Below are 72,089 nucleotides of genomic sequence, written 5' to 3' on the forward strand. Positions count from 1 at the left end.
GGAGTTAGAATTATCACTCAAGGAGTACTTAATTTCTTATGAATAAAGTTTTAAAAGAAAAATGTATATATATTGCTATTTAAGGCAATGACTATATACTTTTATGACATCTGTAAATTTGCACTGAGCTCTGCAGCTGACTACCTTCTTTCACACACATTAGCTATCTGGGAGGCTCTTAGAGTGACCCAATGGGTTTAAATTAGCACTTCCTCTTTATAGATGATTTAGCTGAAGGTCCCACGTGAAAATGAACTGGCTGAAGATGACACAGTTAAACAGTCGATCCAGAATCATAACCCAAGACTTCCAATTCAAAATCGTATGCATTTTGAAATTTGCTTAGCAAGAAATTCTCTTGTGGAAAATACGAGAGACCAAATTAACTTCATCACTGTACATACTGTTCTATCATTTTAAAATTCATAAAATGTTTATTGGCATTAAGTATAAAAATGATGGCTAATTCACTTTCTTTTTTTTTTTTTTTTTTTTTTTTTTGAGACAGAGTCTCACTTTGTTGCCCAGGCTAGAGTGAGTGCCGTGGCGTCAGCTTAGCTCACAGCAACCTCAGACTCCTCGGCTTAAGCGATCCTACTGCCTCAGCCTCCCGAGTGGCTGGGACTACAGGCATGCGCCACCATGCCCGGCTAATTTTTTCTATATAGATTTTTAGTTGTCCATATAATGTCTTTCTATTTTTAGTAGAGACGGGGTCTCGCTCAGGCTGGTCTCGAACTCCTGACCTTGAGCGATCCACCCGCCTCGGCCTCCCAGAGTGCTAGGATTACAGGCGTGAGCCACCGCGCCCGGCCTTAATTCACTTTCATTTTAATGGCAAAAGTACAATAATTTGATGTAATGGTTTTGTACTTAATTATATTTGCAATCTACTTGATAACCAGTTACCAATTTTTCCATCCATAGAAATTTAGACTATACCATTTTGCCTAACTAAAAAATACAGATAGTGCAAGAGACAGAAGGTTGAGGCAAATAGGTTGTCAGGGTACTATTTTGTGTAATCTGAGCATAAAACATTCATTGGATAGAGCACTGCTAGTTCAGGATCTACCACTTTTCCACATTGCCCCAGAGGGACTGGTGGATGGATTGCTTTCTCAATGTGCCTTGGATAACAGAGCAGGTTGGATTAGCAGGTTCCTTTGAAATCCTGTCTCAAAGGTATGGACAGAGTCTACAGGCAGAAGACTAAAATGGAGGACCTTCTTTTAAATTCCATTCTAGCATCATGCTTCATGTTAGAGATTATGATCTGTCATAATGTAATAGAACTTACAATCAGTGACTCAAAAATCCCTGCACACCAATGTCCAAAATGACTTAAGTACTTCTCTTGTATTGTTCCCCTACGGAAGCCATCTGTTACTTCTGAGTGCTGCTTCTGAAACATCGTTCAGAATGTATCTGAATGTTGTACTTAAGCACACTGATCTGTTCCTCTTGACATTTTCTGGCTCTCTCTCATAATAGCTTTCAACTAGCACATCTTTCTCACACGGGAGTGTGGCTGTAATGCCAGCTTTCATTGGTGCACTGGAATACCCGCCTGACACCTTTGGACCTGCTCTAAGAATCTTGAAGCCAGGAAAGATGGCAAAGAAATTTGTGAAAAGCTGCCACAGATTAAAGATTAAAGATTTCATTAATCAGGTCATTATTTTGACATTGTGCTGTGATTTTTATCATAACGAGTACGTAGAAATGAAGCGACAGTACCTGTGTGAATAGGAATTTAGGTTAGGGGCCACCCTCCTCAAGGCCATTTCCAAAATGAAGTTAGTTCCTTATGTCTGGCCCAGGTCATTCCCATTTCTTCTCCTTTCCCCTGAATGCCAGACACAGAGGCCGGTGACTGCCTCACGGCCAAATCCACGTGAGTACTGGCTGTGGTCGCTGGGACACAGAACTTCGCTTCTCTTAATAGCCATCCTTCTTCACCCAGCAGCTCTCATCAGATGCCACGTTACGTCCATTCTACCTCCTGAGAGCTCTCAAGTCTTCCTTTCCCCTTCAGTTCTACCTCCATCATCCTAGCTCGGGTGCTCGTAACTCTCCCCGGCCCAAACTATCTGCAAACTCATCAGCTACCTGTCCTTTTGTTTCTATCTTCACAGAATCCTTGACACCCGAACAACATGGACATTTTTAACCTTCAGCTCTCCTAGTCCCCACCTTCCTTGTCTATGTCACGCCTGCCCGTTGCCCACAAGCCCAGTCCAAACACTTCAGCCCCATGGGTCTCAGTCTGCCCACACTCTGTAGACCAGTGAGCTCTCCCTCAAGGCACACAACCCTGACTTTCCAATATAGCACGTCTATAATCACCACAGAGAGAAACTGCCAACTCGTCTCTAATTAATAAAAAATAAAACTTAAATGTAAAGCTTGCTAATTACTTGGTTGTTATTTATTTTCCATTTTGTTATCTGTATATCTGTGTTTCTCAGTGACTATGCATTGCCTTGATAACAAGAAAAGTTACAAATTGCTGACCTATGGGCCCACTTACAGTTGGGCCTTCCTGTTGAGTTCTGCCTTAATTTCTGCTTTCCAACTCCGTTCCTTACTGGAAGTAGGACATAAACCCAAATTCCAGGCTGAGTGGCTTGGGCAATGACTAATGGGGACTCTTCCTGCTAGGATTTTTCCAAATCTCCCAGAGAGACTCAATTTCCACTTTCTCCTATCTAAACCTTGATAGATGTCTCTAATCGTCAATGGCAACTTCTATCCCCCAAAGCTACCAAAAAGTCCTTATTACATACGACCCCATACCCTAGGCTTATGCTGTGTTCTATCCTTGAGTTAGCTAAAAACCTGAATGCGATGCTAGAGGTGTCTCCAGCCTTTTGCCTTTGTTTCTCTTCACCTCTGCACAGACCCTACCGTCAACTAAATTAGTTAAGTTGCAGCCTAACCATACCTTACTATCCTACACATATGCATGCATATACATAGACACACTCGAGCGTGGATATATGCATATTTGTGTATATGTGCATGGGTATGTATGTGTGTTCGTATGTGCACATGTTATGTATTTCCCATCTCCTAGTTGGGAAACAGACAAGTTTTTGATACTTTATTGACTGCCCTTAGAGAAGGATGAAGTCTGAAGTCAGAGAAAAATATGTTATTCATCAATGCATTGGTAAAATTTAGAACCTCTGCACTTTGCAGCCAAATATCTGTAATAGCAATATTTAACATGCTCTTATTTTCACTATATCGCTGCTAAATAAAGGGCTCTATTCCCCAACTAAACATCTTCAAAAGTTTGTAGATTTTGTTTTCAAAACAAATGTTGTAAAAGACCAAAACATAGGAAACTGACTCATATGGAAGCATGTCATATCCAATAGACCAGAAAATCTTTTTGGAGAAAAGTAAAAATAGATATGCTACACAGGATTGTTTCTTTATGAGTTTTTGGAAACATTTAAGAAAAAAAAAAATGGAAAGCAATATTGTTGAAGTGTCAACCAACCTTATCAGTATGAGACACTCCACACAGTGCCCCTGTGCATGGACACATCTGTGACGCAAGAAACAGATTTAGAAAACTCATGTAATGATGCTACTCAGGATGACATGAGTCACAGTTTATGAAGTATCATCAAAAGACAATGAGGTGCCCATGAAAAGGCATAGGACACGCTTGTCTCAGAGAAATTAAACAAAAGGGAGAAATATCCATCTGTAGGAAAAACAAAGTTAGAAACATATGGCAAAGCAGTGCTCTCAAACAAAGAACAGAACTGTAAATAAATTACAAAGCAGCAGCAAGGTAAAATAATGGAAATATAGCCCCAAAGAAAACAGCATTTTCTTGTAAAGAATTCATTATTTTGAAGAAAATTAAATAGAGGTACTTTACTTTAGATAGAAGAGTATTTCATATGAAAGCATCAGTACCAAAACAAAACAAAGAAAGATACTAGAAAGGAAAGCCCATGAATTAGTAGGCCCACTGTCAGCAATACTTTCCTTTATGAGGATTTTTTTTTTTTTTTTTTACTAAGTACTAAGCTTCCAGAGGGTGACAAGATGGGGAGCTAGAACAAAAGACTGGGACTAAACAGTCCAGAGCAGAGCCTGGGGAGCAGCTAGGCCACATACTGGTACAATCTCACGCATAGATTTTAGAAGAGATGTCCACCCATGGAGACTGAGTTCTGTTCGTTTTCTTTAACTAGGACCAGCCCCCTCAACCCCTTGAACTACTCTCTGAGTCCCTCTCCATGGTTAAGCGTATCAAAGGCATGCAACGAAGTCTTCTGCACAGGCTTTGGGTCTTTAGGCACAGGTGGAGACCCTGTCCTGTGGCTGCCTATATACATAACTCCCTGTGAAAGGAAGTTGGTTGTGTCTAGCTTAAGGGCTGCTGGCAAAATCGAATGACTCACTCTGTGGAAAGCAACAGGAACAGCTAGGATGTGCAGTTGCCCCATCAATGTGCTATGCCTTTCATTTTATCTTTCATTTCCCCTTTCTAGGAAAAAAATGTATTGAAACAAAAATTCCTAAAGTTCTTTATTGTGGGGAGTGTCTTAATGAGCGGTGGAATAAAAACTTCATACCCAGGTGCGCACAGGTCACTAGAAGGCATCACCTACTAAACACAAGGAAGAGACGAAGAACAGGCAGAAGGAAAAGGAGGAGGAAGAGAAGGAGGAGGAAGTGGAGGGAGAAGGAGGAAAAAGAAGAGAGAAAGAAGAGGGAGAAGGAGAAGAAGAGAAAGAGGAGCAGGAGGAAAGAGAGAAAAAAATAGGAAGAAGAAACAAAAATAAGGTGACAGTAGTAATAAGCAGCACAGGTATACATACATATTGGAAAATGCAGTGAAGTAAATTTAAGTAACTCAATATTATTATGCCCTTAGGTTTCTATACCATATGTTTACAAAAGCAACCTTCAAATTACCTCTTGTAGAATTCTGCCATGAGAAACTCTATTTTACGAACAAGGGAACTGTCCATTCAAGGGGCATGACCAAGTCATATCTCTCACTAAAGACAAAATTGAGACACCAACTTCAGCCGCTCAAAAACTAGCCTGGTGTCTCTCTACTCAGTAATATCCCTGCAGAACTGCTCGGTCAGGCCCCTCCACTCCTCCACATCTGCAATACTTGCTTTTCTAAAGAACAGTACAATTCCACCCTAATGAGATTCTACCACAGACACCTAAACAAAATCCCCAGCTCTCCCTTGATAGTTTGGGCGAAAGCCACTAGCTCGTTTACAAGATATTGAGTGCTCATAAAAATAGGAAGTGCTTAAAAAATAAGTCATTCAATTCTTGAAATAAAAATTATTGATGCTAATGTCTCTGCTTGTTGTTCATGGAGGAAAACCACTTGCTTACAATCAAAAGGTAGCCCAGGGCTGAATAAGTAGTCAAGTCTTAAGGTCTGTCTGCAGTGCAAGTGCTTTCAGTAATTACTTGGTGGCTGAGATGTGCCAGGGACATTGCATACAACTGGGATACAAGGAGGAACAAGACAAAATCTGAAATCTTGGCAAGGTTCATGTACATAAAGAAGCAGTGATTTATGTATAAATCACCAGGAATGAACCAATCGATAAGTGTACAACAGAGGCTCAAGAAGACAGAAAGAAGGGGGCATCTATTTCTGCCTCACCTAGGAAGGGCATTTGAGATGCCAACCCAAACAAAGGAGAGCTTAGCTGGTCTGAAGGACCAGTAGGGAGACACCAGGCAAACAAACAAGACAGGGGAGGGAGGAGGGCATGCTCCGTGAAGCGGACAGCTTGTATAATGGCAGACAGGCCCCCAAAACCTCATGATCCTTGTGAATTGAGTATAGAGGTTGATTCGGCACCTGGCACATGGGACAGTGGCAGTGAAGAGGAATAGTGATGGGGAGTCAGAGACGGTCACAAAAAGGAGCTTCTCTTACAAATGCTCCCCAACAGCTGCCTTCCTCCTCCTTCTCCTCCTCCTCCTCCTCCTTCTCCTCCTCCTCCTCCTCCTCCTCCTCCTTATTCTTGTTATTTCTCTTGTAATTGGAAGATCTAAGATAAACATTTAAAAAGAGAGAGAATGAAGATGGAGGGAGGAAGGAGGGGGTAGGGAGAGAGACAGAGAGTGACAGAGAGAGAGAGAGAGAATGACAGAGCCCTGTCAGTATCTCTCTGGGTGCTGAATACATGGTTACCGGAGCTTATTGATGGAGTGACACAGGGAACACCAGCATCCCTCACAAAGCTATTCCAAGACGTGAAAGACACACAGGTGATTCTGTTCTCAAAGCTACTTTGTCACTCTGGAAAAACAGGAGGTCACGCATTATAAGGCCTCACAGCCATGCAAGTAAAATAACTGCACAGGGTCATAGCATCACCGAGAACCACCCCTAGGGAAGCACAAGGCAAAGACGGGTGTGGAGATCGACATGGATGAAAAGTAGGACACGTGTGATTGGATGGAGCGCAAGGCGGGAGAGCAAGAGTGTCCAGACAAGGAAAATGAGATGAGCAAGAGTCTGAGGATGGATTGCTCATAAAATGCCCACGACCTGCCCCAGAAGTGATGACATGGTGGTGGATCCAGAGGGGAGAAGATGTAGTGAAAGGATGCTCTTAGGTACTATGACCTTGCACTAAAAATGAGAGGCAAAACAGGGCTGTGGGAGCAGAGTGGCAGGAAATGTTAATTCCAATGATTTGAACAAATATTTATGACTTTATCATCATGATCTTACCAGTACATGGAAACTTGCAGACACAAAGAAGATTGCAGCTGGATCCTGTCTTTAGGGAGCTCATGGTAGAACAGAGAGATTCACACCAAAAAGCAATGGCAGTGCAAGGTGCGGAGCATCACCATAGAGCTTAGAATGAGGAAGCCAGCAGGGGAAATCAGGAAAGTGATCACAGCAGGTACAGTTTAAGTGGGTGATGCAGGAAAGAGAAGTTAGCCAGATGGAAACCAGCAGTACAACAGAGGGGGCCACGTGTGCAAATAGGGAACACAGGAAAAAGCACAGGCTGTGGGAGAAGAACGAACGACTCTGACTGAAACCTATGGCACAGAGAGAGAACCCCTGGATGCTGCTGCGGAAAATGGGAGTAATCGGACCTTATCAGACCTGGGAGAGAGTAAAGGACAAGAGCAAAGTTCTCGACCAGGAGGCATCGTGGCAATGAAGGGTACGGACTTTCGGATCACCCAGCTCTTTGATTCTGGTTTGTCCAATCACTAGCTGTGTCACCTTGAGAAGGTCTTTTAACATCAGTAAATTTCAGGTGTCTCATCTTGAGATGGGGATCAAATGGCTGCCCAGCTCTTATTCAGTCTGTTGGATGGAATAAGTGACAAAATGATGTCTAGTGTTTAGTGGAATACCTGCTACCTAATAGGCACTAAGCAAATTATTCCTAGAATTATTAAAACTACACATTAGGACAAAAAAGAGGGAAATATGGGTTCCAGTGGATTCTGGAGCATCAGTTCACATGAGAGGCACCTGGCAAGGTGTGGCATCTTGCAGGGAAGTGACCCATGTCAGCATACAGAAAGGAGCCTGGATTTCGAATACATAAATGGATTCATAAAATAACCCATCAAATCAGGGCTTTGAGCCAGAATTTCTGGAAAGAAACTCAGCAATAAACCAAGATAGAGAACACAGGACATTTAAACAACCAGAGGATGAAACTGCATTTAGATGCAATCAATTAAGGCCCCAATCTCTCAAAATCAACAGTCATGTTACATCAGAATGTCATTACTAGTTTTAATTGATGGAGATTCCGTGCAGCTTAACATAAATATCTGAGTATGTCTGGGAGATAAGGAGCTGTGTTTACAGTTACACAATTTTGCTCCCCTTAGAACTGTGGGCTTAATGAGACGTGAGAGCAGGTGGACCTCTTGCCCAGTCAAGGGCAGCAATAAGGTCAGACTCCAGGAGCTGCTGCCACCTGCATGGAGTGTGGGCAGAAAACACTTTGATGTGAAGAGGCTGTGATGGCTTCCTGACAGTTTGGACAAGGACAAATCAATAGCCCTAGTGAGCCACCAAATACTGCAACAAGTTCTATTAAGCTCTGCCTGAAATCTTGAACTAAACAGAGCAAGGAGGTCTATGAAATACAAAAGAATATTCACGATTATTGTGAGAAAGAGCTCAAAGCAGACACAAGTCTTCTAGGAATAGGAGGCTGCATCATCCCGTCCCTACTATAATCATATAAAAAAGCTAAAAATATAAATGGATTCCTAGGTCTTGCATTCACCCTGGATTCCACATCAAGCCATTTTAAAAATTAATCCTAACCTCCAGGGCAGAAAGGATATCCACTATTAGCATCAACCCAGCACAGGCAGTTCCAACAAATAACTCTTTTAGAATTAATTAAAAATGCTGATTTCCTCACCATTTGGAAACCTGGAACTGATGCTATCATGACTATATAGTGTAGATCTTGTTGAAAAAAATTTATACGTGGGAAGTGTAATTCAATTGCTTACGCACAAGTCAAAATGTATGGATTTTAAATTTTTGTCATTTCAGAAATGTCTGTCCTAAAAATCATAACTGGACAACAGCAGAACCACCTATCTCTAAAGCACATCAATATTTTATATTAAAAAGTATGAAAAAGAACAGAAGCACAGAAATAATGAGACAAACAATATTCTGATGAATTAGATAATTATTCTTTCACTGTAACTTATGCATAATAGAATTCCTGTTAAAAATAATATGGCTGTCCCAGGTTATTACAATTTAATGTCTCTCCTGTTTTTTAGAAAAACAGAAACATAATCGCTTTTATCCAAGTCGTATGAAATAGTTTCTGTTATTAGTCAATTGTGAAGTGGATTATTGGCAAGATTTTCTTTAAGGGGGAAGGTGGACAGCAGTAAACATCGATGACCCTTCCTCAAGCAGAAAGGCAAAGAAAGGGTATTTGAGGAATGGGGAGGAACATTAGTCAACTCTGCCATCTCTCCCAGGAATAATTTCTGGGAAATTTTTTCTCTAAATCTGGTGGGTTTTTTTGTTTTGTTTTTTTGTTTTTGTTTTTTTTTTTTTTTTTCTTTTTTCTTTTGGACAGTAACATAGTCCCAAATCCCTGTTAGTTAAAACAAAAAAGTTGGTGTGCTGGGGGTTAGAGAGCTCTGTGGGTGATGGGCTCCCAGGCACCTGAGGCTGCCCGCTAGTTCTCTGCAACGTGTGCTGGTTTGGCATCCAAAAGGAAGAGATCCAGTCACCTTGTGAACCCGCAGAAGCACAGAGCAAAATACCGCAGTGATGTATAGATGGTAACAAGATTAAAGGGATTGATTTATCCTTGGAGAAAAATCCCCAAAGCAGTCTGTAAACATTACAAATTGTGAAGGCGTAGAAGCTGTTGCAGTTATAAAACTCCTCTACTCCCACGGTAATTGCATAACTTTATCAGTCTGCACATTATGCCGGCATATACATGACATTGCTTTTGATTAGTAAGCAAAGCTGGTGTCTCGGGGCCATCTGGCATTTTATGGATAGGTACAACTGCACGCAACCAGGTGGTTTATACTCTTTTGAACACACACTTGGAAATCAGTAACTGCTTGACATTACAAAAAGCACCTTTGCGTTCAGGAGTCCAACTCTATATACTATTTTTATTCTTTACCATGTAGGTTATGCAGTCACTCAGAAATGGTGCCCTTATATAAGAAAAACATGTAGAAAGTCTAACAGACTCAGGAAGACTCAGTCTGTACATTTTGGAGTTGACAACTGAACAGCCTCTCTGGAAAGGATCCTCATTGATGAGGCTGGTGATAGTAGCATTAGCAACTCATTTTTTTATGTATGCTGTGATTTTCACTCACATTCTGAGCTAGAATTTTCTAGGTCTTCTTAAAATCTTCCCATTAGGTCATCCTTGGTGATTGATCTCATTGTTCTATAAAGTGTATCCAATAAGCTTTGGCCATTTCCTTGTTGGAAGACATTCCGCAATTGGATTGGACTAACTCAAAATGAACTTTAATGGGTATGACTGTTTCAGCATCCTCGGTAGAATTATTAAAATAAATTGATCCATTTGAGCAAAAACAGATTTTGATAAGCCTTCCTTACTTTCCTCACTTTTCCAAGCAGGTATAATAAAGAGTGGATTCTCTCCAGATATTAAATGAGTTGAAATGTCTTATTCACAGGAAATTTCATTTTACTATTTTGGTTTCAGCCTAAATATTACAGCTCCCTGAGTGTGTAAGGACTCCAAGCTCACACTGCTTTACTGGATACTTACGCTGTTCTTCATTTTGTGGTCAGTTATTATTATAGTTTACTCAAGGTTTTTGTATATCCATTGTATTCTAATTTCTTTGCTAAGTGTGGAGGATACAAATACATCTTACCCGGTTTCTGCTCTCCAATCTAGTAACAGAGAAAGACTTGCAAACAAATAATTACAGTATCATGTGCTACCAATCATGACACAGGAATGTGCATGGTGCACTAAGAAAACCCCATGAGAAAGTCAGGCTGTTTATCAACTTTTTATAGGTGAGGATATTGTTACTTAGAAAGTTTAAATACATAGTTTCAAATTATACAAAAAGCAAATGGAATAATCAAGCCCATGTCTTGATTCTACATGGTAGTATTTAAGAGAAGATATGTGGCCCTCTGACCATGTGAGTTTGAATTCTACCTCTATCACTTATTAGCTCAATAAATTGGGACAAATTATTTAACCTCTCCAAACATTATCTCTAAAATTAGACTAATATCAATACTTGCTTCATAGTATTGCTAGGTCTTAGTATCATGCCCAATAAATATTAACAATTACTACTAATGTTCTTAGTGCTACTATATCACTCCTCCTCCACCTTTTCTCCCCCCCTTTTACTACTAAAATTACTACTACTGCTACCAGAGCTAGTAAAATAATCCCTGCTTGCTACAGTCTGAATGTTTGCACCCCCCACTTCCAAATTCCTATGTTGAAGCCCTAACCCTCGAGGTGATTAGGTCATGGGGGTGCTTGGGGTTGGAGCCTCATAGATGGGATTAGTGACTTATAAAAGGGAACCCAGAGAGCTCCCTGGCCCTTCCACCATGGAAGGACACAGTGAGAAGGTGCCACCTATGAAACAGGAAACAGGGCCTCACATAGACACCAAATCTGCCATGCCTTGATCTTGGGCTTCGAGCCTCCAGAGCTGTGAGAAATACATTTCTGTAGTTTATAAGCCACCTGGTTTATGGTATTTTGTTACAGTAGCCTGAATGGACTAAGATACTGTTATGGGCAGAAAAAGCGTAACCACCTGCAACTAGACAAGCTCAGTTACAATGAAGCCCTGTGAGGTAATCTTTCCCCTCCTCCTCCACACCCCCAAATAAAACAGGTCTGCGTGAACAGTCTTCAGGTAAGACACTATAGGAAAGCAGACCCCCCAGAAACGTGGCAGTGTCTAACTCAGGCAATCCTTGGCATGTGCAGCATAGGCTCAGACTCTGGGTAGATACTAAAATGGACTTAGAAACCAGCCTTGGTGACGTGCTGCTCAAAGCTCTCTTGGGTAAAGAAGCTGTGGATCGGCTGTAAGGACTGCGGTTGGCTGGTGGCCTCCCGCTGCAGCACCTCAGATGAGCCGCTGCTCTAAAGGGCCACCTTTGCCCTGAGCCCCCATGGCCAGCTGAGCCATCCCCCGAGGTGCCACGTCATCTGAGCCTCTCCCCCCCCAATCTCCCTCCGTTCCTCCACCCTTTCCCAGGCTTCAGACTGCATAGAGGTGAAAGGCCCCAGGTCCAAAATAACAGCCCCCAAACTCCCCCCCACATTAGCAACCCTGTCCAGGGTTAGCCTCTACTTATCTGAGAAATAATGAAAAAATAAACTCTGAGGAAATATTTTATTCCAGAATTCTGTTATTTTCATAATTTTATAATGGTTTATGTATTTGTCCACCTTTTTAACAGAGTACCTACCACATAAGGCTTATGAAAATAAAGTGATTGTGAATCATGCTTGATTCATGTTATCTTTGTTTTGCAAATTAAATGTTATGCCATGTTAACTCAAAGATATATTTTAATAATGCCAGATCTATGAATTGCAAGAAAAATAAATTAGAATTTCAAAATGTATTCCGTTCCAAGGAAGTGGATTCCTTGAGGATATAGGTTTCATCTGGAGAGAGAAAAGGTGTTCTGAATTACTGCCTTTCCATCTCAACCATTTACTTTCATTCTCGTTTTAGTAATTCTTACCTCTCAGCATATTTAAAACATTAAAAATAATCAAAAACTTTCATACTAAATAGTACACATTTTAAAATATTAATTTAATCTAGTAATCTAAATGTTTTTAATATAAACATTACTCATGTTAAGAATAATAAAATATTTAATAGTTGTGTTACAAACAGTATTCTACACTCTTTGCATGTATTACTCATTCAGTCTTAGAAATATTTTAAAGTTAAGTATAATCATTATCCTCTTCACATGCATTTTAGTAATTACCTTGATCTAGTAAGTTAAATGTTTTTAATGTTAACCTTGTTATGGTTTAGGATAACAACAATACAATAAACTGTTCTTACTACATGACAAATAGTTTCCCATGCTCCTTACATACATTAACTCATTTAGCCTCATAAACACTATATAATTTATGTGTAATCATTATCCACAATGTATAGATTATGAAACTAAGGCACAGAGAGGTTAAGTACCCTTCTCAAGGTCACACAGCCATAGGTGATACAGCCTGGTTTTGAACCAGGCAGTCTGTATGAACTAAGAAAAACAAATGCTGACTTATTTTAAGTCATGTCAATTAAACTTGTAGTCTGAGTGTGTGTGTACATATGTAAATGTATCAAAGCAAATTCAAATGGAGTAATTTTAAAGTGAACTAAAAATAAATATAAAGTGAACTGTTTGATTTAAACAAATGTATCTGAACTTTAAAATCCAAATGTGTATAACCCTTGTCAAAGTAATCCCCTTGAGCACTCAAGGCATATTCAAGCTGCCAATAATGGGATTGGCAGCCTGCCCTCTCTTGTTCAAATGGGTCTCTTATTGCCACAGAGTTCCTGGAAGCAATATAATCAATTAGCAAGCCACACAAGGAAATTCGTCTCACCACTCAGACCTATCTAGTTTTGGAGCAGGACTAGAATTTTCCAGCTGTGCATCAGCCATGTTGTCAGACTTCTTGCTGTTATTAAACAGTTATCCACAAGCATTCATGAAGCATCTATTGCCTGCCTGTCTTGCTGCTGAACCCTGGGGCTAGTACAAGGTCAGTGTGACTAAAGCTACCCTGACCTAGTAGGTATTCACATTCTTGACACTAGCCTAGAGAAAAAGAATCCAAATTACATTAAATGTTGATCACTTGCCTCTCTGTAGGCTATTCAACAAAATACCCTAAAGGTTGAGCTTTCTCCTTCTTTTTCTGGGACTATGATACAGGCCTGATTAATGTACCCTGTCCACTCTTCAGCCATGCTCTGGGATTCCACTGGCCAGTACTGAACATAGGAATCACGCTGTTTTCACATGTGACCTGACCCCTCAGGGGCTGGGCTGGGTAGAATATCACATTATCCTGTACTGCTTCCATTTCAGGCTTAAACTCCCATAGTGCAACGGCCGGCTATAAACTCCCATAGTGCAACGACCGGCTGTCACCTTTCCCCCTCATTAGACTGCAGCCTCCCTGGGTCATTCACTACTACGTTCACAGTGCCTATGCAAAAGCCAATACACAGGGCACTCTCAGCTGATATTGCTGAATAAATACATTCACAGAAACACATTCACAGATTATGGAGACAGTTCATCAACCCTTAAGCTGACTATGTTGAAGAAAACACATGCTTGAAAGTATGAGTTCTGATAGGTGCGTTAAAAAATACATCATATTATCTCATAGACATCCTTGCCATTCACACATTTTATATTTCTAGTATTGAGGCACCTGGCATGTCATAATTTATAAATTTATTAGGACACAAATTCCCATAGCATGGTGGCTAAAAATCGTAGATGAGAAGTCATTTAGGAGGTGAAAAGGCGTAGTAAATAATCAAACACCAATATCTAATATTATCTTTGGTTTCTTATCATTCACAACTATGACGTGCAAAAATGGCACTCATGAGTCTGGGTTATTGATAAGATATCTGGAAGAAAAATATGCAAATAGAGTATCATGTATATTTAATAATATTAGGTAACTGACCATATAATAACTTAAATTATTGGTAGTTTTTTCATTATGTTGCATCTTACATGAGTAGCTTTTCATATAATGTTTTGTATTAAAATTTGATATAGAAATTTCTACAAAGTAAATTACAAAATATACTTCCCTATGTATGTGTGAATAGCACATATGCGGGTACTCAATTTTTTATTTGTTTGCATTCTTTAAATTTTCTATGGTGAACACGTGTTTCTTTGGACATGAGAAGAATATTTTATTTCTTAAAAAAAAACTCAATTCCAACAAGAATAGAAAGAACTTACACTTCTGTGAAATAAATAATCCTCCTTGAATGAGTGTGTATCCACACACAAATACCATTTTAAAGCCTATTTTCATGTCCCAGAAGTTACGCTAGCATTAGTTTTAACTTTGAAAGCTAATGAACAGATCATTATGGTAGTTAATGTAGAAATTGTCTTATGCTCATTTTTAATCTTTAGTTGGCTTCACTAACAAAAAAAAAAAAAGATGAGTCCATAAAGTAGACTTAATAAAGTAATGACTATTTGGTATATAAGCCAGTGAACATTTTAAGTTAAAATTAAAATTAGAGACAGTTTAAACAAATAGCTATACTCTATGACCATTTGACTTTTTATTTGGGACAAAATCAAATTCATTTATGTTTGAAATCAATAAGGACTCCACAGGGTCAAGGTAAAGGATGCAGGAGACAAAAGTGACAAAAACGACCAACATTAGTAGTCTAAGTTGTTCTTCCTTGGATGTTTATAATGCAATTTTGTACTGAGATTTCAATCATGACTCCAGTGAGTAACACAAAGCAGCCCTCTCCATGCAGCATGGGGAGCTTCAAGCAGATGATAAAAAATTGATCTGAAAACCTTCTGGCCTCTCCCTGGAGTGGATGTGGGAAATAGTGAAATGCAGGTAGTGGGAGAGTCAGCTGGTTTCTAGCTGGACTAAGGCCACATTAAATTGAGACCTCCTTGGCTCTTCAGTCCCCAGGAATTGTAGCTTTTATTTATTTCCTGGGGCCTGTGATTTGCGACATCCAATTCTCATCAGCCAGCAGGGGGCAGACTGGAAACAGTTATAGAAAATAAACATCTCAAAGACATGAGAAATCTATTTTTGCGGCAGGTCAGACCCACCTGGCATCAATTTTTGTGGGATTATGCATGTAATCTTGGAGGACACACTACCGCTATTCTGAAAATCACTCATTAACTAAGGGCAAACATTTCTGAGATCTGCTGTGCTTAATTGCTACTATCTTTTTAATTGAGTTCCTTGAAAAAACATCAAGGATCAGAAGTTTTCACCACTCTGACAGCAGTCAGTGAATAACCAGGGTCAAAGTGGGGGCGATAATGAGAATGATGATAGTTTCTCGCTCAACACAGAATATAATGAAACCTGCTTGAGGTTACTATTTTCTAGTAAAGTGGGTAAAAGGTGCAAGCTCTAAGCCCTGATCTGAGCCCAGCTTTCTTTCCTGGCTCTGCTCCCTCATTGCTCAGGCCATCCAGGGAAGGTCCCTTAGTGTTCTGAGGCCAGTGTCCCTACCATTCTCCAGAGCACTCACTGTGGACATCGGGATGATGAACAGAACATGACTAGCAAAGATATTGACACAGTGTGCACTCAGTAACTGCAACCTGATCATTATTAGTATTACCTTTTATTTATAAAATATTGTGCCCATCTTCTGTGTTGATCCAGTTGCAAAACAAACAAAAAAAGTACAGCATAGCCAGAGAAAAACCACATATCTAGATCCAGAGCTATGATTGATCTATTAGAAAGTCTACTTATGCCTAGGACACTTAATCAAGGACAAGGCTAGAGTGGAAAGCTTCAGGAATTCTGCCCAGCCATGAGGTCCCACGCCCCTGCCTCCAGCCCTCACCCTGCAGCACTCTTGGACCAGGGACATCTGGCCAGTCGTACCCTCTACACAGAAATATGGATGAGGAAAAATGAGATGCTGTAAACTCCAGGGCACAGGCTACCACGTGTGGTCATGACGTGCACACTGAGAAGCAGAGGAAGTGACTCTCCTGAGAATAAGGGAAGTAAGAGAGGCTAAGGGCCAAGCACCTGGAAGTGTTCCACAAGACCCTGAAAGTCCAAAGAGGAAGTGTGGTTCCTGACGGTTCTCCACTTCCTAGTGCCAATCCCCTGGGCTTCCTTCCTTCCCTGGGTTCTATATTCTTTCTTAAAATTGACAAATAAAAATTGCACGTATTTATCACGTGCAATATAATGTTGTAAAATATGTCCACATCGTGGAATGGCTATATCGAGCTAATTAACGATGCATTACTTCACATACTTATTTTTTTTTCTACTGTACCCTCTCTACTTCATTAAATGTTCTGGGCCACAAAATATGGGTTGTGTGATTCTGGTGATTTTACATCCTACTTAAATGCTCTGATATTTGTCTTTGAATCCTGGCATCATGCAATATAAACATGAATGATGAAATATGCTAATCATATACGATTTTAATTTTTGTCTGTTTAGACAGACATTAAATAGTACACAAAAAAAACTCTATGACAAATTGAGGGAGACAGGCCACGTTAGTAAGGAAAAAGCTGTTAATGGCACTTTTTAACCCTGCTTTTTGAGCAGGAGTCATTGCATTTCTCTTTTGCATTGGGCCCTGCAAACTACGTATCTAGCTCTATTTCTGGGACTTTGTGGCCCTGGGTGGGTGGGGTTTCTGACCAAGTAGCAGAAGGCTCTGTGCTGGGCTCTGCTGGTCTGGTTTGGGTCCTGGACTGTGTCCACTGAGGTGGCATCTGGCATTCTGGGGTGCTAGCTAGGGTCCTCATGCTGGACTCTATGGTCTGAGACTTTGCCTCTGCTCTCTGTTCCACCAGGATTCTCTAAGCCCTCCAGTGATGCCTCATCAGAATCTTCTAGATCCCCTGATCACCAGGCTGATGAGACTAATGTTAGCTCAGGTTCTCTATCTCGGCATATCCCTCCTGCAAACCAGCATTATGGCCCTGGAGCCATGTTGGCCAACTGGAGAACTTCTCTAAGAACAGTGGTTGTCAACCAGGACTATCCATTAGCTTCACTGGAGAGGTCCCCCTAATGCCCAACAATAATATTGGTGCCTGGGCTCCACCCTAGCAGCAGCATTGAGAACCACTGTACTAGACTGCCACAGCATATCTAGGCTGCATCTGTCAAAATGGGCATTCCCTTTACCTTTCTGTGTGTGTCTGCAAGACTTCCTCCCAACACACCATGAGACGTGGTGAAGCAGCACACTGATTTCCCACCTCAGTGTTTCTCTTTCCTTCTCCCACTCTTCAACTGTGCCAGTGGACAGGAGGGGCTTTCCCTTCATGTACGCAGGCACTTGCCCTACGTCATATCTTTAGTTCCCTCAACCATAGGTAGGCAAGCCAAATTAGTGTTCCTCCGTCACATCACCTGCTGTGGAGGCCACAGGCCGAGAGTTTGCACCAAAGCTCTGGGCACAAATGGCATCACCTAGTTGACACAACCAAAAAGGCCCCAATTCTAAGTCTTAAGAACTCAATATTTCACGGCTTGGTAGAGGAGGTCGAGCCTCTCAAGATCCTTATAAAGTGCTGCTAGACAGGCATCATTACTCGCCTCATTTATCAATGTCCTTATGGAAATGACCACTGCAAACAACCTATGAGTACAGATCTACTTTTGACTTTGACACTGGGGAGGGAACTCAGCAAAGTGGTTAAGAAATGAATCCTACCTCTGCTAGTGCTCAACTGTGTGATCTTGAGAAAGCAATTTAATCTCTTTGTGCATCACTTACTCCATGTATATATATACATACATATAATATATACATATACACACTCATATAAAGATACAGGAAAATTAAATTTCAGAATGACAAAGAGCCTTTCCAAGAACCTTAAATTATGGTACATTTAGGGTGTGCCTGTGTTTTATAGTTGCATTTTAAGTGGGATGTGGATGTGCTATGCAGGTACTCAAAGGACTACATTATGAAAAGTTTATTTTCTTAATATGGCAGTTCTAACCCATCCTAAGAGTGGGATCACACTCCCTCAAGGTGAAGTGTGAGAGAATAAAATACAGGAAAGAAAACTTGGTCCTTCAAAGGACAGCACAAACAGGGCTCTTGGCTTCCATCTGGGAATTTAGAAACGCGAAACTCATCTTAGGCAGGTATCCCTGGAGATAGGCTTCCCCATGTAATCAATGCTGTTGTAATGACTTTGAACTTGCCTTCTTTTTCCTTCACAGAGAATGAATTCTATGTTTTCATTATTTTAAACTTATCTGCCTTTCGGAATCTATGACAGTTCATTAGAACTTGGCATTTTTTCCCCCCAGGAATAACTGAATCAGTTCACACAATTCAACAAGTATTGTCCCACAATACTGTCATATCCTATAAGCCCCCTACTCTACTGCCGGTTTTCTGAGAATTCATTATAAGAGATTTTGAAATTACAGCTACCTTTGACATGCTAGCCTGGGTCCTTTCAAAATTTCATTGTGACTTCTTCAGAATTCTGAGCCATTTTTACCTGTTCTTCTTGCGGTTTTCAAATAGGGAATGCAATGCATCTGAATAGTTTGGGATATTATGTTATTTTTGCATTAGAAATTCAGTGAAGAGGTTGTAAAAACAGTTTTTGAAAATGTATGTCAATAGTATATTTATTTATGGTATTAAAACAAAATATGAGATACCTGAGAGGACATGAACTAAATGGTGACTATGCTCTTTCTCAAAATGCCTTCTGATGGTACACTTTGAAGGAAGAGATGATAGAGAGAACTCCAGGATCTCCTCCTACTCTATTAAATTTTTTGGTGGAAGAGCATTATCATTATTGTCACCGATGTCAAAAACAAACATTTACCTAGCCATACTTAGCACCTACTCTCTTACCCTATATGCAAGATAAGAGTCCCGCTACAACTCTAAGTTGCACAGCTTCCTACAGGGAAATTTATCACAGCAAAATGTCTGCAATCATTTATACTGACTTGGTGAACAAGAAGAGTCTTATGCCATCTCTCACATCCAAAATAGCCCATAAAATTCCAAGGAGCCAAATAACACCACAATTAATTCAATGCTGTACAAAATTTAGGCCAAATAATATTCGCTGTGCATTTGAACACATTTAATATTGCAACTAACTTTCCAATGCACAAAACATCACAGTTGTGTTTCTATGTGCTTGGAGGAATGTGTGCCAATTCAATATGGACTATATAGTTTTAAATATCTAAAGGACTAAAGCAAATTATCCCATTGTATATAGAAATTATAGCTGCCTTGTTGCTTTCACTTAATTCACCAAATACTTAACAAATACTGTACCGGACGTGTTCATTTAGCCTGCCAGGCCTCTTCCTAGGGTGGCTTCTCCACCCAACAGTCTCTAGGTGCGACCGTTTATATTCACCCCGTCTGCATGGCCTGTGCTAACCCCATCATGGACTCAAATCATCACTATATCAAAATTTGCTGTTGGCACGGATAATTCCAGGGACATGGATGTAATAAAAACAGAACCAGGAGGAATCTTTTTCTAAGTTTGTGAGGTAGACAATGAAGGAAGGACTTTTCCACTGATAAGCTAGGAGGATGTGGGGCTGCCAGCAGCCTCTTAGGGAAGCCCTGCCTGCAGAATGAAACTAGGAAGAGAAAAACAGGAAGTGACAAGATGGTGGTCCTGCAGCATTCACTGCTCCAGCCCTATCTGCAGGCAGTCCTACCTCTAAACTTCTCCATTGTCTGAACCAGCATATTGTCTTCTGCTTAACCCAATTGGATACCTGAAACATGCAGTTCAAATATTATAAATATTTACTATGCTGTAGCTAACTGTAGATGCTGGAGAAAGCCAAGAAGTACAAGACATAGTCCCTGCCGACAAATAAACTTCGAAACTAAAAAGTGGTGGCAACCACCTATCTAACTGAAATAAAAGGTGACAGATGCTATAGCAAGGACATATGCAGAGTAATAAAGATGAGGGTGTGGTTAAGATGGATAGAGGTGGTTGAACGTGTTTCACGAGTGGATTTTGATTTAGGCCTTGAAGAATAAATAGAGCTTCATGGGATAGAGAAATGTGAAAGGACATTCTAGCAAGAAAAGACAGTGAACTAAAGGAAGAGTTTATCTTAAGAGGGTTTTTTAAAAATATATTTCCGAATGCCTAGCCCAGGTCTTCCCATATATTGGACACTCAATAAAGTTTATTTAATGAGAGAGTAAAGGCAGGAAGACAAATTATTACATACATGATTTATTTGGAGCTAAGACCTTACTTAATAACATAATCCCTTTTTATAACATTGCTCCTAATGGAAATTATGTTCAATTTACAATCACCTACTTTCTGACATAGCTTCCAGGAAAAGGAGGAATCAAAAAGAGTTACTGTTGTAATTGATCGACAGAAAAGGGTAGCTTTAATTCATTGCTAGGCTTGCTTATTTTTCTTTTCAAGATGTGAATAAGTTCTCTAACTGCTATGAATAAATAAATGCACATATAACATTTATTGGGGACTTTTACCATTTTTTAGTAAAATGATAAATATCCAAATGTGAATACCAATTACAAATTCTGACCTGAGAAAGAACTGAAGGAAGTAAGATTCTGAGACTCATAGTAGCTAAATAACACAATGTTTGTCACATAACAAGAGCTTCCTATTTTACGAATTCACTTCTGAAAGAGTCCTGGGAGGAGCGTCTGTGCACAGGCTTTGGATGAGGGCAACCTGGCCTTTGAATCTCTGCCTCCATATGGATATGGGAAAACTATTTTAACTCTAAATTCTCACCTATTACACATCTCTACCTTTCATCATCATTGTGAAAGTCATAAGACAATGAGTATACAGGATTGACACATAGTGGGCAGACAATAAGTGTAGTAATTATTAATTAGAAGATTCCAGTAAACAGGAATGGATCCTCAGGAAAGCAAGGCATTTTGCAAAAACAGATTTGACCAAAATCCCTATTTTGTCTCTTTGAAATGATGTGATTAGATAATTGAATGTTTTAGTAATTAAGGTGTTTCTCTTGATAATAGAACCAGTAGTGATTAGATCCTGTAATGCAAATTAAAATAGAGTATTTTGGTGAATTTAATGAAGCATAAGGCACCGAAGCTGTCCACCTGTTTATCACCCAACAATATTAATTATTTGACACTGATATGATTTCCCCAGTAGTCCTCTCTATGGTAAGAAAGTTATTTGCAGGACAGCAAGGACACCTTCAGTCAGTACAACTGGTGGACCATGAGCAGCCATGTCAAGTGTACAGCTTTGTGACTAAGCACACAGGGCAGAGGACACAGAGTTTCTCTGATTGGGATTTTGAAAAATATTTAGGCCTATGTAATGCATTTGGGGCTGGAACCCACCACCTGGCTACCAAGGATCTGACCCCGTTGTCTACAAAATATATCATTTAAGTATGAAAACTTTGAAAGCTTATCTGCTTCATTTACACTCACCTGGAACATCAATTGCAAGTATTATAATTAAAGAATTCTAATAGAATAGAAACACTCAGAAAATCTTTACTGTTTTTCAGTTCGATGTATAATATTACATTTGAATCCCTTCACATATTAAATTAAAATAAAGCTCATGAATAAATGTTACATTTAAAAAATACTTCTCTTTAATAGAAATAGTTTAGTATTTAGTTTCAACACCATGCTAAAAGACCTATAGATTATCATATATCATCAGATAGAATGAATCATAAGTAAATTATATTTCATCAGGTTGTCTATTTGGAATTATGTTTTCAAATTGCTATGGTCTGAATGTTTGTGTTCTCCTGTCTCAAAATTCATATGTTGAAACTCAACCCCCAGCGTGATAGCGTTGGGAAGTGGAGACATTTGGGGATGATGAGATCATGAGGGTGTAGACCACATGAATGGGATTAGTACCCTTATAAAAGAGACTCCCCCAAGAGCTCCCTTGCCCCTTCCACCATGTGAAGACACAGAGAGAAAGCGCCATCTGTGAACCAGGAAACGGCCTCACCAGACAGCAAATCTGCTGGTGCCTTCATTTTGGACTTCCAGCCTCCAGAATTGTGAGAAAAAAATTTCTGTTGTTTATAAGTCACCCAGTCTCCGGCATTTTGTTATAGCAGCCTGAATGAACTAAAATACAGATGTTATCAAAGAAAAGTCTTCTTTTGGTTTATGTAAATATATAAACATATATATATAACAGAAATACATATATATATAAAATATATATGGTAAGTATATACAAACTCATATTTTAAAAAAATATTCTTTCATTTAGAAAAGATTCACTCAGTGTTCCCTTAAGTAGTCAGTTCCGGAAGCATATTTCTAATAGAGAGAAATCAGCCACGTGCAATGGGAAAAGCGCTTAGGATGAGTAAGAACCATTTTGTTTGCAAGATTGAGAAACTCATTTCTAACCAGCTTAAGCAAAACAAACAGAAAAGGGTGGGTGTGATGCGGAATGTGAGTCAAGAATATAAAATACATTCTTTAAGTATTAAAACTTTAAAAGCTTACCTGCTCTATCTTACACTTCTCTAGAACATCAGTTGCAAGCACTACAATTAAGGAACTCTAATACAATAACAGAAACACTCAGGAAATCGCTACCATCTCTAATTTTCAGCTCAATGTACAATATTATATTTGCATCCACAGGGCAGTGCCGTGTGCTCCAACAGTATGGCCACATTCCCCCAAAATTAAAGTGCGTGCATCCAATCTGTACAGTTCATCAGGATCGGTTTGCAAAGTTCTAAGAGGAGTCAGCAAGCAGGAGGGAGGATAGGGTGTTGAAGAGGCAATGATGGCATACTGGACAAAAGGTGTTAAGATGCTGAGATTGGAAAACGAAATAACACTACAAGGAGAGTAGACTGGAAGAAGAGATTAGACACAAAGATTTTGAGATAAAGTCTTGTTCCTGGAGCAGAGGTGTGGGCAAGCATCCCTTATCCATGTACCTTTCTCCTGCCTTATGGGAATACAGGATAAAATCTGTGGGAGGGAGCTTGGGACAGGAAAAGGAGCCATCAGTTTTCAGCACTTTGTGTATATGCTGGGTGCTATCGTAAGTGCCTTCCAGAGCTCCGGGTTTCCTACTCTCTAGCTCAATTTGCACATTCAGGACACCTAAGTGTGGCTTTGCAATAGCACATCATTACAATTCTGTATTTACACGTCAGATGTCTCCCTACCCACTGGATTCCGCATACCTGATGATAAGGGCTGAACTGTCAACTTTGTATGCACTGTACCAGCTTAACACTTGCTATACCACAGATGCTTAATAATTATATGATAAATAGCTAAATAAACCAATTCAAAATTAAATTACTAAGGAAAATAGAAAGTAAAAAAAGCAAATTAATTACTGGAAAATGTTTTTAAAGGGCAAGTAAATTACTATATATTCAGATCGCAATGGTAATTTACTTAAACCCAACATCCAAAACAAATACTTATTGACCATATATTACATGCCAAATGCTATGCTAGGTGTTGAAATGCCAAAGACAAATGTAAATGAATGTGATACTCTTCCTTACATTAGGAAGCTGAATTTTTTAACTAGTTACATGGAAATATAATATGGGGTAAAAGGGAGTAAGAAGGAAGCAAGTTTAAAATTTTAGGAGTTAAATTATGGAACACTTCAGTGCTCCAATGAGACTTACATTTGGTAGGATCACAGTCTGCCAGCCAGCTGTAGAAATAACAGGTGCCTTTTTCTTTCCTTTGAGGAATGGCTCTCAAAGTTGTGGTGTTCATCCAGGCTGCCCAGTGATCAAGTTGTTATCTGTCTTCTAAATCAACCTGCTGACAGTGTCCAAATCCAGAGGAAATACTTGCTCTGCTCCAGATTCTGGTTCTGTGGATCTAGTCTCTCCTTAAACTTCTGATGCCACCACATCACTTTAAACCGGATCACCTCTCTTTGTCCATTCAGGCTGCTCTAACAAAGTGCTGTAGACTAGGTGGTTTATAAAAAATAGAAATTTACTTCTCACAGTTCTGGAAGATGGGAGCCCGAGATTAGGGTGCCAGCATGGTCAGGGTCTGGTGAGGGCCCTCTTCCAGGTTGCACACTGCCATCATCTCATTGTAATTGTATCCTTACATGGTAGAAAGAGGGCTTTCTGGGGGTCTCTTTTCTAAGAGCACTAACCCCATTCATGAGGCTCCACCTTCATGACTTAAGTACTTTCCAAAGGCCCCATCTCCTAATACCATCACTGGGGGGTTAGGATTTGCACATGTGAATTTTGGAGGTATGCAAACATTCAGACCATAACACCACCACAGGAGTTACACTGGTGCTTCACGAACATTAATGTCCACAGCAATCCCTGCAGATTCTATTGAAATGCAGATTTTGATGCAGGAGATCTGAGATGGGGCCTGAGATTCTTCCTTTCTCATAAGCTTCCTGGAGGATGTTTCTCTGGGGAGGATCACACTCAGCCACAAAGAGTTGGAGGGCAGCGGAAGGCTAAAGGACTGAAGAGAGCCCTTCTGTATTTCCCTGACGTAGGCTTTGCCTTCCCTTCACTAAAGTCTAATAAAAGCAAAGCATTCTGAGTAATATATTAATAGTTATGCTGTGTTCAGGCATTAGGGCATCTTCAGGATCAGTTGTCTTGGAAGATTATTCATGTTTATTAAAAGCAAAATCTTTTCCTTAGTCATCACATCACGGACTCAGAAGATGTCCTGGACCAGAGATGATATCCCAAAAGGGGAAGAAAGAAAAAGCCCAAGACAGAGTCAATTTGGAGAGCTCCACCCCTCCTCCCTGTTTTGCTTAAGGTAGAGGCAATCTCGCATCTCTCAGAAGCTGTTTTGCAGCTTCTATGAGAGTAAATCTCTGTCCTTAAACAAGGGGACCTGGAGAACGTTCAGTCAAGAAGTTCGAGATTCCTCTAGGCTGGGTTATCAGAATTAGACAGGGAAGACACCGTTTGGGGAAATAAAGAATTGACGCTCCTTTAAATCTGGGTGGGGATATCAGGCACCTGGGCCACCATCAGAGCTGTTTCTTTAGTCTGACCAGAGGCTTGTTGCCAGAGAACGCAGAGACTATCTGCTTGGGGACCCCTTTGTGGTACGAGAGTTCCAATTTTCCATCAACTCGTATTTTATCATCTCATTCTGCAGATGAGCCACCCGGAAAGCTGACAGAGGTTACGCAACCTGCCCAAGGTCACACAGCTGAAAGCCAACTAAGGACGTGAACGTTGCCCAAAGTCATAGTCCAGCCTCTCCAATAGCACTTAGGGGGGGAAAAAAAAAAGAAAGAAAGAAAGAAAGAAAAGCTTTGAAAAGCCGCCAGGGGTAGAGTGGGGGTGAGGGTGAGGAGAGGCCCCACCCAGCCCCCAGACTCCGCCCTTCAGGGTAATTGGACCGCCCAGGCGGGCGCGAGGGCGGAGAGGAAAAGGAACCGCTTCCGGGACACAGACCCGAAGAGGGGTGAGCACTTCCGGAGCACCGTAGATGAGGGTCATTAGAGGTCAGCAGGCTCTGAAGTGAGGGCTAGGACCGCAAGTCGCGCTAAAAGGCACGCGGAGATTAATAAGCCTCTGTAGGTATCCGAAGATAGCATGACTCTAGACGATAAAGTCTTGCCCGCGCTCGTGGCCACTCCGGTCGATCGGCCTACACGCCCAGCGGGCGCCGCCATGTTGACTCCAGCAAGTTAAATGAAGCAGGCGGGGCTGATACAGGCTGGCAGGCGTCGACGCGGTTACGTCACAAACCCGCGCCGGGAGGTGGCATCAACCCCTTCCGCTGGACCTTCCTGGGCGGGCTCACAGCGAACGTGAGCCCAGCCCTGATAGGCGGAGCCGCGTTGAGTGATGGTCCGACCACGCCTCCTGGTTAAGGGGACCGTTCAACACGGAAGTGCTTCGGGACTGCGCTGGTAATGACAGAGCTCTGGGGCTGAGCGACCGGCTGGCGGGTCCAGGTGTGCTGTCGCGGGTCTGATGCGTCGGCAGCCCCCGCGTCGCCGCCCCCCCGAGCTGCCGAAGGGTACTGACCCTGCGCGGGCTGGGCGTGGCCGCCTGGCAACTAAGCACCCGATCCTCTCCCTTCCGCGTCAAAACCTGGGCTAGCCGGGAGCGGTGACCAGGCGCGGCTGAGCCTCCTCGCCGCACAGCGCCCGGCCGGTGCATCAGAAACAAAGGCCTTAGGTCCCTAAATTCCAGGCTGGGGCCATGTGCCTGGTCTCGGGACCCCTAAATGGGGCCCTTGGGTTCCCCAGGAAACTCTGAGGACCTCAGAGTAGGCAGCCTTTTGGGGGCACGACTTCACTCGCCTGGGCAAATCGTGCCAGCTGAGAGATTGGAAAACATAGTCTTGTATTTAAATGTGTTGCAAGTATAAAGTGCTGTGCCTGACATTTCATGGAGTCTTCAATTGCCTTTACCACTCATGACCTCAGTTTGTCTTGAGATACTTGGCAATGAAGTGTATAACCTTGTTGAATAATTGCTTATTACGTTATTGAGTAATTAGTGTTTTAAAAAATATGAATGTGCAAAAGGAATGGGGGAGAGGAGCAGGGACCTATATTTGAAATTTAATGGTGCTCTTAAAAAGAGCAAATGTATTGTTCATTTGGAATTTGATAGGGTCTCTAATATTAATAATTTTCTCTTTCCACAATAGTAGTGCCCCCCGCTTCTGCAAAAAAGTTTCAAAAGGTCAAGAAAAAAGGCCTTTCCAATTGGAATTTATACATTACTGTCTCTTGCCAAGTAATTAAATAGTAAATTGCATAATCTATGTACTGAACAAATGTGGAATGTTTAATTTAAAAAGTTTATAAGACTATTGGGTCAAGGTGAGAAGGGAAAAAAGTTTGCTTTGAAAGATTCCTGTGTTTACAGTTGATTGAAACAACTGTGCTTAAGACAGAGAATGATACATTTGAAGAAAGCCTTGGAACAATGATCAGCATAACACTACACAGTATGTGGAATAAACTATACCAACTTACAGCATTTTTGTTTTTTGTATTGTCAATTCCTCAGCTAGAATGAAGCACATCAACTTGTCGTTTGCAGCGTGTGGGTTTCTGGGCGTTTACCACTTGGGGGCAGCATCTGCACTTTGCAGACATGGCAAAAGGCTCATGAAGGATGTCAAGGCCTTTGCGGGGGCTTCTGCCGGATCCTTGGTTGCTTCTGTCCTCCTAACAGCACCAGACAAAATAGAGGTAATTTAGTAGTAACTAGGCTGCATTTCTCATCGAGAAATTAAGGCCAAGTGGCAAAAATGAGTGTTAACTTTACTAAGTTAACCCTGCAGAGAAATAATCCTTTGTCTGAAAAGCAGAAAAGGTTAAGACTTTTAAAATTTAATCACTGGGGAACTGTGCTTTGGCTTTGGAAAAGATTATATCAGGTGACAGTGAAATAAAATAAAATGCCTTATTTCACTCTTGAGTTTTTATATCCTTAAGATTCCAGCACTGTTCCTTTAAAGCAAAGGATATTTCTTCGTTCTGTGATCATAAAAAAAGCTTGTAGCCTGTTTTCAAGGCCTTGAACATGCGGCCAACAACTCTCTGCTCACTGCTATTTACAAATAGACATAATAAATTAAAATGTGGGCACACAATTTCTATTAAGTGGAATGGTATGGGAATTTAATTTGTTTTTAATTCTCACAGTAAGAGGAAGCTCTGAGTTCCAAGCAGTTTATCCAGAAGTAGTACAAATAAGCCTTCATTATGTATTTTATTCAATGCAATCTACGTTTTAAAAATCTGTTTTCTGCTATCTGGACGGTGATCAATCATTCACTGACTGTGAGAGCTGGTTTCTTTAGATAGGAAATAATATATTTGTTAATTACTTACATCTCTAGCAGCTTTGAGCCATAATAAAATAATAATTTAACACATTCATGCCCAAGAATAAATTTCAGTCCCATTTAAAATTTCAAAACTACAAAACTTTAAACATCCAAATGTCTTTCTCAAATCTATTGTGAGCTCCTTATCAAAGAGAAGCTGAAATTGAGGCCAATTATTCAGAAATCTACTTATGTTTACTTCCCATTTTTATATGGTTGATTTACAGGGACCTAGAGAAATCATTAAGAACTGTAGAGATTACACAGGATGAGAACCTTAAATCAGGAAAAATATAAATAAGGTGTGAAAACTCCCACCAAACTAGCAGACTCATGTGCTTTGAGTTGCAGTATAGCTCCTTCTCAGAACTCCGTTTCCTTTCTGAAGCAGCAGGCTCCTAGGAGGTCACTTCTACCTCTTTAGTGCAGTCTGTAGCTGGGGCAAATCCTGAGCTTTGGAGCTGGGTAGACTTGGTTTCCAACCCTCAGCTAAGGTAGAAATGTCTTGTGCAATTTAGAACTACATGATTTAGAAATACTGCAATAATACCCCCACTTACTTAACTGAAATTCTGTGATATTGAGACATTGAATAATTTACCTAAATTTGTTACTTGATGTCATCATATTTTCAAGTTACCTGTTATTTATTTTTTGCACTAAATTAGAGCCTCGGTTGTGTAGTCTGATCGTGTCAGTGTGATGAAAAGATTAAGTCTCTATTGGGTGCTCCCAAGGGAGGGTAGAAAATGATTCTTTTTGTTTACTTAGGGCATCCTAATTTCTCCTTTTTCAAAATAACTTTTCAGCCAAAACCACCTTTTGACTTACAGTTATTTTATTTCTTTTCTTTTTAGCATTTGAAATAATCCGTTTGTAGGATTTCTTTGAGGTTTTTTAGCAAATTTTTCTACCTACTCAAATTCCTGTTAGCTCAGTTCTCACTGATGGTGTAAGTTCCTCGAGCTTTCCACTGTTGTGACAAATATGTGTGTGATTAATCTTGTTCTGAGCTTATGCATGTATAATTAAGAGGAGCACCTGATGCTGGGCATATTTTAGGTGGTAGGCAAATTTAGACACTGGTATGGAAGAGCTCAATGCTGCAGGCCTTTCCTCAGCCCTCACAATTTGCAAGAAAGGCATGGTGGGGAACTCAAAGGTGAATACGTTCATTCCTTGATGAGTTTACAGTCTGGTCAGGGATATGTGCGGGTGTGTAACTAAAATTAATGCAAGGAAAAAGGCCAGGTGGACAGTCCAGCATAGGAGAAAGCACATGAATGGAGGAGGCCACCCTGATGTCTCACCTAAAAGCTCCAGCAGCTTCCTGACAGATGGGCCTGTGTCCCACAGCAGCACTTTATGTGACATTATCCCCAGTGCAGATCTGATTCTCTCATCCCCCACCCCACATATGGACTTAGCATAGTATGGTCTGGGGTTTCTCAGCATGCCTGCCTCACAAGGCCTACTGGTGGCTTGCCAGGATGGATGACACATTTCAGCTCTGTGCCCCTCTCTGAGTTGTTCTTGCTGCTGTTTTTACTATCATCTCTTACACCTCCATCCCCTCTCCAAGTCCTCCTCATATTTAAGGTCTCAGCCCAGATGTTAAATTGCAGAGGAAGCCTTTGGCAACCCCTGAGGTTGGAAGTTCACACCCACTGTATTCATTTCCTGTTGCTGCTGTGACAAATGACCAAATTGTGGCTTCAAACAACAGGCATTTATTATCTTACAGTTTGGGAGGTCATAAGTCCGAAAGGGTCTCACTGGGCTAAAATCAAAATGTCAGCAGGGCCACACTCACTCCCTCTAGAAGCTCGGGGGAGAATCCTGTCCTTGCCTTTCCAGTCTCTAGAGGCTGCCCACATGCCTTGGCTCCTGGCCATCTCCTTTATCTTTGAAGCCATGAGCACAGCATCTTCAAATCTAACTCTGACCCTCCGCCTTCCCTTATAAGAACCCTTATGATGACATTGGACCCACATAATCCAGGATCTCCTCCCCATCTCAAGGGCCTGAACTGAACTGCATCTGCAAAGTCCCTTTTGCCATGGAAGGTCTCATAGTCACAGGTTGCAGGGACTAAAATGTGGACACCTTTGGGGAAAAGAAGAGGCCTTGATTCTGCTGACCACATCCTCACAGGTGTGCTCGTAGCACTTTGTGAGCCGCTCTTGGAGGCATTCATGAGTCTCATGAGCACAGCTTCTCTGGATGTTTCTGCCCCAAATCTCAGTGCCTAGTCCAGTGCCCATCACCTGGTGCCCAGTTGTTAAATTAATTCATTAATTAATAAAAGACTAGACCTGGGTTCAAATTCTGACACTTATTTTTGATGGGTTATTGGGACAGGCATTTAATCTCTCCAAGCCTCAGTTTTCTTATCTGTCAAATGGGGTGGTTATACCCACCTTGCAGAGTTTTTGAAGATGAACTGCCAGAGGCAGCCTGAGTGGGTGACAGTCCCAGGTGCACAGGAGCAACCCCTCAGGAATTTATGTAAAATAGCAGTGGCCCACACTAATCTCCAAAGACTCTGATTCAGTACTTGCCAACTACAGACATCACAACTCCTATTTCTGTCATTGGTGTTGTCATTGGTAATCAGTTCTGTTAGAGCGTTGGCATCAAACTACTTCTGAGGCCACAGAATTGGGGTGGGAGAGGAGGTTAATTGTGTTGAGGACATTCATTCAAGAATGTGCTAAATTAGAATTTGAATTGAGCCTTCAAGGACTTTTCAGACATAGGCAAAGGCCATTTAAGGTTGTTTAAAAAGAAAAAAAAAATTGAAATTGCGAGAACATATAACTTACCGTGGGCCTAAAAATGGTGGGTGAGACCCAGGCCAGGTTGGGATTTGCACACCTGTGACAGAGGGTGACACCCAAAATCTAAGGTTGGGTGTATAGAATCCTATGCATTGTGTGATTGGCACAGACTTTTGGAACTGGAGTGAAGTTTTTTTGACAGCACATAGGGTCACTTATTGATATTCTTTTTCAGGAATGTAACCAATTTGCCTACAAGTTTGCCGAAGAAATTAGAAGGCAGTCTTTCGGGGCAGTAACACCCGGTTATGACTTCATGGCCCGATTGAGGTATATATACAGTACATTTCGCCCCCAAAGTACATGAAGACAGAGTGTTGACAACTCTCTGTACAAACTGTGGCAAGCTCAGCATTCTCTCTCCTAAAATATTTACAAGGTGTTCAATAATTAAAGGTGAATAATGTGGATCCCTTTTTCTTCTTTAGAAGCGGAGTGGAGTCGATTCTTCCTTCCAATGCTCACGAGTTGGCCCAGAACCGACTGCACATATCCATCACCAACACCAAAACCAGAGAAAATTACTTAGTCTCAAGTTTTTCCTCCAGGGAAGACCTCATTAAGGTAACAAAGCCACGCTCCTGTCTGAGGAAATCAGCAAGTGCTGATCTAAATGCTTCATACAAATAATGAGCATTAGCACATTCTTTAGATCCTGCGCCTCACATCACGCCTGATAGACGGTTAGTGCTCGATGAATTAAGTGTCTGATGAACGCATCCACCAGGGTCCCTCCCGAGGTGGCCTCCAGACTGTGACCCGGAGGCCACCTGGACTTGTTCAGTGTTTTCCTGCTGACATTCAGACCCTCACGTTTTTTAGGTGAAGCAAGTCACTGATGCAGTTTAGTAGCAATAATGGTTCCTTAAATGTATGTAGCTAATACTTTGCAGTTTATGTAAGACTTTTTACATGTATTCTCTTAATCCTTCTACAGTCCTTCTGTAAATCAGGTAGGACAGGTGTTATCATGGCACTTTTATGTCTTTAACAAGGAAGAAATGGGTGGGAATATTTTATGGGATGAACATATGCACATACCCAAGATTATTCTGCATGCCCGTGGGAACCAGTTCTAGGACCCAGGCCTCTTAACTTCTCAGTGTAACGTTCCGTTTGTTTCTTCCATTTTGTTTTGATGCCTTTCTATCCAAACACGTTTGAAAGTTGTTTGGTCGAGAATTCATTATCTTTGGGAAATACTTCACCTGATTGATTTCTAAATAATAATGCATTTGCCAAGGTAATGCATGGAATATTTGTACATTGGAAAGGGTGCTCTGTTCTTAGAAAAGCTGGACAATCTTTTCTTTATTTTTTGTGCCAATCACAGCAAGCTTCAGGTAATACGGAGAATGTATGTTTTGATCCAGCAGCAGGTACTGGGTTGAGAGCATGTGGTAAAAGTTCCGCCCGAATTAGATGATAAATGCATTGATTTTTACTACATTCGGATGCTGTCATTTGAAACACTTAATGAAATGTTGAATTAACTAGTAAAGTTACTTTGCCACTTAATAGATTAGAATATTTTTACTCAATGTACCTATTATGCTAGTCTCTCACTTATAAGTTAATAGTCTTTCTACCTTAGAAAAAGTTATATTTCTATAATCTTATTATGATACTATGGAGACTTGACACTATAAAGGGAAGAGCTGGTCAGCCCATACCTGAATGGTCACACGTTGTCGATGTCTAGTTCAGACAGACCAGACTTGCAGTGGGAGGCGGGGGGTGGCATATCTCTTCTGGTTTGCCTAAAACACACTGTGCGCTCTTGTATCATAAAACAAGAGGGGTCTTCTCCCCTCTGCACCTCTTCCACAGAGGCTGTCCCTGTCTGCTCTAGCTACAATGGCAGAACTCTGAGCCCTAGATCTTCCTACATCCCCTCCTGATTCACATGTCACTGTTTAGCGTACTGCCCATTTTACTGTTTTTTCATTTAGCTTGTACAGTCTATCTTCCTTTACTAGAATGTGAGCTCCAGGAGTCAGGGATTCCTCTGTTTGGCCACTGGTGCCGCCCAGCACCTGACACGTGGCCAGCCTCAGTGGGGTGCTCCACCAGTGTGTGAAACAAATGCATGTGAACCGAGGTGGCAGCTGTTACAATGGCCTGCTTTAAAGCAAAAGAAAGGAACAGAGAAGCTGGGACCTCCCTATTCAATGATCTGGGCAAAATAACATAGCCTGTTGGGGCCCAACTGGGACCGTGGTCCGGGTCTCTAGCATCCTGCTGTGACTGCACCCCACGTGGAATAAAATAAATGGTCATCCTCTCCATCCCTTTTGTGTGGGAGTGAGGAAGACAGAAGCATGGTCCTCAAAGATGCCCATACCCTAATCCCCAGGGCTTGTCAAGATGTAACCTTACATGGCAAAAGGGATTTTGTGGGTGTGATTAAGTTAAAGATACTGAGGTAGAAAGATGATCTGGCATTATCCAGGTAGACCCAAACTAAGCACAGGAATCCTTAAAAATGGAGACCTTTCCTGGATGTGATGCATCGTGGTTGGTTCTGAGATGTAGGAACCCCCATTCCTAGAGAACACAGAGGCTTCTAGGTAGGTAGCTCCCCAGTGACAGGCAGCAAAGGGAAGGCCCTTCAGCCCTGCCACAGTATGGAACTGAATCCTTCTAGTACCTGAATGAGAAAGGAAGCAGATTCTCCCCTGGAGCCTCCGGAAAGGAACGCAGCCCTGCCAACAGCTTGGCTCTGCCCTGGTGAGACCCGTGCCAGAATTCTGACCTTCAGACTGTGCGATAATAAATTGGCCTTGTTTTAAGCTGTTAAATTTGTAGTAATTTGTTGTAACAGCAATAGTAAACATGACGTTTTTCCATTTCCTTTGTTTTGGATAATAACTACTCAGAGAATTGGTATAATTACTTGAGTTCATTGAACGGAAGAGAAATAGTTGACACAAATGTGTAATACCTTGTAAGGAGAATATTGAATAACTAACACTTATTCTAGGTTACACAAGAAGCAGTCAGAATGTTTAGTAGGATACTTTAACCTTTCTCAGAACTAAAAAGAAGGGAGGATAGATATAGTTCTTGGAAGCAGATGGTGACTACCAAACTGTATGAAATCTATGCCTGGAAAACTCGTGAAGCATTTGGTGGGAAAGAATCAGAATGGGTGAGGACTAGGAATGAGAGACCAAGAATGTCGCCTGAGGTGCTGTCATGTGCAGATGTTGTTCTGACATTTTTAGTTGGGGCAGGGAAGGAAGCCGTCAGAAGGCAGTGCCACTCCTCTTAGGTGGGGTCTCCAAAGCCAGGAGCTGAAGCAGCCCAGTGACTTAGAACACCAGGTCTCCCAGGGCTTTGCACGCCTGGCTCTGAACTCACAGTGTTGGGTCTGCTTTCCAATATCCAGAACTTCTGTAGGTGGGGGTGAGGGAGAGATTGATTAAAACTCAAGGTGGAATAAAGGAACATGGGAGAGTACTAAATACTGGTGATTTTCACCTCTTTGAAGTCTTGTTCCATGTTGTGTTTTCTGTTTTTATCATTAAGTCATTTTTTCTGCTACATACTCATTGAATTTTTTTTAATGCCTGGCTTTCCGTAATTCACTAGCTGACTGCTGCTCTTTATTATGGACAGAGTGCCTGTGTACCCAAAATCCAACTGAAAACCTGTAGCTTAAAATAAGAGTGTGTGTGTGTGTGTGTGTGCGTGCATACTTTTGAGGAGGTCTTTTTTTAATGCTGTCTAGGATGATTATTTGTTTTATTTAAGTCTCCCGGTGATAATGTCTAAGTTTATCATTTCCCCATGTTGTCCTCTTGGACTAATTATTTTTGAGCCTCTGTTTTCTTATCTGTGAAATGGAGTAATTAGCACAGTAACTAGTATTACAGTGGAGAATAAATAAAATAAAGCATGAGAAGGTGTGTTTTAAATGTTAAGGCCCTATACATGTTGATTAAAGCCAGTATTTCATAAATAATGAACAAATAAGGTAACAACCCACACACACTGCTGCTCACCACCCCTAATGAATCTGTCATAAAATTTTAAAGCCATGTTGAATCTTTTCTTCAGGCCGAGTAGCACTTACCCTTTCTTACCAATTTTATTATTTAACCCTTTCCTTATCATCTTTCTTCTTCATGACCAATATGCTAACCTGTATCTATAATATTTCAGGAAATGGATTTCTCTTGAGTTTTTGCCACCTTTGGGCATTTGATTATATGGCTAGCTCTTCACTATAGGCCTTCTTTTAAAAAAAAAATGGTTTTGTGTGATGACTTAAATTGTACTAACTTCACTTTTAGTGAAATGAAAAATTATTCTTTCATTTGATAGCTGCAATGTTAGTTGATTATTATCTGACAACCCCTGCTAACTAATGTGGTCCAAAGATTCCTTTTGTTTGGGATTGGGTTTCCACAGAATGCTGACTGTTAATGTCCATGATAATTTAACTCAGTCTTTCCCACTTTATGCACCATTACAAGACAGATGCATGGCCTTCAGGCCTTCTTTTGTCCAGAATTTATTGGTGCCAAACATTCCCCTCCTCACCAACAGTGACTACACCAAGGCACGTGTGACATCTGCTACCAAACTGCTTTGAAGTGGCCTGAGAGGGGAGATCCCTTTACAGAGTTCAAACAAGGCCCTGGGAGGCCCTCCTCCAAATATCTCATCTTTATTTCCCATCAATCCAAGACTCACTTTGGGTGCCATGCCCAGAAAGATGTTCCTTCAGAGGATCAAATTCTCTGATCCTTTATGCCTGGGGTCACTTTTCTTCAGCAATCAATGCTGAGCTGAGATCAGTTTCTGCAAATGCAGTAATCATTTGGGAGTGGGAAAGAATCACGGAGGGGCCTTGCACACCTGGCTGACCCTTCCCATTGGTGGACTGGGGGATCCTTGGCCAGTCTCAGCCTCTTCTGAAGGTCAGATGAAATATGTGTGAACATGCTGCACCCACACTTACGTACTTAGCAGGTGTACATGGTGACCTTCGGGGCCTCCACTCTGCTGTCGTCCATCTCTGTACACCCTCCGTTCTTTTGTGTGATTCCCTAGTGCTCCCTCTGCTGATGTGCCTCTCTACACATCATCCTCTGCCTGTCCAGGTGTGTACATTTCACATACCAACTCATGTGTTTTAAGTTCTAGATTTTATTCTGGGCTGTTTCTCTTTAGAAGCATATATGCAACCGGGAAATGCAAACACATTTTAATATTAGCCTTCCGCAAAGCAGAACTAGGGAAGTAAGTCCTTTGTTTAAAAGAAAGTCATATGCTACTTCCAAGGCTAAGGAGAAATGATTTTTTAGTTAACAATGCCATGGTGCCATGGAGTTCCACTACTTCCCTGAATTGGTGCAGGTCATTGAATCTTCATGTTTAAAGCTGATGCATGCCTGTGTTCTGAAACAGTCCTTTGACATGTGTCAATGCACTTTCCCAGGAAGACTTTCACACGCAATGCTATCGCTGGCCCTCTTGGGAAGAACTACTCTGTCTCCATTGCTGTCATGCCCTGAATGTTCTTGCACACACAGAGAATGCTCTTGCAGCAAGATCTTCTCACACTTAGCCTTGGGAAGGTGAAATAAGGACTGAATTTAAGATGGGTCATTATCTTGGAAAAACTGGGAAATATAAATTTGAATCTGTCTTTGAATTTCAACTACACCAGCAGGTTCTGTATGAACAGTTAGATTCTCATTAAAGTCCACAGTAAACTTTAGGCATAAATGAAACCTGTTGAGAATTTCCTCTCTAAGGAAGTTAGGCCACATAATTTTCTAGACACTTCTTTTTTATAAAGTGCAAAATGAAGAGAGCCAGTGAGAACGTGTATTGAATATTACACTTGGCAATGTTTTATACTGTGGTTACGGGATGTCACTCACTTTCACTTTTATCACTGCGTATTTAGTAAGAATCAAACAAAAGTCAGATCAATGGTTTTGCATATGTATGATGTTCAAAGTGCTGTACCAAGTGTTGGGACATGAGAAGTAGGTGCCTGCTATCTACATTAGCATTCTCAACCATGGCCACTGCACTACTGACATTTGGGCCCCAATAATTCTTTGTAGTGAGGGCTGTTCTGTGCTTTTCAGGAAGTTTAGCAGCATCTCTGGCCTCTGTCCAGTAGATTGCGAAGTGTCCCTGGGGGTAAAATCACCCCCAGCTGAGAACCACTGCTGTAGCTGTATTGCGATTGTTGGTGAGGTAAATGTCACTAGGAACAGTGTGAGGTCAGATGCACGAAAAGCACATGTGTACATGTAATATTTTATGAAGTGACCTCAGAATGTCAATCTTTATCTCCTTCCTTAGAAAATCCTATTTGCCTTTAATAAAATGGTGGTAAGCTGACGAATAAGAAAAGCTGCTTAGTTCTTAACTATCTAAAGCTAATTTTCCCGCTAAACTTAGTTTGATACACAAATCATCAGTCCCTATGAAGGGAGAATAAGCTAAGACAAGAACAAATACATTGATTTGGAGGAGTGACAGGTATTTTCCAGCTCGCTGCACTTTTCATATCATTCAAGAGGATTTTTACTGTTATTATCTGTAGGAAAGTAATTGGATAGCATTTTTCATCTCTATGCTTCAAAACAGTTCCAAGCATTAACTTGTGAACTCTGCATTATACTTTGACACAGGGGGAGAAGGAAAAAAACATCATTCTGGTTCTAAGGGTGGTGATTTTTTTCCAGCCTACATATGTTTCTGCAGCATAATCAAATAAATCGCTATATTTATAGAGTGCCTTTGGTCCTTTAAAGGCCTCTAAGTACTGTAATTTTACAATATGTGCACTATCCACAAATTGTTCCTGTTATTGCTGTGGTGCAGTGTTGCATTTGCTGAATAACTTCATTAAATAGCTACGTTGTGCTTGCAAAACATACCTAGGGTCTGTGATTATTTTTTTAAAGGAGTAGCCAATTGATGAGAGGGCCAGATCTGGTTAGGGTGAATGCAATTACCTTAACTGTAAAGAACCTTTCTCTGAAAACTACCCAACTGTTTATGATGTCATTGTTCCCAGTGCTGAGGGTTCGGGTTGAAGATGCTTGCTTTCTGTCCCCTCTCTCCTATCAATTTGGTAAGTGATCGTCAACAAATCACCTAAGGGGCTACTCACTGCTGCTCTGCCTCTTTGTAGAATGGGCATGGCTGATGTCACGTCACGCTCTTGCATTTTGCAGCATGTTCCAAGCTGAGGTTTTGCGATGAATGCTTTGGTGCAGGCGTGGGCATTGACTCTTTGTAAAAGGTTGATAAATCTTGTGTGAGGTTGTTATTGTACCTTGCAATACATAAATAAAGACATAAAAAAATAAATAAAAGTGGCTGCTTTCCTCTGGGAAATGGTGCTGCAATTAGTGTGCTTTCAATATTTCAATAAACAAGTAATTGAGATAGATGTGCAAAAAATTGGCCAAAAGGCGGAAAAAGGACCAAATGTAAGAAATCTGACTTGTGTGTGTGGGCCCTGGTAGAAGTACATGTGCGCGTATATTTCATATTAAAATGAACCCAGGTCCAGGTGCAGTCTGAGCCACTTATTAGTGGAGAGACCCTTGAGCAAGCGACTCCGTCTTTTTGAGAAGCAGTTGTGAGAGAATTAAATGAGACATTCTGGTTGAGGGTGTGTAGCAGGGTCTACTTCAAGGATGTGCAACCTGTGCATTTGCACAGGGCCCACTACCAAAAGGGCGTTACGGTTGGCTTGATGCCCTGCTGTCAACATCTTGAAATTCTTCATACCTTCTGAACAAGGGGCCCTGCGTCTGTATTTTGTACAGGGCCCAGAAATTATGTAGCTGGTTCTGGCACCTAGGACCAGCCTGGCACAGCAGAACCCTTTAACACATGGCTATTTCCTGTCTTCTATGCTGCTGGAGTCCCTGTGTGGTGCTGTTACCTTTGAATATGCCACTGCTAAAATCTGAGACCCCAGAGCTGCTTTGGCCACCTGGCAGGAGCCTAATGCTGTAGGAGCTGTTACAGTTGGGACCTGTCCCCTTGCATCCAACATGGAGCCGCAGCATGGGGCAATCCTGGGTAATCCCACTCGTGGGAGTGTGGGGGAGAGTATTGGGTGTCTTCATTCCCACCACAGACAGGCAGAGGGACACAACAGGCATTTGTTGAGAGTATTAGCCCAGTGAAGGGCTGGATTTACCAGCAGAGAGACACAGATCCTTTTCCCTCCAGTGAGTTTTTGTGGTAATAGGAGACAGAAGATGTGTTCAGGGAAGAGCCACCACCTAAAAGATCTCATGCCAAGTTCCATGTAGGTGGTTCAGACATCAACATGACAAAAAAGGACTTCCAGCTGTGTCAGGTCACAACTCAGGATTTCCCTATAGAAATCGTGCTACACTGGTGATAGGGTCTGTCATTTAGTTCAGTTCAGAGTGAACTGGCTTTTGAGAGCTGACCTAGAAATCATGCCTGTAATATTGTTTTGGGGGACAAAATGGCTTCCGAGTTCTAAATAATTCTAAATGGATGATTTACACATCAGCGTTCGGGCCACAATCCATTTCTGAATAATGTATGTTGAAAAAAAAAAACTCCTGAAATCTTTGGCAACAAAAAGCCATAGTCTTTCACATATCGGTTGAAAGATTATAGCTTAAAACATATTCAGTATCTAAGGCAGTATGTTTTCAACTGGAACACTAGTGATTTAGGAACCACACTGTGAAATAAAACATTTACATTTCAGAAAAGCCACCAGAGCCCAGCTTCTTCTGTCGTAAGGAATGGTAATAGCCTAAATGACAATCTTTTTCGACTTTTTAAATGGAAGATAAAGTATAATTGGTGTCTTTACTTGCCAGGGTTCCACTGTCTATCGTGACCACGTCACTAGAACATAAAATGTGCTGTTCCCTTAGCACATCCTAGTGACATAAATTAGAATATCTCTGAGCCGGTGGAGTAACCACCCTTGTCATAATCAGAGGGGTTTGTTCCTCTGGGAAATAAGATTTTTACAGTTTGTGATAGAACATTACAAATAATTTATTTGCAACCTCCACTTACTCAGGAATTTAGACTTAACCTTACATTTAATTTTGCGACGACTTGGTTGTCTACAACTAAAATGCTGATTTTTATGTGTGTGAGGTTGATGAATTCAGAGAGTGTAGATTTGTACCTATCTCTTTAGAGTCTTTTCAGGTATTAAAAATGTTATCTTTTATGTAAGTATGTGCAGTGGTATACTTGAAATATATGGAACTTATTCATTTAATAAGATTTTTATAGCAAATAATATATCATATTTATTATCTGAATGTTAATGTCTGTACGCATGAGCTGTCTCTCTCTCGTGTCTCCTTAGGTGCTGTTAGCCAGCAGTTTTGTGCCCATTTATGCAGGCCTCAAGCCAGTGGAATACAAAGGGCAGGTAAGGCTGTTATCACGGAGGGATTACGCTAATCTTCACATTGGTATGTTTCTTTTGAAAGATCCAATTTTCATTTTATAAATCCAATTTAAGATTTATACTTAATCTGGTGGCTCCAAATCAGTCTATGTATTTTTTTCTCATAAATAGCTTTGTTTCTATTTAAAATGCAAAAAATGAAATACAGGCACTGTGGTACCTTATCCTCAAGATCTCATGAATGGAAATAATTGACTAGAAATGCACTTATTTTCATCTTTAAAAAATATTTACCTTTTTTAAAAAGAAAAACAGGAAAAGATTTTTTTTTTTTTTTTTAAACCTAGTAAAGTCCTTCTATAAACTGCTAGAAGCAGAATTGCACATCAGGGAGGGAAAGACTTAGGGCCTGCGTCCCTGCCCTACCTGAGACAGTGCTTCCTTCTGCCGAGCCCATGGCCTCCCCAGGAGATGACCCAGCCTCCTCCCGGGCCTCCAGGTGCCAGGTCTCTTCACTGCTGAGGGCCAGCACATGTTTCTCTCGAGGAGAGCTCACCCCACTTAGGGCTGGCACGTAAGGCAAGATGCCAGCTCTGTTAGGGAAGTTTAGACATGGGCATCAGCTAAAGTCAGCTCTCAGCGCTCCCCAGCGGCCTCTTAGGCCACCCTCTCCACAGCCCACCCAGTGTTTGTTCCCAGCACTTGCCGTTCCACCCTCGGCAGCTCCTCCACCGTGTGGACGTGGGTCCAACATAGGCATTCGATCATCAAAATGGTGTCTGTTTAACACATACCAGACACATGCATTTGATAATCAAATAGAGTATGTATTGAACACATGCCAGAGATGGGCATTTTGTAGTCAAATATAGTATCTATTTAAAACACACTAGAGATATGTATTTTATAATCAAAAAGAGTATCTAACATGTACCAGAGATAAACATTTTATAATCAAATACAGTAACCATTTAACACATACCAGAGATGTATATTAATATTTTGTAATCAAATATAGTATCTATTTAACACATATCAGAGACATGCATTTTATAATCAAATACAGTATCTATTTAACATATACCAGAGAATCAGAGATATGCATTTTATAATCAAATACAGTGTCTAGTTAACACATACCAGAGATATGCATTTTATAATCTAATATAGTATCTATTTAACATATACCAGAGCTATGCATTTTAAATAAAATACAGTATCCATTTAGCATGTACCAGAGATATGTATTTTATAATCAAATAAAGTACATATTTAAAACATGCCAGATATGTGCATTTTATAAGCAAATATAATATCCATTTAACACCTATGTATTTTATAATCAAATATACCTATTTAGCATATTCCAGAGATCAGGCACATATTCATGGATGAATAAATGACATTTGTTTTATATATATGTAATATGTATTAATATATATTTATTCACAAATGAATACATACAAAGTGTTTTACACATCATGAATTCATTCAGACACTCACTGTGAGGGCCCAGCACAGGTCTGTGCTCAAGGAGTTGATGGTCTCACAACAGAAGAACTGATTTTTACAAACCCCTTGGCTAATAGGATCGAGGAAATGTGTCTGTTCCAATCTCGTCAATAAGTATTTTCAGCATGTGGTACTGGAAGTACAGCACGACACTCCTCCTCCACTGTGCTGTTGTAGAGGGAAGGAAAGTAGCCATAGGCAATACATCAACAAAAGGTCCAGGTTGTGTGCCAATAAAACTTTATTTACAGAAGCAGATGGCGGGCCGTCGTTTACCAACCCCAGACCTACAACAAGTAAACCTGCAAACCCCAACTACTTCTTCTATAAAATGAGGGAGTTGAATATGCTATTAATAGTATGCCCTTCCCACTTTATAGCATTCTTATAAAGATCAAATTATTAGATGATACATGAGAAATCACTTTATAGACCTTTAGGCCTGTGCCATGGTATTTATAATAATTATAGATATCAACATCTCATTTGTTCTTCCAACAATGTATTTTTTATGTACTTGTTTTTTGAGCAAAATACGCCTTAAGAAAGTCAAGCCCTGCATCAAGGTTCTATCACAAGCACATCCGCAATATCTAATGCACAGCTGGGCACACGCTGGATGCTCAGGGAATACTTGCTGAAGGAATAAATAGATTCTTTCAGCAGAGATTAACTCCTCATTTTTTTTTTAGGTTTTCCACTTAAATTATGTAATCACAGTTGCTTGACTTCATAAGACATATTCTTAATGGATACCCATAATACATGAGTGTATAAAGCAGAATTTAACAAAGTACTGACAGGGGAGTCATCTCGCCTGTGCTGGTGGAGCAGGTGCCCTTGTCCCTTTAGAAGTGGTTCCAAGAATTCTGGCTTTCAGTGCTGTGACCTTCAGAGGACAACGCAGTAGATGTCTGCCCGTAATTGGGCTTGAGATTTTCTTTTCTGTGCAGCAGTTGTTTATTTGTATCTCTTTGGACTTGGGCATTGACTTTAATGCGGAGTGTGCTTAGAAGACGGGCAGAGATTGGAGAAAGGATAGTGGGACAAGCCATGAGATTCAGTGGCTGCACTGTGGGGTCAGCAGCCAGTTTGACTCTGAAACACATTTGCCCTGGAGTTTTTATGCACTTGACCTCCTGCTTCCCTTGAGGAAATGGTGTTATGTGAGGGGAACTAACAGGCACAGGGCGAAACTCTCACGGCACGGACCAGCAGCTGTTTATTCCTTAGGACTGTTTTGGAATCATAGAAAGCTCACAGCATTAGCTACCACCAGTGAATAAAATGCTGCCCGTGAGGTGAGAATGCGGAAACAACTCGCAGCAATGTGCGGCAAGCAGCCAGAGAATGCAGGGACAGAAAGATTTAACATGCAAGATTTTAAGCTATCTGTAGAACATAAGATATAAAATGTTTCCACTCTTAATTTGGAGGTTGAGGAACATTTGTTGCTGTGATTGTTTTTTGCAGAAATTTTGCTAGAATCAGCATGCCTGCATGGATGTGTGGCTGTTCTGAGCGACACAGCTCACGAGAGCATAAATCTGGAGTAAGATGTAGCACGTTCAGAATATCTGAGCTGAGGGGGCTACGGCATCATGGGTTTGGAGGAGCTAACATCACTGCAAATTTAATCAAGTCATTTGATAAGCTATTCCTGTTCCCTAGCCATTTATCCAATCAGAGTAAGCTAACAAGAGCAAACAGAATTGGGAGAAAGGATTTCTGATTCCCTGAAACAGCAATCATTAACCCCATAGTAAATTATAATACTTTTCAATTTAATGAGCCAGATTGCCCTTCTTTTCATTAAGTTGAGTAAGTCAGATGAGCTCTCTCTTAAAGTTATATGACATATCTTTAATTTTCCTTGATGAAACTTATATGAATTTTTACATTATCAGTGACAGGTTCTGCCCAGAACGTGAAATAATTCTGGAAGGTGTCCAGTTTTTTTCCCCTCTGGGTATTATCCTATTCCAGAATTTGGTATTTATACCTAAAGCAATCAGGAAAGGAAAAAAAAAGCAAGCTCTGGGACAAAATCAGATATTTTGGATCCTTCTTTTTGCAAACCTCCCTCTTTCCAATTGCATTTATATAACCTCCTATATTTTATGTATTTATGTGTATGTATACACACACATATACATGTACTACACATATGAATGGGTTCATTTAATACACATAATTATGTAATAATACATGTTATTTTCTGGCCGGGCGCGGTGGCTCACGCTTGTAATCCTAGCACTCTGGGAGGCCGAGGTGGGCGGATCGTTTGAGCTCAGGAGTTCGAGACCAGCCTGAGCAAGAGCGAGACCCCACCTCTACTAAAAATAGAAAGAAATTATATGGACAGCTAAAAATATATATAGAAAAAATTAGCCGGGCATGGTGGCGCATGCCTGTAGTCCCAGCTACTCGGGAGGCTGAGACAGGAGGATCCCTTGAGCTCAGGAGTTTGAGGTTGCTGTGAGCTAGGCTAACGCCACGGCACTCACTCTAGCCTGGGCAACAGAGTGAGACTCTGTCTCAAAAAAAAAAAAAAAAAAAATACATGTTATTTTCTTTTAAAAATAATGACAATATACAAATTTTCCAGGTTACTTTTATTTTAATTCAATCTACTTATACTTTCTCCTCCACCAAAATGCAGTTCCCTCGAAGTAAATTTTCAACCCATTTTAGTTTTTTATTTATTTACTTTTATTCCCTTTGGAGGAGTTGGTGGCTGCCCACGGCCTTTGTAAATAATGCGATGCCAATCATTACGTCACAATGTTTCGCAATAAAACCAAAAAAGGAGGACATAAAAAAGGGAAATGCCTCAGAAGAAATGAATTAATTGTCTTAACTGAGTCAAGGACTTTTTATACTGATCTATTTCTCCTTCCTCACTCCACCTTCGTGTTGAATAGCAAAGCTTTGTTTGTCTAGATTGCATTTTGCATGTCCAACGAAACTCGGTTTACAGACTTCTCCGCTAAAGATTCCTCTGTGAGAGACTCTCAATCATTACCAGACATTTTTTTTTTTTTCGTATATTATCTATTTTTTGTCCCTCCCCCAAAATACTGCCAGCTACAGGGTCTCTCACTCTTTCCTAATCCTTCACACACCCGCCTCTAGGAGGAATTTAGCACTTTCTGAAGGATATTTTACATGGAGAATTTGGACTTTATTTCTGTGCGTGTGTTTTTTGTCTTGCTGCAGCTGATCATGGGAATACGTAGGCTCCTGTACGCACTGAGACTCGTTGGCCTTGGAGTAGATAGCAGAAGAGATCGTCTTTGTGGTTCTCTGTTGCCATTTCTCAGCATGTGGTTCCCTAGAGGGGGACAGGGGAAGGGGGGGCACCACTGAGGCCACACACACCTTGAACATCTCACCGTCCCTCCTCATTCCCGAGACCCTGTTTCACTCTCTCCCGTGGAAGGCTTCTCCTCTCTGCTCCTTCCGTGGCTGTGCTGTGAGGAAGGGTTTGAGAACACCACATCCCTTTTGCATAATGTTTGTTTTTTTGTGCAGCACTACCCTGTCTCTGTGGCTTCAGGACATACCCCCTGCTTCCTCTGCAAGGAGCCACTTTGCAGTTAGAAGGATTTCTGATGGTTCTGTTTATTTTTAAGTTTGCCAAACAAAAATGCTAATTTCCAATTCTTATAATAAAAATGGAGCTTCCTCTGGTAGATGTTTTGTTCAATGTCAACAGTCAACTTGACCTTCCCCTTTGGTTAAATAATAAGTCCCAAGCTACTTACAATGGCTTCTTAGACATGCGCTGCAATCAGTAAGGATTTAGCCACAACTTCTGCAAAATAATCTATGAAAACTTTTAAATGTTTGGAGAGATCTCCTGATTCTGTCCACAGTTGTTCCTATATTGGTAAGTGATGTGTGCACAGAGATTCGTTTTGCTCCCAGAAAAGATCCCCAGTCGAATTAGTCCTTGGAGATAGTAATTTATGAGCATATCCAAGGCTTGGATCTTATTGGAAGGAAAGAGAGCCCCACTCCTTCTCCTGGTGTGGGACATGTGGTTGACTCGTGCTGATGCCGGGTGTTTCTCCCCGCAGAAGTGGGTGGATGGCGGCCTCACCAACAGCCTTCCCATCCTGCCTGTTGGTCGCACGGTGACTATCTCCCCCTTCAGTGGACGATTGGACATCTCCCCGCAGGACAAAGGGCAGTTGGATCTGTATGTTAACATCGCCAAACAGGACATAATGGTGAGTGATTATGTTTGGTGATTCCTGAGGAGTCCTCATCCACTAAAAATTCCCACAGAATTCAGCACGTTCCCCAAGCACTGGAAGCTCATTGCTAACTTCACGTGTGAGTTACGCGTCACAGTGTATTTTTCACACTTTGCAGCATGTATCAGGCATAGGGACCTGGCTTCCCATGCATGCACTGTCAGTAGTAAGTCCTTTTGCTGCTGATGAACAGTAAATTTTTGTAGGATTTTCTTTTTCTTCACTTCTTTTTTATGTTAACAAGCTTGGTAGGGTATCAGAGGAATTTTAAATTAAATCATTTATTTGTTTAGAAAGATGGAGGTAATTAAATATAGATTGGAGAAAGATGTAGGGTCCCAAATGAAAAATTGACATAGGCCAGGTGCGGTGGCTCACACCTATAATCCTAGCACTCTGGGAGGCCGAGGCGGGAGGATCACTCGAGGACAGGAGTTCAAGACCAGCCTGAGCAAGAGCGAGATCTCGTCTCTACTAAAAATAGAAAGAAATTATCTGGCCAACTAAAAATATATAGAAAAAATTAGCCGGGCATGGTGGCACATGCCTGTAGTCCCAGCTACTCAGGAGGCTGAGGCAGGAGGATCGCTTGAGCCCAGGAGTTTGAGGTTGCTGAGCTAGGCTGACGCCACGGCACTCTAGCAACAGAGCGAGACTCAGTCTCAAAAAAAAAAAAAGAAAAAAGAAAAGAAAAAGAAAAATTGACATAAAAATATTGATTACCATCATCTAGTCTAATCGTTCTCAACATGGAGTGATATCGTACCCATTTTTGGTTGTCACATCTCACGAGTGCTACTGGCATCTCATGGGTAGAGGCGAGGGATGTTGTGAAGCATGTTGCAATGCACCGGCCAGCCTCCACAACAAGGAAGTAGCTGGCCTAAAATGTCAGTGGTGCCAAAGCCAAGAAACCCTCCTCTAGTCTAGGGGTGGAGTTAACTTCTTAAGTTTGAATTTTTCCTACTGATTTTTTGTTATTACTGCTATTTGTATCTATGATTAAAAAAAAAAAGAACTGCAAGTATAAAAATAGCATGTATTTACCGGCACCGTAACATCTTATTGCTTAGATTCCTATCTTTCTATCCTAGCTGTCCCTGGCAAACCTGGTGAGGCTCAACCAAGCCCTGTTCCCACCAAGCAAGAGGAAAATGGAATCCCTGTATCAATGTGGTTTCGATGACGCCGTTCAGTTTTTACTTAAAGAAAATTGGTTTGAATAAGACGCTTAAAAGTCCATGATGCAAAACTGGTTTCAGACTGTTTTTGATGGAGGCTTCTAATTAAATCCCTTTTTAAATAATCTATCAGGATTCTGTCAATTTCATTATAACTCTTTGTGATATTTGTGTTTATTTTTAACATTTGAATTATTACTTAGCACAAGGAAATAAGAGGCATTCTGTTAGAATTAGGCAATGATGAAGAGGTATCTACTCAGGTGATAAGGAGTCATTTTCAGAGAACAGCCATGTCCTTTGGAAAACGTAGGGGGGTCGGCTTTTGGGGTAGGCCATGGGATGTGGGAAATGGAGGGCCACTGTTCATGTGCTGGGGAGAATGCGGTGGCCCGGTTTTGGCATGAAGCACGAGTGTTTCCATGAGTTGGCCATGTCCCCACAGCTCTAGAACTGTGGGATCCAGGCTCTCAGGCTGACTGGGGCCAAGATGGAAGAGGAAGAATTCGAAAACCAGGCAGTGTCAGGGTTACAGGTGTGTGCAGTAGCTCTTGGTGCAGTAGCATGTGGACATCAAGAAGCCCAATAGATTTTGAAACTAGCTGTGTTTTTCTTACCTGTCTGTAGAGGCTTCCCCTTTCCCCATCTTCTGCCCCTAAGGAGATTTTCAGGCTGTTTTGATGCTTTCCTCTTCCAAAACCCAAGCTGTCATTCATAGCTTCTGTCTCTTGTCTCTCTCTTGTGTGTGTCTCTCTCCCTTCCTCCCTCTCTGTCTGTCTGTCTGTTTCTGTCTCTCTCTATCTCCCTGTCTCTCCTTCCCTCCCTCTCCCTCCCTCAGCTGCTACAAGGCTGTACCTCTCTGAGTGTTTAGCCTTTGGTCTATATACTGGATATATCTACTTTAGGAATTTAACCATATAAAATACTACTAAACATGAAGAACTGAATAAACCAAGTAGCCTAGCAAATAAGAATTGAATCCAGAATAATCATTCACTTACCATTTTTAAACCATGTTCTACTGATCCCAGGTCTTCCGCTCCTTGAGTCGTTGTCCACCACTTGGAGGACTTGGGGGTGGGTTTGCGTTGATGTACTCGCACTGTCTTATACCTTAAATCTGTTTTCATGGGGTTTTGCCAAGCATGAACTCTTAATTACTGAGGCAGTTAGAGACAAACCAATTTAGTTGCATGTCTCTAATTGTCATGCATTTCTCTTTTCATCCTTCGAAACCATTCTTTAAATCAATTTTATGGCTCTCGAAAGCTCAAAATACACAATTTTCAGCACATAAATGCCAACTACTGCCTCTTTTCTTAGAAGTTCTACACAGACCCAGTCTAGAGTAATAATGGTCCTTGGGGTACATACTTTTTCCTACTCTAACAAACATGTAGTTAAATCTTATATTGTTTTAATAAGTGACATGAAGTGGATGGATTCTCAATTCATGGTTTCCTCCATTTATTCACTAGGTAAATTTTTGGTTTTGCCTAAGATTTTTTACCTTATGCCTTCCTTTTATCATTTTATATGAATATTCTATTTGTATAATACACTGTATTTCAATAAATTCCTTATTGATGCACCCCCAGCAAAAACAAATCTTACTATATTAGAGTTGTGTGAAGTATTTTGTATCCACTACGTATGTCTTTGACCCTGTGGGGAGATGGCACTTTCCTTTAAAAACACTGTAAGATCATTGACAGATCAGTCTGCAGTCACTTTCCAACACTGAGGGAAATACGGCAATGCAATGATACAGGTAATTGACACACACCAGGGATGCTCCAGGGACACTGGACCAAACTCCCCAGGGAGGCAAAGCTCAGAACACACACTGGTTACCTTATTGGAGTGCATCCTGGTGCATCTGGACTCACGGAGAGCAGGCGTTCACAGCAGCATCCACCTTGCTCTCAGGAGCCAAATTTTGAGGCATTGTCGAACTGGCATAAGAAAATCTGAAAAGACTCTCTGACCCAGATACTGATATGTTTGCAGGGTAATTACTGTGATTGGCGGCTTGATAAGTTCCCAGTTCCCTGTTGGGGCAATTTCCTCATATCTTTGAATCTGTCATTTAAAATTTCATTAGTCTTCCTCTTCTTCTTTTCAGTAACACTCTTTACTTTGTAACTATGGTAACCCACTGCTTCCATTGACAATTAGAGAAAATAGATTTGGTTTTGAAGTTAAATAATGCTCTAAAGGAACAAGCAGTATATTAAAAAAAAAAAAAAAAAAGAAAGAAAGAAAAGAAAAGAAAAGCTCTGTTACATTCTGGCTTCACAGTATTGGGGGCCAGTCCATGTTCACCAAAGGCTTGCAAAGAAATAGTCACACGGCTCTAGGCATTGAATCATGATTCCAGACACGCCTGAGCACTTAAAATGCACAGATATTTGAGGGATTCTCAATTTTTTCTGATGATTAAAACAGATAAATACAACCACATAAAACCCCTTTTATATTTATGCATATTAATCATAAAAAGTTTTTGGCTTCAGTCTATTCCTTTTACAGTTGAGGAACCAATAATTACGGAAGTTCAGTGTTTTGGGATTTTCCTTGCCTAAACTTTTGTCTACACAATAGCAAAATGAAATGAGAGTTGAAGTAATTGTCTACATAACTCAAAGTAGGAGGCAAAACAATTATTGCAGTTTGGGAAAAGTAGACAGATTTCTAAACAATTATTATTATCATTTGCAAATTGACAGTTTACTTGAGGTGAATTCACCATGTATTATAATTGCTCAGCTCTGCATTAATTTTGACTGTGGCGACTCAACTCAAAGCTTTGCTTGCTTAATGCTAACACATATGTTTGTATGCCCCCTAACTCAGTGTAATTTCCCCATTCTGACTGCCTTAAAGAGGAGAAAAATATGATTTAATTTGCTCCATACTATAGAAAGCATTTCTGAATATGCAGTCATGTACAATTCCTAATAATATCATGTGCAACTTAATATTTAGATAAGATGCAGTTAGTGTGTCAAAAACGTGAATATGCACCAACATACTCACACATACATATGTATGCACATACACATGTCCTTAAAATACAACAGGTCATGACATGTGCATTTTAACTGTGCAGAGATGAAGCAGCGTTTACTTAATGCTTAATTTCATTGTGTTTACTAATACTCTTTAACCTTTATATAGTCAAATTCACTTTTGTGCACAGGGCAAGTAAAGTGCACACAGGTATACTATGCTTCTGGAAAGTCCGACAGCTCCAGGCAATGCAAGGATATCAGCCCTCTCCTGATGGGTTCAATGGCTTGGTCATCTGACTTTCCATCTATAGCCAAGCTCACAGCCCTGTAGGCGGCTCCTGGCTCACAGCTCCTCAATGGAAGATTGGGCTTGAGCCATACAAAGAGTCGATGGGAGCACCATGTGTATCCGTGCCTTCATGGAGCTCACTTGAGCAACCAAGCAAGCAGGCACGTGGGGCAATTCAGGCCACACGTGCAATATGAAAGGGCCAGGAAGCTGGAGGAAGGTGCAGGGTACTGTCTCCTTTTGTCCCAAAGACAGCAGAAACCAGAGCTGTGTTGCTGTCCATTGCTAGCCAGGCTGGGAGCTCCACCACCAGCCCCACCACCTTTCACCTGGACACCCACACTCACAAGAAGAACCACGGGAGGGGAGGCTCAGAAGGACACCTATTGAAATCCTGAAGTTGCTTCAGGAAAGGGTAAAATTTGCCCAAGGAGTGAGGAGTGCCTGCTGGGCTTACTGACACTGAGGGTACTTCGACATTGGGGACATTTTACGATGCCCCCAAAACTGGGTTCTGGGGTTCCAACAAGGGAAAAGATTGATTCCACTCTACCACTTCTGGACATTCCTTCCCTGGCCACAAAGAATAGTGGTAGTGGATGAGGGCATTGTACCTTTCAAGGGAAGAAAGATTTGCCCTCAAGTAACGGGGCTAGGGAGGAATGTGCATGACATTGAGGTGACCCGTTGGCTCGCCAGTCTACAAGCAGCACTAGTGGAGCAGTTAGTGGGAAAACACTGCAACCTCGTATGGCAGAAGCAAAGGGACAGATCCATCAGGACCAAAGGTTTGGGTCATGCCACTGGAAAACGGACTCTGATAGCCTGACCTGTGCCTAAAAGGAAAGCCAACGTGGAAGGGAGATTGAATGAGGAAAGTCAACATTAGCTCCAGATCAGTGGTAGCCACCATGACCTGCGGTGGCCAACCTGACACAAGACAGCTGAGGTTTAGGAGCCCGGACCCCTGGCCACTGCCAGTTGTGGGAATGCATCGTATCATGTCCTTGCAGTACGTTCTCCGTGTGGTTTAAGATGGCCAGTGTCCCTTACTTGCTACTGAAGGATCCTACTTTGATATGTTTAAAGTACAGTTGACCCTTTACCAACACAGGTGTGAACTGTGCAGGTCCACTCACACGCAGATTTTTTTCAATAAAAGTTACACCGAGTGTGCCTGCCTCTCCTGCCTCCCCTTCCACCTCCTCTACCTCATCCGCCTCTGCCATGCCCGGGACAGCAAGACCCACCCGTTCTCCACCTCCTCAGCCTGCTCAACGTGGAGATGATAAGGATGAAGACCTTTATGATGATCCACTTCCACTTAACAGTAAATATATTTTCTCCTCCTTATGATTTTCTTACAGTGTTTTCTTTCCTCTAGCTTACTGTATTGTGATTGTGATCACTGATTCTCACAATACAGTACATCATACATATAGCATACAAAATATGTTTCATTGACTGTTTATGTTACTGGTAAGACTTCCAGTCAACAGTAGGCTATTAATAGTAGTTAAGTTTTGGGGGAGTCAAAAATAATATGTGTATCTTTCACTGGGCAGAGGTCAGCTCCCCTAATCTCCTCGTTGTTCAAAAGTCAACTGTATATAAATGCCTGCCCAAAAACTGGTAAAAAAAAAAAAAAAAAAAAAAAAAAAGCAGATGAGACCTTAATAATTATTTTTCTAATAATCTTTTATGTTAAAAAAAAATCCCCATGAAGGGCAGCACAGTCATGCTTGTTTTAGGGTCCCGAGATCTTTCTTCCTGAAGTCAACATAAAAACGTCAGGAAACACAAAGAGACTTCAGTGAGGCTGTGAGTTACAGATGTTTGGATTCACCATTTGTCTTTCAATGAGGAGAGTGCATCATCAGCTGTCTCCAAATGAGGAGTCTGCTGCTTTGCTAGAACTTATGTGTGGTGTAAAAGAATAGGAGAATTGTCCTTTGAATGTGCCGTCTGTAACACTCAGAGACAACGGGAAGGGGCTGGAGGAGATTGCAGGGGCTGCCCTATGACCACTCCTACATTTTGCCATGAAGTTGTTAGCTTAGTGTCTTTGCAGACCTCCTCCTAGCACACTAAGTACTCAATACATGAATGAATTTGAACAGCATTTTGGTTTTATGCTATGAAAAGGTTTTTTCTTTTTCCAACTAAGTAATATTAGTCAGTTGCATGTCCTAGCCAGCAATATATTCTGATGTTTGGTACACCATTTTCTTCAGTGACTTTCAAATTTTCATGAATGGGATATATTTTATAAGGTAATAGAATATATAAGCACATATTTTACATATATATTTACATAGGCATATAGATATATAAATATATAACTAAATATATATTTATGTATATAAATGAAAAGAATTTTCATGAAATAATACTCATTCTCATATGTAATGTTTTTTGATATTTTTATTCCATTTTATTAAAAAAACATTGTCATGATATATTTAAATGATTTCACAGCCACTAATGGGTTACAATCTACAGTTTAAAAAACATTCTAACCCAAACGTAGAGCATCACAGACACTGAAATTCTCAATTTGTGTTTAAAAGACCTTTTTTAAGAAACAAAACTGCCTTTGAATATGGCATAGTAGGATAATTAGTACCGTGTTTGAAATAATTCCCTTTTTCTTTCTCTTCTTCACATTGTCTTAGATATATTTTATTTAATAGTATGGCTACACAACATCTCATAAAAATAATTTCTACTCAAAAACACAATTGTTTTCTACTTATGTAGTAGTTTCATACCTGATATAAGAGAACTATGAATAAAAAATCCTTAGTTTTTGTATTTCACCTATATAAGGCTACTAAAATGAGAGTAATCACATGATGAAAGTCTCTACTCCATTAATTATATAAATCAGAAAATATTTTTATTGTTTTAGTCACACTGTAGACTTTCAGGTAGTTAAAGTAAATGCAGCTATAAATATGCAAATACTTTACCTTACATAGATCATAGTCTCCTTGCAACAGTGAACATAAAATCAGTTGACCAGGTTTGTCTTTGAACAATTTATTATAGTAGTTCAGGCCACTAGTACAGAAAAGTGCAACTGATTCCATTTTAATTTATTGTTCTATGTAACAACAATATACAACATATTATATTTGTTTATTATGTTTTACAATGCCTTCACTATCTTGTCAATAAAATATAATTAACTTGCTATTAAAAATGAATGCATATGAAGCTAGAATATACAGTTTGAATCAGCATTAAAATACTTCGCTTAAAGACCTTTCTGTAATTTATGTTCTGCATTGATCTGTCACATTTGCTTAGTAGCCATAATTCATTGGTTGGCCTCCATATCATCTTATCTTATATGGGGTCATTAAATTATCGACCACAAGTAAGAAGATTGAGAGGGCACCAATGTAGTTTTAATGTACATTTCAAAGTATCAGTGATGTGCAAAATGTTTGCATGCACTAGAAGGGCCTGACAGAAGGTGTTTACTCATTGCCGCCTTCTGGTCTATTCTATCAGTGTTTATTGATAATTGACTATATGCCAGCATATGCAGTAGGTACTTGAGACATAGATTCGAAGAAATAAAGTAGGTTCCTGACTTTGTGGAATATTTGTTGTACTGAGTGAGAAGACAGTAACAAGTAAATGTGTAAATAAACAAGGTAAAAAAAATGGAGATGGTGTTAAGTTACAAAAATAAGTAGAATAGTGTGCTATAGAGTAACGGGGAGAGTGGCCTCACAGAAACAGTATCAAGATCTACACCACTCTCACTCCCCGTGCTACCTTTGTCTGATTCAGAAAACAGGTCCATGTCCTCAAGAGGCGTATTGCCATTTGCTGGGAGATGACTGTTTTTTCAATCGTAATGCACACCTGTAAGGATTCTGATATGGGCAACACCTGCCCCACCAGAAGCCACTGCCATTTGAGACACTGCTAGAGACACGACTCGCAGTAGTTTTGTGTTGTCTGGCGGAGTCTTGTTTAGAAGCCTTTGCTCTCTGGTTACTGTAATAAGCTTTTGGCACAGATAATGCAAGATCGTGAATAATACTAAAAATGATAATAAAATTTTTAAAAGTGTTTTTTTGTTGTCGTGAGGGTGGTTTGGGGTGCTCTGAGTGTTGTACTGGAGAGGTTGACGTGGATACCCATCCCTCTGTCCTTTTGTGGACACAGCCCCACCCTTTCTTGGTTTTATTCCATCAAAGCGGACTGTCCTTTGGAAAATGTTCTTCTATTTAATTAGAAAATATTATAAAAGACTGGAAAAAGAAAAATGCATAAAACATTAAAGGGGATAGCCACATATTCCATACCTTAATTTAACTGTTGGCAATCAGCATATTTGCTTCAGACATTTGAAAATACACAAAATATGAAATTTTAAAGCTAAAGCTCTTCTTCTATTCCTTCCATCTTCCATTTTTAAAAGGTAGCAAATACTCTGAAATTGTCATATACACCTATATACACCATGTAATCTCATATATCTCCACACATATCTATACATATACACAAAACACACACATATATATATATACAAAATTAGGTATTTTTGTGTGCCTTTTAAAATGTACATGATGTTGTCATACAGCGGGTGCCCTTTGTAACTCATTTTTCTCACTTGATCTTGTGTTTTCAATATGGATCCTTGCTGGTACGTGTAGATCAGACTCAATCATTTCAACTATTGTATCAATGCACCAAAATGTATCTATCCATGTTTCTGTCAATGGACATCCAAGTCATTTCAAGATTTCCACCCTTACAAACAATGCTGTTGTGCCCATCCTTAGACATGTCTCCTTGTGCAAAGAATAATTATTGAGCGAAAATTGCTACCTCTCCTCATTTTTGCCTACACTTGATTTCCTCACATTTGGAAATTTTTTCTAATCTAATCTTGTTTTAATTAGCACTTCTGTGATTAGTAGGAGAGGTAGATACTTTTACAACAATAACAAAGTTTTTGGTAACAATCATAAATATTGTATGCTCAGTAAAAACAATTTTCCTGAATCACTTGAAAGTTCCTCATCCGGATGTCCCACCTAAGCACTTCTGCTTGTATTCCCTACAAGCAAGGGTGTTCTCCTACATAAACACAATATAATAATCAAAACCAGGGAATTAACATTGATACATTGAATCCTCACACCTCATTCAAGTTTCTCCAATTGTTCCACTGTCCTTGCGACAGGCTCTCATCATTCTTTTGATCTCTACCTTGCTTTCTAGAACAAAACATTCCAGCCCCATCTTGTTCTTTCTCTGCCCTAGCGCCGTATTAGCTATTTCTCCAAGGGGTGGTGGCTCTTTCTAGTGGAAAATGTTATTTATATTTACCACATATATAAACAAAATTTATTAGCCAAACAGCAGTGTTATGGGTGCACTGCTGGTGCCAGGTCATCTCAGTGGGCGGCGTGAGGAAATTTACATGCATCTGTGTGTCTGGGCATGCACAGACCAACATATCCATATCTATCTATCTATCTATCTATCTGCCTATCTACCTACCTGCCTATCATCTGTGAAAAACCATGAGTTCCCACAGACATATCCAACTCCAAGGGTCAATCTAGTCTTGTCATTTTCTGTTTTTATGTCTTCCTTTTCTGGCAGGGAGAAATCTGTCTCCAATTATGCTTAATACCTTTATTCTTTAACCAATTCTTTAACCATTTATTCTTTAACTGCTATAACCAGTCTCCTCGCTCTGCCACCACACCCTCCCCTACGAGGATGGCACCAGCCCAGGTCCCATTCCCTGTTCCTCATTGCTGTTCTTGGTGAGCATTCTTTGAAAAAAGTTTATTGACCATTTCTGTGTCCTCTTACATGGTTTAGCTTTTATTTCTCTCGTTGAGGTTTTTACTGAGCTGTCTTGTTCTTCTAAACACATAAGCGTTCTTTAGTATTTTCGCCGTCTTACATCTTGATTAGATTTATTCATACTTCTTGTGCTTATTTTGAATTGAATGCTTTTTACAAGTACATTATATGTTGTGGCCGGTGCACAGAAATGCTGCTAATAGCTGCAGACTGATCACAGGGGCTGGGGGGCCATCTTCAGTTGTAATTAGGATTCTCTGGGTAGTCCATGTAGACAGTCGTATGGACTGTGAGTTACAAGAGCTTAATTTGTTTGTTTGAAATAATTATAACACTCCACTCTTTTCTTTCCTATGTCCTACACCTCAGTGTTGGTACAGAAACACAATCAAACCATTTTTTACCTGGTTACTGTTTTAAAGAAAGCCATTCCAGAGCTTCATCCTGAAAATTCATGTTTACTTTATCTTTTATCAAGTTAAGGAAGTTACCCTTTTTTTGAGTTTACTTAGAGGATTTGTTTGATTGGTTTATCATGAATGAAAGATATACTTTATATTTTATGCACATAGTGATGGTTTTCTTCATATTCTGTTAATGCAGTAGAGTGCATTGATAGATTTTATATATACTACGGTATATATATTAAGCTATATATTAAATATATAAGCTATATAAAATATATGTTAAGCTATCCTTGATTGCCTCTGTGGTTGTGATGTCTGCCTGCCTGTCCACCTTTGAATAATTGAATTCTGATAGTTCGACACTAAAATTCTAAATTTGAGCCACTATGTGAATTGACTAAAGGGAGAAAAAAAAACTTGTCAAATGCATTAAAGAAACTTGACAGCTTTCAATATGTATGACACATTAATAAAATAGTTATACTCAATTAAGAATAAAAAGAAGTTTCAATAAAATATCATTCAAAAAAGTGTTCACAGTCAAATGGCAAGCCTTATTCCTAGTAATAAAACATTCCCATTAAATCAAGTATAAGGCAAGTATGCCTGACATCTCTGCTATTATGCAAATTGTTCTGGGAGCTCTAGAAAATGCAACAATGAAGATAAACAAATAAAAGTTAAAAAATGAAAAAAAATCATTATCACCATTTACAAACTGTCTCTAGCACCATGCAAAAGACCTAACACATCGTTGGTCCTCAATAGTTGAGGAATAAATGAATGAGTAAATGCCTAAAAAATCCAATATAATCAACTAGAAAAGTATTATGAAAAGTTAAGAAACATTAAAATGTCTACAAGAATATATGAACATGAATAATTTTTTACATCAGCAGAAATGTAAAAAGTAGAAAAATACATTCACAATAGCAACAAAGATGCCACACCCAGAAAATGCACCAAACACATAGAAAACTCTACACATTTACCTACTTATGTGATACTAGACATAGAATGTTGCTGAAGAGAAAATTGCGTTGTATATGGTGCCTCATCTCCTTAAATGAAACCACGAAGTTTGCAAATGTCAATCCCACTCTTCGTATTTTTATTTTCAAAATATGAAAAATAGTTGTTAAAGTTCCTGTGGTAGAATAAATGCTCAATGGTAGCCAAAAAGGTTAAGTAATTTCTTAATTTCAACTTTTTTAATTTCTTCAGTGAATTTTCTCTTAGTTTCTTTTGCCCATTTTTCTAAGGAGGCATTAGAGACTTCTCTTATTTAAGGGAAACAGAGTAAAGCGATATTTCTTTTTATTTTCATTTTTGTTCTATTTTAAGCATTTGAAAATTTTCCAGGAATGGCAATACAATGCTCAATTTTTCCAATGTATTAATTCCTATGTGCATGTAGGGTGCTATGTAACATTTTGGATGTTGAAAACGTGGCTAACGCTATTTTCTCAGTTATTACACTGATTATTTATAAAACTACAAAACAATTACTAAAATTATCCATATCCAAATTTTTCTATCTGTTGTAGACTTGTATCATTGTCTCACCTATTTTTTCTCATAAAAATCTACAAATAAGAGATCATTAATATGAGAGTTTATTGTCAAAAGTTTTTGTTGCATATGAAGGAAACCCAACTTAAATTACTTTAAGCCACGGAGAGATGAAGGAAAAAGGAACAAAGTGATAGAACATATGGCTGTGCTATCCAGGGCTATAGCTGGCACAGCGGCTGAGATGAAGGCATCCGAATATCATCTGTCTTCCAAACAGATCGTCTACAGATGGTGAGTGAGACATGGCTCTTCCCAGAGCAGAACTCATATTCTATCACATTAGCAGCCACAGAGCATAGAGGATGTTTTTTGTTTTGTTTTGTTTTGTTTTGTTTTGTTTGTTTTTTTTGAATAGGCCTAACAGAAAAGTCTAGGAGAGGTTTCTGATTGGGCAGGTTAGGGTCACGCACCAGCCCTGAGCCCCCGCGGGCATGGGAGTTGGAGATCCTGACGGTTCAGTTTCAGATCACTGGTTCAGTGCTTTGGTCTGAGGCTCAAACAACATGGAAACAGGCAAACGGGCTTTGCATAACATCGATGTTACCCAGTCATGCCACTGGGAGAATCTCTTCCTCCACGGAAGCCAGAGTTGTACCGTGTTATTGCATGAGTGGTCCACTGTGTTGAGTTCAGCAGAGGCGGCCAGTAAGATGCTGATGGAAAATCTATTACATGTGACACCCCAGAGACAAGTGTAGAGAACAGATTCAGTGGAGTGATGCGCCCAGAAGACAAATAGCAATGAGTTGAAAGTAAAAAGAGATGAAAATAGGTAAACAGGATTTTAGTCTTTAATCTTCAAATGACAGCATGTAAAAATATTAATAAGACTTTGAGTGATGATACATTCAATCCTTGCCTTTCAAACTGTTGTCCAGGAGCACATCCTGGGGCATCCTTGGGGAACTTGCTAGAAATGTGGAATGTCAGGCTCCAGCCCCAACCTATGGAACAAAATCTGTATTTTAGCTCCATGCCCAAGCGATTCATATGCACAAGAGGTTTTTAGGAGCCCTCCAAAGATGGTGGTTTCTATAGTGATGGGAATACAAATTTGTTTCTAGGAGGGTAATAAGGGATAGATTATACAGACAAAATTGCTGTATTTTATACACAGACTTTCCCCAACATGTTTGATATTAAAAAGATGGAGAGAGGACAGATAACTTGAAAGTTAGATGTATGAATAGAAATTATTTTTGGTTGGTGGCAGTACGGAAATGGAAAGAAAGGAGTTAGGCATATCTGTCAGCAAAGGAGGAAGAGTCAGAGAATGCAAGACAGGGAGAGAACACAAATAAGTGCATTTATGGAGCAAGTTTCCCGTGAGAGGCCAGACCCAAAGCCCTGGTGGAGGGGTGGGAAGGAATTCTTTTAGAGAAGCAAGATCTTAGGAAGACAGAGAAGTGGGCAATGGAAAAGGCATTTGTGGGTAGAGCAGAGAAGAAAAGAGAGTGGGGCTATCGTCTCTCCTCTCAGAATAAAAGGCAAATCATCTAAGTTTGAAACAGGTATGTGAAAAATGTGGACCTACCAGAGAAAATGCAAGAAGCCAGCCAAGGTCATTTATTTTGACTATTCGTGAAGACAGTGCATTGTTTTTGTAGCTTCCTACCTGCACCTGTAAGCAGAGGGCACAGACCATGACAGTGGGAAAGGGGTAAGGAGGAAGCGGGAAGGTTAGGGAGTGAAGGAGCTGAGGACGCATCACAGCGCACTGGGGACATCGCTGCCCTGTTGTGGCTCAGGCAGGATGGTGGAACTGGAAGAAATGAGGGGCGAGGGGCTGGGAGAGAAACCCTGAAATATGACAGTCCCAAGCTGTTTTGTTTCTGATATGAAATTCCACAAGACATTCTGTACGTAGAACGGCAGTGGCGGTGAGCAAGTTTCTCAGCTCATTAGAGAAAATTGCATTACCTTTGCCGTGAGTAGGAAATGAATATCCAAATTCCATTACCATGGGAGGAACAACACTATTAAGTGATAGAACGTTCTGCAGTAACCTTTTTAATAGATTAGTAATGATAATATTTGTCTTTTTACCTCAGATGGTAGAATCACTTTAGGGGTTTACTTAATAATTTAAAGTTTAAGACTTTATAAAATAGTCTATATGTTGTTTTTATTATACTCAAATTTTGCAAAAATCTTAGTCTTCAAATTCTATTATATAAATTTTAATGTTTTAAAAGAGCCAGGAGCAAATGTTTGCTATTCAATTCACTCTGCTACCTTCCCCACTGAGATAACAATTTTGTTCCTCCTCACTTCTACTTAACTATCACACCACCTCGATTCTTTTCAGAATCAGCCTATAACCGCATCTTCCACACCACAGCAGAGATAAAATGCATCCCAAGGGAATTCCATCACCTTCCCATAGTTAATTTATCCATCTTCCACTTCCATACTCCCTTCTTTCCTTTTTGTAAAGTGGAGACACCATCTCCCTCCTTTGTAGCCTGAAACGCACGTGCATTTACTTTGTAGACCGTCACCTCTTCCCGTCTTAGGGAGCTGTTTCCATCACTTATCTACTCTCTCCTGCACCATCAGCCTCTGCCTTTCTCTTTCATACTATCCATCACCAACAGGATTCAACAGCCCCCATATTAAAAATAAAAAGCCTCCCAGATGCCACTTATCCCTTAAGGCAGTGGTCCCCAACCTTTCTGGCACCAGGGACTGGTTTCATGGAAGACATCCTTCTGGGGTGGGAAGGATGGTGAGTGATGGGGAGCGGCTGTAAATACAGATGAAGCTTCACTCATTTGCCCGCTGCTCACCTCCTGCTGTATGGCCCGGTGTCTAAACCGGTCGATGGCCCGGGGGCTGGGGACCACAGCCTTAAGGCACTACGGTAACTCTCCACTCACCTGCAGAGCCAAACTTCTCAGGAGCTGTACGCTGCCACCCCCATTTACTCACCTCCTGTGAACCCTCTCCCACCCTGGTCTGACGCTGGCCCCCAGCACTTAATGGGTGGGTGCATCAGATTCACCCATTAGTTGATGACTCCCACGGGTTCTGGTCCCGCCTTCCCAGCATTTGGCACCCAGACCCATTTATCCCTCTGCCTATGACTCAGGTCTCTCCAAGGCCCCTCTAAACTCGACGTATCTTTCACTAAACACTGGATCTAATCCACATCCCCTCCTAAACCCTCAAGTATGTTCCTTTCCCAAGCGGCCCCATCTCCCATCTAGATGTATGGTGAAGCATATATAATTGCCAGTTTTACATTTTGCCCTTTGGTTTTTCATTCTTTCATCTCATCCTTTAACCTGCTGAATTCTATTGCACATTTTCCTTTCAATACCAAAATCTCCATTAAGAATTAATTCTTCTAATAGCCAATAAATACTTCCATAGAGTGATCTCCTTTGCTTCTTATCACTTGATTTAAATATTGTAAAACCACATATTCTCAATTAGTGATTATATCCTCCGTATTTACAGAATCTCTTTACCAAATTCCAAAGGGCATTATATCTGGTTTCATCTCTCTTTTGCCAGTGGGTATTCCCAGAGTTTAATTTCTACTGGCTATAAACATTAAGATTTTGAGACATCTGTTCTTTTTAATGTTGAGAGATTCCTTAACATCCCCAAAGTTTATGTGCATGAAGAACACTGCCATTTTTACTTTCCTACCCAAATTTTTTATATTTATATAGCATTCTCCTAAATATCCATATTTTATTTATGTAACCAATCAAAAAAGAGCTTATTAATTTAACAAATTAGATTTCCATAGACATTTAAACATTGATTGCACACCTAATTATCCTAATAATTTCACTAAAATCACAGTCTGATATATCTGATTTTCTTAATGATTTAGACACCATACAAAGCAGATAAAACAAGAGCGCACAATACCGCAGTTGTTTAAAACTGGATTGGTTCACTCAGACAAATGAGGTCAAAAGTGCTAATAACTTAAATTTAATGATGTTTTTACATTATCTATATTCTTATTCTCTCTTATTCATTTTTAGAGTTGTCCTTCTTGTATATCTTATCAATTTTACTAATTTTACACGTTTCATGTTTCAGTGAACTCAGAGAGTCTGAAGACAAAGAATAAACGTTACAAACCGCCCAAGGCTGAAGAAACTGGTTTATCTACCTGTTTATTCCTGGCATGACTAATGAGAATTTCTTGCACCCTTCCCAGGTGATTTTATCTGAGTTGGTTACACAACAGGAGCAATCCCACTTTTAGAGTTCACTTTTGTCCTTTACATAAACCACTGCCCATTATCACTGTTTCTGACAGTTTCTCAGTGCCAGATTTTAGTAACCCTAGCTTTGATCCCCAAAAGCCTCCTGGTCTGGGCATCTCATCTTAGCACAGCTCCTTCTGAACTTACCTGAGTCATGTCATCTTCTCTCTGTAGACCAGACGGAGCCTCATCTGCCCCTGCTTGTTCTGCAGGGGACCTGGTCAAAGGCAGTTACATCTACAAGTTTAGGTCCATGTGGCTCTTGGAATTTATTGCTTTCCACCATTTGGGCCTAAGGACTGACTCTATTGCCATAATTCTTATGGGATTATGATTCCTTCTACCATCACATGCTTAGAATTATCCCTCACACACAGTCCTGTGCTGTTCATGTTGAAGTACTGTCAGTCTCATCCCTGTGAGTTTGTCCAGAATTTTTGATGGTAATGAAAAACAAAATTACAAAGTTTCTTTTGATAGCCATCTGCCTTGCTTGAGAAATAGTATCTGAACACCCTCGCAGACCATCACCAGCTGTGACTTCAGAACCAGACTGGTCCCTTGGAAATAAAAACAGGTGTTTTACATACCATAAATACAGTTAGACAGATGGAACATTTAGAATAAAGAGAAATACTCCAAAACAAGTTTCCATTATCTTGTTCTTCCTGAATAATCTACGACTATTAGTAGAAGGTTATTTATGGGAGAACATGAAGAAGTGAAAGAAACAAAACTTTTATTTATGGTGTATAACAAAATATTGGAAATCAGTCTATATAGTATGACACAAATCAGAGATAATGAAAAGTCTTGAAGTCTACATAGATATTAACATTTTTATATTGCACTTAGTTTTTGTACTTGCTAATGTTTTTTGATTATGATGACATTAAGTGACATATCTGCCTACTCTTGATGAATACTCTTTGTGTTTGTTTGTGTGTGTGTTTGTTTTTTCAAGATAGGGCTTTTCTCTGTCACCCAGGCTGGAGCACAGTGGTGGGATCATAGCTCATTATAACCTCAAACTCCTGGGCCCAAGTGATCCTCCCACCTTAGCCTCCCCAGTAGCTGGAACTACAGGTGCACACCACCGTGCTTGGCTAAATTTTTATTTTATGTAGTGACAGGGTCTCACTGTGTTGTCTAAGCTGGTCTGGTCTCAAGCAATCCTCCCACCTTGGCCTCCCAAAGGGCTGGGAGTGATGGTGAAGTTGTATCTTTTTATTCTTCATCCTATTTCCATCAAGAGAAAACAAAACTCTGTTCCATGGTACAGAAGGGATAAGCATTGGGAAAAGACTCCCTCTGTCTCTTTCTGCCTCCTGCATTCATTCCTACCCAAGGGAGAAGGCAGGTGTTTTCTCAGGGGTGATCTCCAGGCAGATGGCGTCACTTGCAGGCGGGCCGTGGGGCTGGAGTCTCAGTTTTTTTCCTCTCTCTTGGAATCTCACTTCTTTTTTCAGAAAGAGCCTTCAAAATTCCGACACAGAAGGCTCACCTCCTTTTGGTGTTTTACTCTTTCCATGAAAGATGTGAAGAAGGCTGTGGTTTTTCATCTATCCAGCTTGGTAACTGGGTTGGGGCTGGCTCTGCCAGGCCCATCTTTCCCGAGATGGACTCTAAACTCTCAGTGGAGGAGGGAGAATGTCAGGAAGTAAGAAGAGTGTTCAAACCAAAATTAATTCCCAAACACATAACACACCCTACGGTTTGGACATAGAGAGTTTATGCAGATCTTCACATGAGTTCTTACATCTTAGCTGAAGTAATTAAGCGAGGAAGAGAAATATTCTGAAGTGGCATCCGAAGTCTTCAAAGCATTTGTGTTGAGAAAAATAGTTGATATGTTTGTATAAAATTAATCTGGTCTGTGAGATTCTACTTGATTGAATTTCTTTGCTCCTACCTGAAGGGTATCAGACTGGAGGGATGTCTCCAGTGTTGCCTCACAGATCGTACACGTACAATCTAAAATTATAAGCACAATGTGATATTTGAATTAGCATTTCCAATTTGAACTTTATTTCTAAAATGAAAATCATCAAGACAAAGAAAAGGGAATTCGCCAAAGTTTCCTTAATTTTTATAAAATCTGAAGATAAATATTTGATAAGAATGTTAAATTTCCATGTAGGCAGACGTTTCTCATGGAATTGGCTAATCTCACAGTAAATTTGCTACCCAGTCTGCATAATAGTAAAACATATAAATCAGAATGAAGGCAATGCCCACATGCCAGATTTATACACACAAACTTCATCGATATGTGTTTAAATATTGATCAACATTATACACGATCAGCCTAATAATCTGACATTTGTTTAGGGTTCTTCTAAAATAAACCACTCACAGAGAAAATTATGAACAGAATTGGAAAGGAGTGCTGAATCTGAGAAGATAATAAATCCAGTTTCTCTTCTGATTTAAATCTTAACCTAAGTGCAGGTAGGATCTGAAGAGGGAGAAATGCAAACAAGAAATGTTCATAAAACATTCCACTAATCACTCATTCACTATACATTGATTAAAGGCCAACACAATAATGCATCCCAACAAATAAAAGAGTAGAGTGATTTTTGGGTGCAAAATGTAAGATCTGATGGGAAAACAGAGTGATCAAGATGACAAGTGAGTGTAGAAAATCAAAGATAATTACAAACAAGCTTTTCACCAAAGTAACACAAATCCTCTTGCTTCCTTGAGAGCATTTTTGTGGCACTAAATCAGAAATAAGGGACACCCTACAATCGATGACCATTGCCATCTCTTGCTCAGTATATCTGCTCAAGGATTGTCCTTCCCTGTGGCTTTAAGTTAATGGTTAGCCGTTACTGTCCTTTATGGTGAATGGCACTCATTCTGAAGAACAGATTTATTTTTCTGTTTTTCCTTGAGCCAAATGTTCCTTGCCTTTGAGTTTATGACTAGCAGTTGTTAATCATTGTCTACTGGTTCCCACTGTTACCCCAGAAGTACCAAGTTCTGTGGGTGATTCAAATGGACAAACAAGCAAGTGCAAACTTTATTTGACCTACTCAGCCTGCAATCGCAAACTGTCACAGTCTCAGCTCAGCAAATTTTGCACTGAGCATATCCACTCTGGGTCCCTCTCGTTCGGCCTGAGCTCTCTCCCTCCTCAAAGACATAGGGAGACAGTTCTAAGACATGGATTTACCGTACCTTAGCATCTGATACCTCTCCCAACACTTACTCTCTAATCTCTCACTCCCCTTCTTTTGATTCTTAAGCTTCTGGCTTGGTTGTCTTTTTCCAATTGACCTTAGTAAGAGTGGCACCCACCTGCACTGAAATTGTCTTCACTGCTAAAAAGACATGCATGCATCAAAAAAAGAAAAAGCAAACCTTAAGATTAAGGACGGGTTATTCTACATGCAATATACACGTGCCAGGTGCAGTTGGGTGAGAAGAGGGTACCCAAACGGTGACACAGCAGGACTCAAGGTGATGGGCTACATTAAACACAGTCCTGGATTACAAGGTGGCATGTGGAAGTATCATGGAAGACAAAAGACACTTGCGACAAGAGAACAGGAGGGCTTCCTTGTGTGGGGGGCCAGGAATGTGCTTTGGGGAATAATGTGGCTTGTGAAGAAGTATAATAGGAAAGATCACTCCTGGCAGAAGAAAGAGAGCATGTATGCACAGAGAAATCTGGAAGCAGGGGGCATGCTAACATGGGATTCAGTGTTCCATGCACAGCGATGAGGAATGGGAGGTAAGACAAGGGCATGTGCTGGAAACAAACTTGGCCTTGGTCTGCCTCAGGGATTTGTAATGCCCCTGTGGCAGTCGAACGATGTCGACAGTTTCCAAGTATGGACAGAGAAAGGTGTCATGACAGTATGTCAGGAAAGTAAATCTGAAATCACTGAGAGGGAAAAAGAAAAGACTGAAGGAACCAGTTGTAGAGATGGTTGTCAATCTCTGAAGGGATCAGAGGGGTCTGAATTAAAGTCCTGGTGGAGAAAAGAGAAACCACTGAATTTCCTTTTCCAGGAATGCCAGTTGGGCCATTCAAACCAACCATCCCCAACCCACACAGTGCTGAAAAGAATTTTTAAAATTCTGGACAATATATCTTTTGAAAGAGATCTTTGGAAGATTCTAGAGCTGGAAAAGACTCTGGAGAATTGCCAGAGCAGTAGTTTTGGAGAAAAGTCCTAAACCAAGAGAAGCTGGGTAAATATTGGAACGTTCAAGCTGCTTTGGCGCAGAGAGAATTGGCTAACACCACAAATGTGGGTTTGGATTTGACCGGAGCCCTTGCCCTGCCCAGGGGCTAGACATCTGGGCGCAAGAGCTTCCCAAGGTCTGGAGTGTTACAAGAGACACTCACATCACAATGATGCGAACCAGAACTAAACAGGGTCCATCCCACCACCCAGCCTCCAGCCTCAGGACTGCGGAGAAGGCTGCTTTGGCCCTGAGCAGAAGAGACGAGGAGGAAAATGATTAATAACAGCAACAAGTCCTTGAGCGAGTGTGCTCTAGACAAGATGGATTTTGTTTTATACATACTAAATGTAGGAGCTGTAGACATCCCATTGGAAGGAGCCCAGCTGGGAGCTTTGGAGAAAGGTTAGCATTGATGATTGATGCTTGGGGTGTATTGCTGGGGAGGTGATAGACCCGTGGGAGTGGATGAGATTTCCACAGGAGTTTCGTGGGTGTTCGGGAGGAGAGGAACAGACCTAAAGAAGTGAGAATGGGTGCAAGGACAGAATATAAGGAGGCAGGGTGTCTTAGGTCCTCACACAGCTGATCTCAGCCCAGGGACTCACGTGCCAAGCATGAATTAATGAAGCACTCTCAGGAGGAGCCACTAAGGCAAAAAGCTAAGCGGCTGTCCACGGCTGGGAGCTGTCAGGGCAGGGCTCCTGGGGTCCACAGAGACCCTCAGCGCCAGCCACGCAAGAAGGGAGGTAGTAGCAGCATCGCCTAGGCTCTCTCAAAGCGGAGGGAATAGGATGGCCAAACCCCAGAGATGCCAAAGAAGTGAGGACGACATGACCAGCAGAAATTCCTAAGCGACCTCAGAGAGAGCAGTTTCAGGAAAGGATCGGGAGAAGGATGTGAGCTTTAAAGGGGGTGGAAATGAAAGGGTAAGAATTAAATAGACACAGCAAGGCAAAACTCTCAGTTGGGCTGTTTAGCAGGAAATATATTGGTAGCAAGTTCTGTCTGGAGAGGATATTTTGGGAAGAATTGTTCTCCACAAAGGGCACCTGAGTATGTGTGTCATCCAAGAAGACGTCATAACTTACACGTGTAGAAAGCTTCCTTCACGGTTCTCACATTCAGACTGGAAATGATTCTTATTAAACGGCCTTCTGTAAGCACGGCGGCTTAGCGCATTTTGTGTGTTCCCGGAACCGGAGTATTGACCGCAGCAGGCAGAGGAGGCTCTGTTCTAGGGACGTCTGCCTGCAAAATTCTGGGAAAAGCTGCAAATATGATGGCACCCACAAAACAATTACAGGAAATGACTATACACGCTCTGGATTTGCAACTCTATAAAGTACACTTTTCACTTAAGCATATTGTATAAAATCTGTGAATGACCTAACATTTTTATATATATAACTCCACATTATATTCTCCCTCTCCCCCTCACTTCTTGCCTTTCTTCTCAGTCTCCCTTTAGTCACCCAAGAGCAGCAGAAGGCACATGCGGCCTCAGACCCCACCTTGACATGAAAGGGACCTGACCCGGCCTCCAGGGGCAGGAGGGGGGCTGCTGGCCACTGCAGCCCATGGCATTTCTCACTCAGTGGCTCTACTGCAAGCTCAGGTGGTAGAGTCTTCAGAGGAAATAAGCATGTCCCGCAGACTAGGTACCCGAGAGGCTGGGATTACGTCATCACCTTCACCCCATAGTCCTCTACGACCACTGGACTCCTAGCTCCCACCCGGATGCCAGTGTGAGCTCTGGCATCTGAGAAGGCTCAATGCCCACCTCAGCCTCTGTTTTCCAGTGAGGGACAGTTCCTCTTCACCTGCCCTTCAGTGTCCCCTACTGCCTATGATTTTGTCACGAGTTGCCTGGTGTTTCCCTCTCTGCCAGCCCATGTTTTTGATAAGCAGGTTAGATCTCAGTTGTTGTCGGGATTTGGGCTTCTGGGCTCTCAGGCTCACCGACATCTAACTTCAGATTGACTTAGACTCACATCCTCACACCCTCGAGCACCCGCCTCCTTTGATAAGAGGATACTCCTCATTTTGCTTCCATTCCGTACTCTCCAGCTTTCTCGTGTGGCCTGTCCTGCAACTGCCTTACTTATTTGTGTTCTTCCGAAGGCTGTGAGTTTGTTCACCACTGCTTTCTTCCCACAAGTGTAAACACATTGTTTGAATTCTGAAAATATCCCATTGATAAGTAATCAAAGCCAAACCACCACAGTTTATGTGAATTGCTTTATCCTTTTCAATTGACAAGGGATCTTGACATTTTGTAGAGATTTTCCCAGTTATAAATCACAAAGCAATCACAATATCTAATGTGGTTCCTACTTATTTCTCCACATTCTTGTCTACACTGGCTGTTAGTTGAGTTCCTAACCCAATAAGAAGAGAGGAGATAGCAATAAACTATCGATACTATTTGTAAAATTTACTTATCCAAGGCCAATATAACTCCATTTAATACACAGCTTAAAAAGAACTAGCAGAGATTTAAATATATTATTAATCTAATCACATCTTTTTTAATCCACTCAAATAAAGCATGAGCAGATTCACTTTGATTATATTTCTATTCGTTTATTCAAGAGGAGTATAATTAAAGTTGCTAGGGTCTGAGTATGGTAAACAAAATGAACAAGACTCTCACGGAGCTTACATTTTCTGGGACGTGAGGGTAGGGTGATTTCAGATGATAAAAATATATGAAAAAAGGGGGGAATATTTCCCTAACAGCAGAAGTATAAGAAAAAATTTCTAACACAGAGGTTCTCCACTGGGGCAATTTCGCTGCCTAAGGGGACATTTGACAATGTCTGGAGTCATTTTGGGTTGTCACACCTGGATGGAGACCACTACTGGCTTCTAGAGGGTGCAGACCAGGGATGTTGCTGCACATCCTACAATACACAGGACCGCGCCCACCGCAAAGAATTATCCAGAGGCAAATGTCAGTAGTGCTGAGGTTGGGAAACGCTGTTTCCACACTAGACTTATAATATGTCATCTCTTTTTTATACGTATTTTCTCTCACTAACACACATACAACTTAGACCTTGCCACTGCTTTGTAATTCACACCATTTAATTTTAATTTAGCAAACATTATTCAAACGATCCCTTAAAAGGAATGGTTTTTATTTCATGTGATTTTTCTAGATTTGTAAGTAGAAACAATATTTATAAGTTTAAAGGGGTTAAGAGAAACCACATTTTAAAATTTCCAATTTAATAAATTAAATATAAATTCAAATCCAATGGTCTTTCTAAAAGCAAAGGAGTATACCTTTAAGATTTTTTCTCTTGCCGTATACAATGATCCTGGTTTCCTTTCACAAAATGCCTTCTTGAAGAAGGGATGTGACTTCCAAAGCTTCACAGTGATGATCACCACCGTCATTTAATTAAAGGTGGAGCGATTCCAAGACACCATTTTTTAGAAATGCCCTTATGAATCTGTCTTTGTGACACTGGAAAGTGGGAGAAAGTCTTAGAAAGTTCCAGACTCTCTGCTGTGTTGAATCTTTAATCTAATATAACTGGCTTTCCCTGTCAGTTGCAGTCTCATTTGTATAGTCAAATGAGCAAATTATCAGAGCAGATGCATCAAGAGAAATGTTGCTTTCTGCAGGCGACTGCCAAACATAAATTCCGCATTCATTACTCTCTGCAAAAGAGAACTAAATATACTAAGTCTTAAGGATATAGACTGCAATTGAATCATACTAAATTGCCAATAAAATTGTGAAATTTACCTAGCACTCTAGACAATATTTTCTCATTTGGAGGGTCTTCATGAAGGCCACTCTAACCGTATTTATCGTTCCTCAGTGACAGCCACCTGCCAAGTTCCGCATTTAGATCATCTTTGTCTTCCTACGTAGCCTTCTCTCTTTTTAAATTTGTTAATGGACAAGAGTCTGCAACGAGTGCTGTATCTCAAAAAAGCAGCTCATTATAATGCTGTATATTCATAACATTTTTTTTTTACATTTCTCTCTATCCTTATTATATCTTTAATTACATTTAAGTGTTTCAGGAATCCGTTGTGTATCATAATCAAACATCAGCTTGCCTCGTGCACCTACTCCTCTTTTACATTTAGGTTTCTAAAATGATGATGCTATTTTTATCTCTTTAACTCCATCCTCTCTAGCTTTCCTGGGTGAAGAGAGAGGTTTCAGTGATTTGTCTGCCAATTCCTACAAACAGGCCAGGGATAAGAGTTGCCCAATTAATCGTATCTATCCTCTGCTAGAAAATAAGAAAGAGGGTAGTCACAAGAGCCCGGACTTCATAGACAGACAAAACCAGATTCTAATCCTCTGTCAGCCACGTCCAACTCACTTAACATTCTGAACTCACATTCGTCCATCAGTGAACTGAATGCAAGACTAACTTGCAGTCGCTGGGAGGATTGTATACATGGGAAATGTTGGTGGTCCAACAAACATTTGTCTCCTTTCCTGCAGAAATAATGTCTGCAGGCTCTTCTTCAAAGCACATATACCAACCAGAACAGACCTGGTTTCTCGTTTCCATAATCCTAAAATATATACCGGTGCCTTTGTAGATTTTTCAGTGGAAAATGCCATGTGGACATTTGGGACCAAAAGCCAATCAACTTTTCCTCTATTGCAGAAATTGATTAGCCATACAGACATTACTCTTGAAATCACCTTGACATAAGAACCAGAGGAGCATAACTGAACTGAAAATAGGTTTAAAATTCCTTTAAGATGATTTATAATGGAATAGGATTTTGTGAGCTTGCCATATTTTGAGGCCTTTGTTTATTTTAAAAGACACATATATATATGTATATATATATATTCATTTACAAGAGGTATGAGAGATTATCACAGAGATAAATCATACATTCTTATATAAGCATATACTCTTATAAAAGCAAGAAAGATCTTCAGTTGTTGCTTCAGAAGGGAAATGAAGCTGCCAGGAAACTAGTCAAACTCATTCAGTATAAACACAAGAAATGTTTCAAGAAATAAAAGAGCAGGGTCAATGTTGGTTAGGTGGAAATTTTCTTACAAAAGTCAGAGAAACTAAAAGCACATTTTTTTCCCCTAAAAAAAATTCTTAAATTTCATAAGTGGAGATTCACATTATGTGT

The 72,089-nt window shown here is 40.5% G+C and overlaps 1 protein-coding gene across 2 annotated transcripts; it reads left to right on the forward strand.

The window, feature by feature from the left end:
* The first annotated feature begins 26,228 nt into the window (after positions 1–26,228).
* PNPLA4 (patatin like phospholipase domain containing 4) lies at positions 26,229–47,484 on the forward strand. Of its 2 annotated transcripts, none has more exons than XM_069463705.1 (7): positions 26,229–26,251; positions 27,366–27,550; positions 31,207–31,301; positions 31,460–31,595; positions 40,393–40,458; positions 46,032–46,184; positions 47,306–47,484. In XM_069463705.1, exons 2-7 carry the CDS (start codon positions 27,371–27,373, stop codon positions 47,435–47,437), a joined length of 762 nt encoding a protein of 253 aa, XP_069319806.1. In that variant the 5' UTR covers positions 26,229–26,251; positions 27,366–27,370; the 3' UTR covers positions 47,438–47,484. The 2 variants fall into 2 exon arrangements, with proteins under 2 accessions (XP_069319806.1, XP_069319807.1); XM_069463706.1 differs by lacking the exon at positions 26,229–26,251 and adding an exon at positions 26,341–26,361.
* Positions 47,485–72,089: the final 24,605 nt, after the last annotated feature.

This window comes from Eulemur rufifrons, chromosome 30 (assembly GCF_041146395.1).
Source record: "Eulemur rufifrons isolate Redbay chromosome 30, OSU_ERuf_1, whole genome shotgun sequence".
Taxonomy (NCBI): Eukaryota; Metazoa; Chordata; class Mammalia; order Primates; family Lemuridae; genus Eulemur; species Eulemur rufifrons.

What these genes read in the sequence shown, in the direction of transcription:
- PNPLA4 (XM_069463705.1), top strand. Translation starts at nt 27,371, where the DNA reads ATGAAGCACATCAACTTGTCGTTTGCAGCGTGTGGGTTTCTGGGCGTT. An exon ending in GACTTCATGGCCCGATTGAG is followed by an intron (nt 31,302 to 31,459) that starts GTATATATACAG and finishes TTTCTTCTTTAG; the next exon opens with AAGCGGAGTGGAGTCGATTC. An exon ending in CCAGGGAAGACCTCATTAAG is followed by an intron (nt 31,596 to 40,392) that starts GTAACAAAGCCA and finishes GTGTCTCCTTAG; the next exon opens with GTGCTGTTAGCCAGCAGTTT.